The following is a 70,675-nucleotide window of genomic DNA, read 5'->3' as shown; positions in this document are numbered from 1 at the left end:
ATTCTGATGCGTTGTGTTGCACAACTTGGGAAATTTTAACCTGTGTAGAGGAAGCTGATATTACTTTTATCCTCTTCACCACTGATTGGCTCATTAGATGCTTGGATGGTCAGTCATGTCTCTGTTACACACACTTGACAAGTACTGGGCACGCACTAGCTCCTGAATATATCTGAACCTGCTCCAGTGCTGTTCAAGTTTGATCTTGAACAGTTCACACTCTGCCGACACAACACACACTGGCAGATTGCTCCTAGAATTCACAACTCTCTCTTAAAAAAGGTTGCCCTCAGTTTTCTGGACTTGTGGCTTATTTAGCCTTGAGCTGTGACCCATTGCCGCCAGCTCCAGGTATGTATTCGTATACTCGACTGAACAGTGCTCTTTGAAATGTTTATTCTCTCTACAACTCAATTAGGTCACCCCTTCCCCATCCGTAGAATAAGCTAGGTAGTAGGGTGAGTCAGTGTATTTATGGGCATTAATCTGTACTTATAAGGGTGTCAGTGTACTTATAGGGGTGTCACTGTACAGTACTTAAAAGGATGAGTCTGTTGTTAAGGATATGAATCAGTGTACTTACAGGGGTGAGTCTGTACTTATGGGTATGAGTCTGTGTACTTATGGGCATGAGTCAGTGTACTTATGGGCATGAGTCAGTACTTATGGGCATGAGTCAGTGTACTTATGGGCATGAGTCAGTACTTATGGGCATGAGTCAGTGTACTTATGGGCATGAGTCAGTATACTTATGGGCATGTCAGTACTTATGGGCATGAGTCAGTGTACTTATGGGCATGGGTCAGTGTACTTATGGGCATGAGTCAGTACTTATGGGCATGTGTCAGTGTACTTCTGGGCATGAGTCAGTGTACTTATGGGTATCAGTCAGAGTACTTATATTTACTTTTATCCTCTTCACCACTGATCGGTTCATTAGCCGCTTGGGCGATCGGTCAGGGCTCTGTTACACACTGTTGGCAAGTACTGGGCATGCTTCAGCTCCTGAATGTACCTGAACCCGCTCCAGTGTTGGTCAAGTCTTACTTTTTACTTTTATCCTCTTCGCCACTGATCGGCTTGTTAGCCGCAGGCGATCGGTCGACTCTTTTCCTTTATATTCTTCACCAAAAGGTCGGCTCGCTAGCCGCCCGGGCGTCGGTCACGTCTCTGTCACGCACTGTTGGCAAATACTGGGCATGCACCGGCTCCTGAATGTACCTGAACCCGCTCCAGTGTTGGTCAAGTCTTCTCTTGAAAGAGCTCACACTCGGTGCCGTCACAACACTTTCTGGTAGATGTTCCAAGAGTTTACAACCCTCACTCCGAAAAAGTTTGCCCTCACGGTTTTCCGGACTTGCGGCTTCTTCAATCTTGAGCTGTGACCCCTTGTGGGGCGAGCGTCCGCCAGCTCCAAGTAAGGACACTCAACTGAGTAGTGCCCCCTGAGATGCTTATAAACCTCAACTAGGTCCCCCTTGCCCGTCTGTTGTCTTGAAAGAGCTCATACTCAGTGCTGTATTGTTCCAAGAGTTCACAACTCTCACTCCGAAAAAGTTTGCCCTCACAGTTTTCTGGACTTGCGGTTTCTTCAATCTTGAGCTGTGACCCCTTGTGGGGCGAGCGTCCGCCAGCTCCAAGTAAGGACACTCAACTGAGTAGTGCCCCCTGAGATGCTTATACACCTCAGCTAGGTCCCCCCTTGCCCATTTGTAGTATAAGCTAGGCAAGTTCAGGCGCTCCAGTCTCTCAGGGTAGCTGAGGTGCCGAAGTGCAGGCACCAGTCTGGTGGCCCTCCTTTGAACATTTTCAACCAACTGACAGTCGCTAGCATATCTCGGAGACCAGACGGGGTGACAGTACTCCAGATGGGGAAGCACTTCACTCTTGAAGATCGTTACGAAGGACGGACCGTCTAGATATCTGAACGACCTTCTTATAAGACCCAATAATTTATTTGCCTTATTTACTTTCTTCTCGCAATGGCCCGAGAACTTCAGCTCATTGTCAACATACACACCCAGGTCCTTCTCACATTGTCTCAACTAGTGCAGTTTCTTCATCCCGTTGGGACATATGATACGCCTCCTTACCGTTGGTACGCTCCAGGTGCATCCTCTTACACTTCGTGACATTGAATCTCAGCAGCCATTTCTTCGACCATTCCTGGAGCCCACAGAGGTCTTTCTGCAGCTCTTTACAGTCCGCTTGGTTCTTGATTTCCCGAAATAACTTGGCGTCATCAGCAAACATTTGTATGAAGGAGTGTACAACGTCAGCCATGTCATTTATGAAACAAGCAAACAACAGAGGGCCCAATACACTGCCCTGTGGTATCCCGCATGTGACAGGTACGGATGACGATTTCTTGCCATTAATCACCACACACACTGCTTGGGGTCATGTAGAAAATCTTCTATCCACGCTAGGACATTTCTCCGAATTCCGTACCCTTCCACTTTGATTTTCAGCCTTTCATGGGGTACACTATTGAAAGCTTTGGCAATATCTAGGTAAATTTTGTCGATATTATCACCCCGTTCCAGAATATGGGTCCAAATATCCAATACCTTGAGCAATTGTGTTGAGCAGGAGCGCCCCGGCATAAAACCGTGTTGGCAATCCTTTACAAGGTTGTTTCGTATTAGATGTTCCATTGCGGCATCTCTGATAATGCTCTCAAGTACTTTACATGTGATGCTGGTCAGGCACACCGGTCTATAGTTGTTTGTGGAGTGACGATCGCCTTTCTTGAAGATAGGACTCACATAAGCCACTTTCCATTCACTGGGGACCATTTGTTCATCCAGGCATTTACAAAACAGGATCATCAGGGGCTTGGCAAGCTCGTTGCACAACTCTCGTAGCACTCTAGGATGCACCATGTCAGGGCCGGGACTCTTATGGACCTTTAGCCTGGACAGTTTATTTCTAATACCCTCTTCTGTGAACACAATGTGGGTTAGTGCTGTGTCGAACCGTCTGTCCCCAAACGCAGGAAGGTTAATTGCATCCTCTCTTGTGAACACCAAGGAAAAGAAGCTGTTCAATGCCTCAGCTTTATCCTGATCAGAATCTGCATAACTACCATCTTCAAGCCTCAGGTCTGATACTCGTATTCGCGTTTTCAATTTCGACTTTGCATAGCGGTAAAACGCCTTTGGGTTTGACTTGACCTCGCTTGCAACCAGCCTCTGGAACTCCTTTTCAGCCCTTCTACACTCTATCTTTGCTTGGTTTCTGGCTCTTGCATACATCCTCCTGTCTTGCTCATCGTTTGACCCAACCCACGTCTTGAATTTCTGGGTTTTCTTCTTAATTCTGTCAACCACCGCATGGTTCATGTGTAGGGATCCCCTCGTATTCCTAGCAGCACTGGGTTTGGTCTTGGGTATATATTTATCGATCAAATAGGTCACTTTACTAGTTATGATATTCAGCCGTGGACTTCACTCTACTCCACGCTCCCGAACCAACAATTCCTCTCAACAAGCTCCTCACCCAACAAGATCTCTCAGCAAGCTCCTCAACCAACAAGACCTCTCAGCAAGCTCCTTACCACACAGCAACTCCCTAGCACTGCACTGTACATACAATATATATATATATATATATATATATATATATATATATATATATATATATATATATATATATATATATATATATATATATATATATATACTATACAGAAAACGCATTGTGAGTTTCCCTTCTTACCTCCATCCTTAGTGCGAGATCTACATGTATGTATGTATGTGAGCCCATACAAAGAGAAACTTGACAACTGGCCACATACAGTATGCTACAAGCCATTGTACTTTTAGGTGTGAGTCAGTGTACTCATAGGTGTGAGTCAGTTGCTTGATTCACCTTCCTCTCACATTGGCTCGAGAACTTCACTTCATTGTCAACATACATACCCCTGTCCTTTTCATTCAGTCTCTATTAAAGTAGTTTCTTCGTCCCGTTGATAGGTTCCAGGTGCATCCTCTTACACTTCGTGACATTGAATCTTAGCAGCCATGTACTCGAGGTTATATCAATGTATGCCAAATCAACAAAGTAATGTTATGCCGAGGCATAATTTAGTATTATAATTTTTGTGAACTAGGTGTTCTGGTTATTTTCTATTTCAAGCAGCAGTTATTTTGGTAAGTTTGGGGAAATTTTCTTGTATTGATGTATTAACCATGTAAAAATTTTCTAGTGTGTATTGCATCAATTTTGCTATGATTTATTTACGTATTGTAAGCCTCGATCAGTGTAGTGTCCTACAACTTTCCAGGCTTGTCTCGCTCTGACCTGCAACGCCTGGATATCGCTAGAATTCTCTAGGTGGCTGAGGAGAGGTATAATTTTAGACCGCGAGCCCAGATGGTTTTATTCATGTGAAAGATGGCAAAATGTTTGGCCTCTTGGGTTGAAGACACCCTCACCCGACATTCCAAAAATGGATTGCTGCCGGGTCTGGGGTGTGGCTTTGCCCCTGAAAGTGGATAAAACGTGACATTTATATAATGGAAGAGCATCAAAGATAAAATCAGTGTAAAACCTTTCCTTGTAGTCCACTGAGTGTGAAATGAATTAATGGAAGCAATTTTAGGTGTGGCTTACACCTCGCCAGCAACACCCTCGGCTTCATTAGTTATTTGCATTCTTCTAACTTGTTACCCGTGAATAGTTGTCTTGATGACAGGAGCCTTATTTCAAAGCCAATATTGAAAAACACTTTGATATCAAATTAAAAAATTTATACAATTGTGTTAATATGAATACATGAAATAATACGATGAAAATAAACTTGAAGCGCTCCAACAGTAATGACATAACACAATACAAGCTTGTGGGGTATGAGATATTTGTTCACACTCAGGATGGGATGGAGAAAGGAAACTCACAATGTGCTCTCTGTATACATGTTGTATTGGATGTACAATGCAGCTTGGTGCTGGGAAGGCAGCATGGTTACAAGCGTTGAGTAGAGAGAGCTGGTTGGTGAGGGTGCTCAGAGGAGGACCAGCTTGTGGGTCGCCATGCTCGCCGGCGGGAGCGAGGGCCGCCAGGCAGGAGCGGAGGAGGTGTTGAGAGATGTTGCTTGCTGGTGGCGGTAAGTAGAAAGAGACAGGTCACCAGGAGGTGAGGTCTTATATAGCGGAGGTAGGCGTTGCTTAATAGTTGACCTCCGGCATGTAAGGCGGCGCTGGTTGCTGACCAAGACACGAGGTGCGGCTGGAGAATTCGCGGGGTCGGCTACTCAGCGACAAAAGCGTTTGTAGGGGAGGAATCCACTACAAGCTCACTGAGACGTTGAACTGTAATCTTTCCTAAAGATTATTAAATGAATCACTTTTATTCATAATAACAAAAGAAATTGATTGAACAATATATTATAATTATCATGGTACTGTACACACTTAAAATGTACAGCTCCAATTGGACGTTTTCTTGAGTACATTATAAATCATCTTCATCACTATCACTGTCCTCACTCCAGGCATTGTCTGATTCCTCTTCATCCACTGACAGAACACTGATTTTGTCCACATTATCCCTAGGAGTGTCTGTGACTGAACTACCTGAGTATCAGTCTGACTAAAAAAAAATTTGATTTTCCTTCCATCCATCGTCTGTGCAATGTGCTTTACCAGTTGGATCAGTTTGATCACCCATTTTCCAAGGCCTTGCTACAAATTGGGCCCTTTTGATTTGATTACCAAGTGTCCTAGTGCACGGAGGTAAAAAGGCACAGTTGATCTTTTTAACTCTGGCCAGAGGTTCCTTCTCATTACCACCACTCATGCGTAGGAAGGCCTTATTTTTTACTTTTTACTTTTATCCTCTTCGCCACTGATCGGCTATTTAGCCGCTTGGGCGATCGGTCACGTCTCTTTTCATTTATATTCTTCACCAAAAGATCGGCTCGCTAGCCGCCCGGCGATCGGTCACGTCTCTGTCACGCACTGTTGGCAAATACTGGGCATGCACCGGCTCCTGAATGTACCTGAGCCCGCTCCAGTGTTGGTCAAGTCTTCTCTTGAAAGAGCTCACACTCGGTGCCGTCACAACACTCTCTGGTAGATTGTTCCAAGAGTTTACAACCCTCACTCCGAAAAAGTTTGCCCTCACGGTTTTCTGGACTTGCGGCTTCTTCAATCTTGAGCTGTGACCCCTTGTGGGGCAAGCGTCCGCCAGCTCCAAGTAAGGACACTCGACTGAATAGTGCCCCCTGAGATGCTTATACACCTCAACTATATCCCCCCTTGCCCGTCTGTAGTATAAGCTAGGCAAGTTCAGGCGCTCCAATCTCTCAGGGTAGCTGAGGTGCCGAAGTGCAGGCACCAGTCTGGTGGCCCTCCTTTGAACATTTTCAACCAACTGACAGTCCCTAGCATAGCTCGGGGACCAGATGGGGTGACAGTACTCCAGATGGAGAAGCACTTCACTCCTGAAGATCGTTACGAGGGACGGACCGTCTAGATATCAGAACGACCTTCTTATAAGACCCAATAATTTATTTGCCTGATTTACCTTCTTCTCACAATGGCCCGAGAACTTCAGCTCATTGTCAACATACACACCTAGGTCCTTCTCACACACAGTCTCGACTAGTGCATTTTCTTCATCCCGTTGGGACATATGATACGCCTCCTTACCGTTGGTACGCCCCAGGTGCATCCTCTTACACTTCGTGACATTGAATCTCAGCAGCCATTTCTTCGACCATTTCTGGAGCCCACAGAGGTCTTACATCTTGCCTCATTTATATCGGACGTTTTGAACCCATGCAGCGAGCAGACAAAGCTAGTAACACCTCGAATATCAACTTTCTCAGAAGGTAAGAGCTCGCAATACCGTCACATGACTCTGAGCTTCCTCTGCTTCAAGCTGCTCAAAGGGCTTCACTTTGCCCTTCCTGAAAAAGCACGTTGTAAATTCACAACCTGTTATGGCATGAAGCCCCAACAGTGCTTCAGTGAGTCCAGAATGCTTTTCCTCGAGAATGGTCGCTATTTCCGAGACATAGGTCATATTCAGGCGCAGGGTAGTGGAAGTAAGTGTGCCGACACAGGACCAGGGGGCAGCAGTACACCCTCCACCCGCTCTAACCCCCACCCGGGAGGCGGCACCAGCTCCGCCTACCGGACAGGAAGAGGTGAGCACCGTGAAAACAATGACATTTCTAACCACACCCTGCAAAATACAGTGTACTTAGCAAATGCTGCAGCTTCTGAGAATGGGGGAGGGGGCAGGGTTACTACTAAGAGCAGAGACGTTACCGAGAACAAATTCTGGCTTGAATGTCATGTACACTAATAATGACACGTTTCTTGATAAGAGAGAGGAGTTTGAAACACTACTGAGAGTACACCAACCAGATATTGTAGGAGTTGTAGAACTGGTGTACAAGAACAGGAGAATCGACCCAGAGGAATGTGAGTTCAGTATTGCTGGATATGACTCATTTACGAACCTTTCTCAAGAAACTTGCAAGAGGTGTGTGGTTATTTATGCTAGGCAAGACCTTAGAGCCAGCCAGGCGAGGGTACAGGGAGAGGATGTTATTGAAGAGTCCAAGTGGTGTAAAATAAATTAAAAGGAGGGGGACTTACTTATCGTCGGGTGTATCTACAGATCCCCAAACTGTGGCCCACTAAATCAAAGGAACTTAAGAACCTCAATAAACAACGCGGCGATGCTCAACCCTAGCCACCTCCTTATCATGGGGGACTTTAACTATGGCGACATCCACTGGAGAAACAAATTCACCCCAAATGACTTGAATAACCCTGCTACTCTTTTTGTAGAAACTTTGAGAGATAATTTTCTGTTCCAACATGTTAGAGTCCCGACACATTACAGAGGGGAGCAAACAACCAAGCCACTTGACCTCATAACAAACGAGGAGGGTATGGTGGCCAAACTGGAACACCTTGCCCCAATTGGCACCAGTCACCATATAGTGTTGTCATTCAGATTTAACTGTTACCTAGTTCAGGATAAGGCCAGGCCAAGGTGCAAATATTACAAGGGAAATTACAACGGAATGAGGGAAGAGATGAGAGGTATCAACTGGCCTGACTCATTAAGGCACAAGAACGCAGACACTACGCTGAATATCATAACTAGTAAAGTAACCCATTTGATAGATAAATATATACCCAAGGACAAACCCAGTGCCTCTAGGAATACGAGGGGATCCCTACACATGAACCACGCGGCGGTCGACAGAGTTACGAAGAAAACCCAGAAATTCAAGACGTGGGTTGGGTCAAACGATGAGCAGGACAGGAGGATGTATGCAAGAGCCAGAACCAAGCAAAGATAGTGTATAGAAGGGCTGAAAAGGAGTTCCAGAGGCTGGTTGCAAGCGAGGTCAAGTCAAACCCAAAGGCGTTTTACCGCTATGCAAAGTCGAAATTAAAAACGCGAGTAGGAGTATCAGACCTGAGGCTTGAAGATGTTAGTTACGCAGATTCTGACCAGGTTAAAGCTGAGGCACTAAACAGCTTCTTTTCCTCGGTGTTCACAAGATAAAATGCAATTAACCTTCCTGCGTTTGAGGACAGACGGTTCGACACAGCACTGACCCACATTGTGTTTACAGAAGAGGGTATTAGAAATAAACTGTCCAGGCTAAAGGTCCATAAGAGTCCCGGACCTGACATGGTGCATCCTAGAGTGCTACGAGAGTTATGCAACGAGCTTGCCTAGCCCCTGAAGATCCTGTTTTGTAAATGCCTGGATGAACAAAAGGTCCCCAGACAATGGAAAGTGGCTTATGTGAGTCCTATCGTCACTCCACGAACAACTATAGATCGGTGAGCCTGACCAGCATAATATGTAAAGTACTTGAGAGTAATATTAGAGATGCCGCAATGGAACATCTACTTCGAAACAACCTTGTAAAGGATTGCCAACACGGTTTTATGCCGGGGCGCTCCTGCTTAACACAATTGCTCGAGGTATTGGATGTTTGGAACCCATATTCTGGAATGGGGGGTAATAGACAATATTCACCTAGATTTTGCCAAGGCTTTCGACATTGTACCCCACGAAAGGCTGGAAATCAAACTGGAAGGGTACGGAATTCGGGGAAATGTCCTAGCGTGGATACAAGACTTTCTACATGACCGCAAGCAGTGTGTGTGGTGATTAATGGCATGAAATCATCATCTGTACCTGTCACAAGTGGGGTACCACAGGGCAGTGTATTGGGCCCGCTGTTGTTTGTTTGTTTCATAAATGACATGCCTGACGTTTTACACTCCTCCATACAAATGTTTGCCGATGACGCCAAGTTATTTCGGGAAATCAAGAACCAAGCTGACTGTGAAGAGCTGCAGAAGGACCTCTGTGGGCTCCAGGAATGGTCGAAGAAATGGCTGCTGAGATTCAATGTCACGAAGTGCAAGAGGATGCACCTGGGGCGTACCAACGGTAAGAAGGCGTATCACATGTCCCAACGGGATGAAGAAACTGCACTGTTTGAGACTGAATGTGAGAAGGACCTACAGTAGGTGTGTATGTCGACAATGTGCTGAAGTTCTCGGGCCATTGCGAGAAGAATGTAAATCAGGCAAATAAATTATTGGGTCTTATATGAAGGTCGTTCAGATATCTAGACGGTCTGTCTTTCGTAACGATCTTCAAGAGTGAAGTGCTTGCCAATCTGGAGTACTGTCACCCCGTCTGGTCCCCGAGATATGCCAGGGACTGTCAGTTGGTTGAAAATGTTTAAAGGAGGGCCACCAGACTGATGCCAACACTTTTGCACCTCAGCTACCCTGAGAGATTGGAGTGCCTGATATTGCTTAGCTTATACTACAAACGGGCAAGGGGTGACCTAATTGAGGTGTATAAGCATCTCAAAGGGCACTATTCAGTCGAGTGTCCTTACTTGGAGCTGGCGGACGCTTGCCCCACAAGGGGTCACAGCTCAAGATTGAAGAAACCGCAAGTCCAGAAAACTGTGAGGGCAAACTTTTTCGGAGTGAGAGTTGTGAACTCTTGGAACAATACGGCACTGAGTATGAGCTCTTTCAAGACAAGACTTGACCAACACTGGAGCGGGTTCAGGTACATTCAGGAGCCAATGCATGCCCAGTACTTGCCAACAGTGCGTAACAGAGCCCTGACCGATCGCCCAGCAGCTAACGAGCCGATCAGTAGTGAAAAGGATAAAAGGAAGTCAGGAACCGGAGAAAAGGATGGCTAGAGGTGGTGGTGGACCAATCGAGATAGTCACACCAATATACGAGAAAAACGAAGAAGAGGAAGAGGAGGAAGTAGACAAAGAGGGAGATAACGAAAAGAAAGTAGACGAAAAGGAAGAAAATGAAAAGGAAGGAGGCGAAGAGAGATGAGGAAGGGAAGAACAAGAAGAGATAATCGCCTCAGAATCAACGTGTCTATACTGTATATGTTGAAGAGACATAACGTATATGTATCACTCTATATGTCTATGTTTTGATGATATATCGATGAATTCATAAATACACCCTGAATGATATCGCACAATATCTTATTTTAGAAGTTCCAACATTAGCATTTCATATGTTTTTTGAAACAGCATATGAAAACATATCAATCTGTTTAACAACTTTTTAAGAGAGACTTATAGTGGTAAAATGCTGGTAACTTATAAGTTACAAAAAAACAAAACAAATAAACTGATATATAATCACCAAAGTTGAGTTCAGGCAAAAGGCTTTATTCCAGTAGATGACTATGAAATTTATATTATAATACCAACAAAATTTAAATTAAATTATTTAATTACGTGATGCCTACATGTAAGTTTTTGTATGAAAAAAGCTAAAAATTATCTTTGTTATTTGTTTTTTATAATATTTGGGAAATTTAAGGGATGAATTTATGAAAACATAATTATTTCGAGAATATTAAGATTCTGACATTAAGAAGCTTCAAATTTGGCGCGCCATTACAGCGATCAGCTGAGCGCGCACGAGCAATGTATCTGCCAAACACCTCAAGAGGAAACATTTACATCATTACTTTACAGCATCGTCTCATTTTGTAATATACATTATACCACCTGTAATGTATACCGAAATAATTACATAATATTTATATGGGTTTAATAATATCTTTAATTTGATATTTGACTAAAAAATGTATTACATTTTTTTGTACCCTGATATAGCAACTGGTCATCCCCCCGACAGACATCCCGATGTAAACATTACGAACAAAGGGGCAGATTGGGTACACCTGTCCTCTTATTTGGCCTCATTATCCTACTTCCACATGGTTTACCTGGTTTATTCCTCCTCCCGGGGATGCTAAGGGCCAGAGAAAAGGTAAGAAGTGGTTATGGTCGTAGTATTTTGTCTAAGTTGCCAGAGAAATACAATCAAATGGGGTTGCAATATTCATGTTCCGATCAGTGAATTTTCAGCCATATCTTAGTTACTGGTTGTTAAGTAGTTATTTCAGGGACGATTTTCTAAGTTCAATAATTTATGGCATCAAGGGTGAGTGGAAAGTGGACACCAACTAAAACTAGGTCAGTGGGAGGGTCAGGAGGCTGCAATATATCACTATTCCCTGTGATGCATTAGTGCAGAAAACATCTCTGGGCTGTATAGACTCATGAGGTATCTTAAGTTATGAATAAATAACTCGATGATGACCTTTTTATGATTTTATTCAAGAGAGTGAGAGGTGGAGGGCCAGAGGACAGTGTGAGAACCAGGACTTGGACTGTATTGTTTAGTGAGTCACACTTTTCTTTGGTTCAAGTTCAATAAAACAATGATTCTTTGGTGCTTGTAGTAGTGTAGCTGTAACAGGTTCGTAGCTGTGACTAAAGGTATCTTATGTGTTCATCAGGATGTAGGAAATACTTCTTATATTGTCTTAGCCTTTGTTTGAAGCAACACTTCTCTCTTCACTTAGGTTAGTAATACTGGTATTTACTGACAAGAACGGCGTCTCCTTAATGAAATAATTGTACACAGTTTTTGTTGCTGGTGAACTGAATACAAATTTTGATAATAAGAATTAATTTGTTTGATTATCTTGGAACAACTTTGATCTTAATTAAAGAGTGAGAGTTGTGATGCAGCATCATATATGACAGAAATGAATATTTTTTGCTTGTAAGAAAGTTTTCTGCCAGATAATTATTTGTAATAGGAATTGCTGTTACTTAATCTAAACAAACAAACATACACTACAGTACTGTATTAGTATTTTTTAAAATCTTATGTTTTTTTCAGTCACCTTTTATTCCCAAAGCTAAAGACCATCGTGTTATATACAGCAGTAGATGCAGTCTAACTAGAAATAAAAGCTGCAGTTTATATTTACTCTTCAACATTTTCTTCTCTTCTCTGGTGGTAAAAGTAGGTCACTGTAGACTGTACCACTGAAAGGACCAGGAGCAGCTTTAACTTTTGGCTGGTAGCTGCAGTTTATGTATTTCATTATTGGACTTATGTTTCTACAAGTTCAGTTAACATAGTTTGAGTTCTTATTTTTTAATTATTTATTTATTTATTTAAATTTTTAATGTGTTTTTTATTAATTTTTTTAATTATATATATATATATATATATATATATATATATATATATATATATATATATATATATATATATATATATATATATATATATATATATATTATATTATTTATATATTTATTTATTTATTTATGTTTTTATATATATATATATATATATATATATATATATATATATATATATATATATATATATATATATATATATATATATATATATATATATATATATATATATTTTATTTTTTTTTTTTTTTTATTTTTTTTTTTTTTTATAAACGTGTTTTACTGTTGTAAGAATGATCACTGAAAATAAAGATCATCAAATTAGTCATTCTTCATTATAAAGTTGAAAAGTGATTGTGAAAATTGTTCTCAATTTTATTTTTCCGGCAAAAAATTCCTTGAAGCTGAATTTGCTGTCTCAGATTAAGTGTTATTTATGCAGTTGGTGAAATTAAAAGCCATAAGCCTGACACAATAACCACACACTGAGGCGGCCAAGCAGCTTAGTTTGTGGCCATGATGTGGCAATATAGCTGCCTCTGCACACATGAAAAGAATTAATGTTTTAATATTTCAGGCTATGGTTTGGAATGGCAAGAGGCGGGAGTGTAAAGAAACAAGAAGATTCTCAAACCCTTGCCTCTAATGTCAAGGGCACTAGACTAACAGAGGAGATTATTACTTCTCACAAGGATTCTGTTTCATCAAAAAAGATCCTTCATCATAGTAACTCCCAAGATAACGACACGCCTCAAGACACGGGCAAGAGACGACATTCTGCCAAGAAGAGTGAGTCACTTAATAATGGGTGCAAATGGCCGTGCAATTCTTGCCGATTTCTAAATGTAGCCTCAACGGACCAGTGCGTCATATGCACAAGATGGAGGCCCCGCTTACCGAGACAGGTAGCTACTGTGTGTTTAATGACCACAAGTATTCATGTAACTCTACTTTGTGGTTCTTAACATGATGATGATCAACACATAAATATAGTTGTATATTTATCTTGTTTTTTCTTTGGTCCGGTAATGATGAAACTGTATACGAATGTTTGGTTTTGCCTCTGTCGCTCACTCCGGCTCACAGTTCTTATACAAAGTTGACTGTTTTATCCAGGGTTGATTTTCTTGACAGGCATCACACCCAGTAACTGGTGTTCACCGATGGTCATTCCTCGGTGCAAGCGATCTCGCACAGACTGCTGCAAAGAAGCGAACAAATGAAAAGGAGAAGTGGACATGTCGGAATTGCAAGTGAGTAATAAGACCAAGTGCTGTACTGTACTCCCTCAAGGTCTACAGGTTAAGCTCTTATCTTTTGAAGGTACAATGCCATAGTTAAATTGATTGGAAACTGTTTTGCAGGAAGGTAAGTGTGAGAATAAGGAGAGACCAAAACTGAGGTGGAGGGATGAGTCAGGCCTGAGGGGGTGATGAAGGGGATGGTGATTTTAAATTAACTTGCCTGACAAATCCAGTACTTGGGCAGATGGTAAAGTCCACTCTCTGGTATATCCCCGATTTTAGAGATTTTTTTGTTTGTTTGCACTAACTTAATCACCTTGAGTGTTTGTTACTGTGCTTGTTTGTCTCCATGTGAAATGATAGGAGTGTGTGATGAGACTCTTTGTAGTGTTATGTCTGTGTTTGTAGACATAAACTTTATTATATGTAGCACAATTAGTCCTCAGTTTTGAACCCACTTGTCTTGGAAATGAGTTGAAATATCTTTTATCGTGTATTAAAATGTCTCTTGTAAATTGAGACAAAAATTAATAGTTTTTTGTACATGTAATATCGACTATGGGTTTGGGTTGTAGTGCAGCATTTATACAGTAATAATTAATTTTGTGAGATGAAGTAAATATATACACAGTAAATTACTTTATACTATGATGAAGGATTCCTCGTGGTATATGTTCCTACAAACACTAATGTAAACACTGTACTGTACTCACCCTCCTGTTAGCATTCTATTCTGATTAGATAAGTCTATCATTACTTTAAATACTTGCTAAGGTGACATTTTGACCATCCTGAACTCATGCAGTTAATTTTTATCTTTAATAACATAATCTACTTCCTTCATGACATAATAATTTCCCATTACCTCCTGATAATTATAATCAGTCATAAATATTGATAAGGCTGTATGGTATGCTGCCATGGCCATACAGGTGATAAGATGATAAGAGTGCTTTTGTTCAGATAACTTCTTACGTTGTTAAATTTTAAGTTGCACATTAGGATTTTAATAATTGTTTTCTCTAATTCTTTATACGTAGGTTTCTGAACGTGCGCCATGCGAGTGAATGCATCATCTGTGGCTGTGGTGCTGAGCGTGGCAGCAAGTTGTCCTTAGTGCCCCGGGAGATTCTCAGTCCAGTCGCTGATGAAAATGGCCCCACTTCTCGGCAAGCACTATCTAGGGTCTTCGCCGAGGCAAACATGAGCTCAAACAGTCTAGTCTCCAAAGCGGTCAAGCTCAGTTGGAAGTGTAAACAGTGCCGACACTATAATTCGGCACACAGCTCAACATGCTCATCGTGCATCAAGCTCATCGGTAGTAGTGGCAGCAACACCAGCGGTTTGACTCTAGGTTACAATAGCCCAGTAGATAATGTGATCACACCCGTGGAGGAGGTGGAGGGATCATTGATGGTGGAAAACAGTCTCTACTTTCTGGGAAATAATGCCTCTGCATTAACTTCCCCTGACACAGAATGTAATCGGTCACCAAAGAGGCAAATTTCTTATGCTTATGGCCAGTTGCGATCTAAGTTAAGTAAATCAGAAGATAAACCAGTGTACGTGCCAGTGTCTTCTAGGAGTGCTGACAGAATTAGTAGTCAGGACTTTGATAACTTGGTCGTAGAATTTGACACAAACAAAAATTATAGTGTGCGTAACAGCAATGATAATGAGGAGGTAGAGACGTGGGTGTGTAAACGGTGCACACTGAAAAATCCCATTGACTTTGAATATTGTGAGGTGTGTGATGCTCCACGAAAGCCAAACATCCCGACTACTCTGCCGAAGAAAAATAAAAACATTCTTGGTGTGTCGGGTAATGACATAGAAAATGGTAATAGTGAATGTCTTACGAGTCAAAAGACAGCTGTCAAACCTCATTCAGGAAAAACTTCCCTTCGGAAATCAGTAAGTGACGCAACAGATCTGAACATTGCCGAATCTCTTGCCAAATTTGTTGCCAGTAGACTTTCCTCTCCATCAGAAACAAATATGTCTGACCCAGAAAAAGTTGTGGAGGAATCCAAGCCTGAGAATGCCATGGCGGTGTCGCCACCTGTGGTGGATCTGACACGTGCTGCCAGCCAGGAAGAATACTCATTAGCTGAATCAGACATGTGGTCATGTGGTTTTTGCTCCTTTGCATACAATCCCTCGTGGTCAGAAACTTGTGATATGTGCAGTAGTGCTAAGGAACGAGAAAAAAATCCAAAGACACGAGAAGTGTTAAATCAAGGTCTTGATGAAGACTTCCAGTTATTAACAACAGACCTGACTGAGGAGGGTGACTCACCAGACCAAAGTTGGACATGTATTAAGTGTACTTTAGTGAATCCCGGTGCAGAAAATGCATGTAAGGTGTGTGGGGGGTCTAGGCTGAAAAGTATCTGTTATGTGGACGATGCCACACTCAAGAGAGGAGAGTTCTGGACATGTGTAGTGTGTACTTTAAAGAATCCAATTTTTGCCAGGCGTTGCAAAGCATGTAAAGCTAAAGTTGATGGCACTGGTGGTACAAGAGACAAGCTCAGTTCAAATAATGAATCCAAGCCTAAGGATTCAAGACCAAAGTCTGAACATATCAGCAGCCCAAGCTGGAGTATTGGTGCCCAGAAATCACCAAGTTTGCAGAGGATGAGTCTGATGGACACTTCTGCTACTAACGGCAGCAGGACGGTTCCCCAAACAGATAATCAAAATGGTTCTCAGTGCAACGATACATCTACTCGGGGGAATGGAGCCATACCCAAGTCTAACACGGTTGCGGGCTGCCAACTCCCGGCAGTACCCCAGGCTCCCCGGTCGCCGTCGTCCGTGCCCAATTCTCCCGTAGCTCGACCCAGAGAAATGCTCACCTCTTCTGCCTCGTCTACCTCCTCTTGGAACTGTAGTGCCTGTACCTTTAATAACAGTGCCAGTGCCGTGTCGTGTGCCATGTGCGGCTCCTCACCGACCTTAGGAGATGTTCAAATTACCTGGCCGTGCGACCGAACTTACAGGGGACACTCAGAGTTAATGGATGTGCTTAGGGAGATGGAAGTACAGGATGCTTTGAACAGGTGGACGAGGATTGTTCAGTACTGCAAAGTGGTGAGTACCAACTGAATGTCATGTTACAGAATTTTGTTTGTGATTAGTAATTTTTTATTCTTGGTGCAACTAGATTTCATTAATTATTAATGCATAGATTCTGAATATCAGTAGCTGTAGCCTTGTCATTAATTTTTCAGACAAGTTGAAAGGATGGTTTATAGCCATGACCTCTGTCTCACACACACATAAGGTTACTACAGTATCCCATTTATTTTTGGTTAAAGTAAGTTCTTGGAACCTTAACAAAAAATTTAAAAGCATAGAATGTTGTTCATTATATTTTTTCTTAAATATTTATTCCTTGGTCATTCTTGACTTATGTTGCCCTGAGAAGGAGATGCAGGAGTGTTTGTTTACTGTCAGCATCCAGGAGTTGTGGATAGTAATGCGTTCATCCATACCTTGTGTGTGTGTGCGTGTATGTGTGCGTCGCACACAGGGTGGTGTAATGCATCTAGTGTGGCAGAATTATGTTAGTGTTAAGGTGCAAGCACTGCTTGCGTCCTCTTGCTTTCGGCTACAGCCGCTGGCTAGCTCTCATGGCGAACAGGGAAGCAACTTGCATAAGTCCTCCCTTGCCAGTACACAGCCTCTTCACCATCAAGACTCCTACTGTGTCCCCTTGTGGCAACACACGGTAACTGGGTGCCCCGTGGGCCTAGGCTAGACCAGCAGGAATCCTGGAGCAGCAGTGGGCCCCAGAGGGATGGCGCATAGGCCCACTGGCATGTGGACACATTCTGGCACCTACCAACCACTGCCCCGCTGCCTTGCCGCTACGGGATTAAACCCCAAAAGAAAAATCTGCGGTGGAACCCCGCATCAGGCAGACATCCTTACAGAGCTACAGTAAGACCCCAACGGCGGTATAGGCGGAAGAGGTGACCAACATGGGAACCCAACGACTTCACCGGTGGATGAAGGCAATGCAAGATGGACAGGCTACTAAGACGAAACCCAACAGACTGGGCTATCGGCAGTTCATTGTAACTCTCCCTCTCCCCAGTCATTGCAACACTTGCACCACTGGATCAAGAAAAGGGAGAGCCAAGATGTAAGGTTGTAGTCTGCGCCCCTGCCTCACCACATAAATCAACTCATGCGCAGCCATCATCCAGCTCATCATAATTCTCATCTTCATCAAAACCCCTATACCCCGAAAAGTTCTATGGCGATGGGCGAGTGGCGACAGGGACAGTCAGAGATGATTGCCGGGAGTCTCTGTCACAACGCTGCACATGGGCAGCATAGATAAGATGGTTGTTTATGTACTGGGATCTAGGCAGCAGTGCAATCCAGTCCCGTCTGTGCGACTGAGCAGCTCTTTCGAGCAGCCACTCTGCTCACCCCACATGAGGAGGGGGCTAGAAAAGGTGTGCTTAACCTAGCCTGCCTAAAGGATCAACCTGACAGGCAACTGCACCCAGTAAGGTCATCCTTATGCAGTCGAAAACACAATCATGATCACAGATCAAAACAAAAACAAACTATACCTCTTATGGTAACTGCATGGAATGTCAGGACCCTTCTTCATACTGGCACAAATGAGCATCCTGAAAGAAGAACTGCCATTGTGGCAAAAGATCTGGCTAGGTATAACATCAACATAGCAGCCATTAGTGAGTCCCTGCTCCCAGACGAGCGTCGGCTCACTTAACGGGGGTCTGGCTATACCTCCTTCTGGAAGGGTAAGCTTGCTGTGAAGAGAAACAGCATTTATGGAGTTGGCTTTGCTATCCACCAAAGCATCCTACATAGGCTAACTGAAATGCCTGTTCGGACCAATGAGCGCCTCATGACGCTCCGAGTCCCACTGAATCACTCACGTCATGACATAAAGGAGGCCATTTATGCCAACCTTGACAGAGTGCTCACCTGTATCCCTAGAAAAGATAAGGTTGTGCTCCTCTGTGACTTAAATGCCAGAGTTGGCAGAGATGATGATATATGGCAGGGAATCATAGGGAGAAACGGACTAGACAAGTGTAATCCTACTCCTCCTCAGCACATGTGCTGCACACATCCTCACTATCACCAATACCTTGTTTAGGCAGGCCTACACATTCAAGGGTTCGTGGCAACACCCACGATCCAAACACTGGCATCTCATTGACTACATTGTTGTCAGATAAAGAAATCGCCGAGATGTACTTATCACCTGTGCCATGCGTGGCTCAGACCACCATGACACTGATCATCGGCTTGTCAGAGCCAAGCTCTCACTTCACGTTGCCCCAGAATGGCGAAGGCAGCAAGCCTCCAGAAGAGGCTTTAACACTAAGCGTCTGGAGGATCCAGCGGTAGCACATGCTTTCAGAGAGCAGCTCGAACATGGGCCGATAATCAACCCAACAGCAAACAACCCAAATCCCACTACCAAATGGGATATTCTCGACACTGTCATGACAAAAACCCGCAGAGAGGTTCTCAACCAGATCGAAATACCCGTTCCCTCGCTTTAAATTGTACAGGGTGCGCCTGGAGTACTTCACTGGTGGACATATGTTGATATCTGCTGTTGTGGACAGATGAAGTGTTTGTCCGTGGTGGCCTTAAACTCAATGGCGGCACTTTGAGGGCCATCGACTTAGTTTCCATGGTGTAGTACACTGGTAGACATTTGTTAATATTTGTCTAGTCGTAAACACCGCGGTAGTCTTTGGCCCTTTGAGGGTCGCCGACACAGTACCCACGGTCTAGTATTACACTGCTCACTGGTGATTGCTGTGAATTATGTGTTTTTGTGTTTTTCACTTGGAATACACTTTTGGATCACTGTTTGATAACCAGTCATTGCACTGATCACTTGAATGTTTTGCTGATAATCCCAGTGTAGTGAGGTTGAGATAAAGCAGCGGGGCAGGGCTAAACAGACTATGCCTGGCAGCCAACCAGGAGTGTCTACAGGACACGTCCTATCTCACTGAGGGTTGAATGGTGTGTGTGCGTGTGTGTGTGTGTGTGCGTGTGTGTGTGTGCGTGTGCGTGTGTGTGTGTGCGTGTGCGTGCGTGCTTATTTTCCACCCCACATCAACCTCAAGCATGTACGGGGTATTTCTTACTTGTAGGTCTCTTATACATCAGACTTACACTTCCATAAACCTTAACATTGCCCATAGAACATTACTGTATTACTTATTAAGGAAATCCATAATCTGTACAGTAATCGCATGTTGTGGTATTGGGATCAGTCTTTCATGTACGAATGTTTTGTTTAAATATGCTTTTTTTACAGTGGAGATATATCAGGAGTGTAACTATAAGTGCAATGCTTTGAAATTTGGAGTAGTTAACTTAAAAGACTTACTAGGTTAGGTTTATTAAGATACAGGTGTAATTGGTTTCTCTTTTGTTTTCAGAACCAACATCCATTTGTAGACGATTCCTTTCCACCTGTGCCGAAGTCCTTATTCTACAGCTCATCTGAGAAGTATGAATCTCGTGTAACACAATGGTTGCGTCCACATGAAATTGTAACAGACTCAGACAATCGTAATGTCAAGTGGGCAGTCTTCAGAACACCTCTTCCATCTGATATTTCTCAAGGTATACAGATCAGGGAGGAAAAGTGAAAAGGGATAAAACCAGTAACAGAATGATGTAGGAATGTGAAGATGGTATGAACAGGCTTAGGGAAGAGATTTAAAAAAAAATGACCAGGTTAGATTAAAGACCGTGTGTACTATATTTGAGTTAAGGTGAGCAGAGTATGAACTGTTATATAACCATGCTGAAAGTAGAAAAGATCTTGTAGAAATGTATATTCACACTCAGTACATTATAGCTGAAAGACAAAGGTAGGGGAGAGAGAAACTTTATTTGTCATGAGAGTAGATTAATCAAGTATCTTCATGTGCAAGAGACATATAGGAAGTAAATGGTATTGGCTCTTCGTCTACTGGTATTTAAGAGTATTTAATGCCTACTGGATTTTGTCAGGTGTCCTGGGTAACTGCTGGCTCTTGAGTGCGTTGGCTGTGTTGGCCGAGAGGGACGACCTCGTCAAGAAGATCATGGTTACTCGGGAGTTCTGTCCAGAAGGAGTCTATCAGGTGGGGGTCTTGAGGTGTTAAGCTACCCACCAGTAGACACAACTTGAGGTGGCTGGAGCTGTAAAATATCCAATGTAGGAATGCAGTATATTTAGTATTAAGCAGGAAAGGCATGTAAGTTTTTGTACAACAAATGTTGATGATAATACAGGTACAGTGAGAGAGTGAAGTATCTTTCCGGAGTTTGATGAATACATTGCAGAAAGGCAGAACCATCTGACACCTGCGTGAGTGGAGCCCATAAACAGTTGGCAGACCTGTGGAACCTTTGGAAGGGTTTGCCAGTAACACCATTCACTGTGTTGGGTGTTCAGGTTTCATTATACTTCAGCCAAAGCTGGGAACATACTTCATTCTCTCACTGCACAGTACTGTATAGTACAGCATTTCCAAAAATTCTTAAAATAAAAAATAAATTTTTTTTGTAAGATAATGACATTTAAAATGCATTTAATTTTATTTTTATTTTTTATTTTTACGGGCATTAGCTCACCCGGGCATAGGTCACTGACCCACTTTAGGGCCTGGGGGATCTAATAATAATAATAATTACTACAAATTAATAATCAATAAAAATTATAATAAAAAAAAAGATAAAATGATCATAATAATAATAATAACTAAATAAAAAAGAAAAAAAGAAATAGATCAATACAGTAGTGAGAAACGATAGATGTACGTTGTGTTGTCAAAGTAAGAGAAACAATTGAGACCCTGCAATTGTGTGTAAATGAGGCAGAAAGTCAGATCAGCAACCTGGGACTTGGTCACAATTTTTTTGATGTCATATGGCAGCAGGGTCTATCATTAGACAATAGATAATGCTTCCAATATCTTCCCAGGCGGTAGTACCTCCCTGTTTGGTAGCTGCCTACTACATATTACATAATTTTGGGCTGCCAATATCTGATTTACGTCTCCACACACACACGTTTATATATATATATATATATATATATATATATATATATATATATATATATATATATATATATATATATATATATATATATATATATATATATATATATATATATATATATATATATATATATATATATATATATATATATATATATATATATATATATATATATATATATATATATATATATATATATATACAGTATTACCCCGCCTAACGCGGTTTCACTTAACGCGTTTTATCATATACGCGGTGCCTCGCCAGAGCTGAACTTTCACTTAACACGGATTTTTTCCACATATACGCGGTGAGTGTCCGGCTCGAGACGCTATTTTTAGATTTGCCCCACCCGCCACCCTGCCTGACTGCCTGTTTTAGCTCATAAAATTCATACAAATTACCCGGCCAGAATATAATTTACATTGCTGGAATTCTTATAATTTGGTGATCATTTTGAATATAAACATCATATTTTTGCATTAGACATACAAATTTTAGATAAAAATTTTTCTCAAATTAACTATGTTATCTTTTGTGCAAAATATATGACATTTATATTCAAAATATTCCTGGTCTTACAAGGAATCCAGCAATGTCAATTATATTATCCTAACTTTAGTTTGAGGTATTATTTATTAAAATTTAGTGGTTATCCCACACATCTCCTTGGGACGGTTGGTGGGGGGTGGGGGGGAGGGAGGGACCGACCGACCATCTGTTACCCCGTGAAGAATTATTTTTTTTTTTATTAACTGAAGATATTTGTTTTAGCTCATAAAATTCATACAAATTACCCGGTCTGAATATAATTTACATTGCTGGAATTCTTATAATTTGATGATCATTTTGAATATAAACATCATATATTTTGCATTAGACATACAAATTTTAGATAAAATTTTTCTCAAATTAACTATGTTATCTTTTGTGCAAAATATATGACATTTATATTCAAAATATTCCTGGTCTTACAAGGAATCCAGCAATGTCAATTATATTATCCTAACTTTAATCTGAGGTATTATTTAATACTAAATGTTAAAAACCCTGGAAGGGAGGATTGGTGGGGGGTGGGGGGGAGGGTTGGGACTGACCGCGCGGTTGGAAGAGGGGGGGAGGCAAGGTGGGGTACTTTGATTGACAGATAGTGTCGTGAAGATTATTTTTTTTTTTATTAACTGAAGATATTTGTTTTAGCTCATAAAATTCATACAAATTACCCGGTCAGAATATAATTTACATTGCTGGAATTCTTATAATTTGGTGATCATTTTGAATATAAACATCATATATTTTGCATTAAACATACAAATTTTAGATAAAATTTTTCTCTAGGTAACTATGTTATCTTTTGTGCAAAATATATGACATTTATATTCAAAATATTCCTGGTCTTACAAGGAATCCAGCAATGTCAATTGTATTATCCTAACTTTAGTTTGAGGTATTATTTATTAAAATTTAGTGGTTTTCCCCCAAAAATTTCTCTGAGAGGGAAGAGCCGGCAGTGTAGTGTGAGAGGGGGAGGGAGTTGAGTCCATTATTTGAATGGACATTAACTTGGCGACTGTATTTCTCTATTTCTCTTAAGTATTAATTGTGTGCATGTACCATCATAAAATTAAGATGTTATTTTTACTACAACATAGGTATGTTATAGCATTCGTTCGTTATAGGATTAATCCGTTCCAGGCCCCCAAATACAACCACTTAACACTGAAAAAATTCTGTGGAAAATGTAAAAAATACGGTACTTTATCTTACCTTAGTGTTATTCAGCATGCAGGTACCCCTAAACACTGGCACAGCACTATCACTTCCACTGGGAGTCTTGGCTTTAAGGTCCTCAAACAATTGTTTAGCCTTCTCACAAATTATAGCTTCACTAATGTTACCACCTGCCATTTCTTTCTCCTTTATCCACACTAAGAGTAAATTTTCCATCTCTTCAATCACATTACACCTTGCTTTGCTAAGTCTAGAGATTCCCTTAGCCACTTGCACTGTTTTTAACTCCCCTTTATTCTTGAAAATCGTACATATAGTCGATTTAGCCATCCCATGTTCATCACTAAGTTTCGCAATGCTTCTTCCATTCTCACGTTTCTTTATAATTTCTTTCTTAGTTTCAAGGGTTATTAGCTTTCTCACTCGCTTTGGACGCTTCATTGTTACAATTGTATACTTGTACAACAAAATAGTTATACAAATAACGCGAATTTCCACATTAAAAGACGAAATTTCAACAATAACAGTGGTGCACTGGCTACACAATGAGAAAAACATGGCGCCTGACGCTCTTGTTGTGGGTCGCGGTACAACAATATTCATGCGCCAGGCGAAATAGTCCCGTATTCATCCGCGTTCGTTGTAGGAGTTGCGTTCGTTATAGCATTCTCAATTTTATAGGTAAAACCGTTCGTTATAGGAATATTCGTAGTAGGATCCGTTCGTTATAGCATACCCACTGTGTATATATATATATATATATATATATATATATATATTTATATATATATATATATATATATATATATATATATATATATATATATATATATATATATATATATATATATATATATATATATATATATATATATATATATATATATATATATATATATATATATATACATACATACATACATACATACATACATACAAACATACATTGGCCCCTCGGTTAACGAACTCAATCCGTTCCAGAAGGTCGTTCGTTAACCGAAACGTTCGTTAACCGAAACCATTGTTTCAATGGGTTTTTGGGTAATTGGTTCCAGCTCACCGAAAATTTCCTAAATTCAACAACAATGGTAGAAAAGTTCACTTACTTTGAGGTGTGTATGTAGAAGGCTCCTGGATGATGATGATGATGATGGGATTTAGAATGGGGGTGGAGGAGAAGGAAGAAGAGAAGGCATTGGGGTGGAAGAGAAGTCACCCCATGGTGCCATTTCACCCATAAAATTTTAGCTCTCTGGTTTAATTCAAGATTATTTTCTTTAAATCAATGCTGCACTGCATTATATATTGTCAATATATAAAATATATTTCAAAATGACCAATAATTTGCTTGGAAACACAGAAAAAAAGCATTTAGTTGAAGAGAGTCTCAAGCAAGATGTTACCTCCAGTGAAAACAGAGAGAGACTGACGCCTGTTTGCTGTGTTAAGAGGCTGGATGCCGCGCATTAAACTAGTCACTTTACCTTCAATTTTGTTCAATAATTGTTAAAATGACTAAAAAATTGAATATTAAACTTTTAAAATTATTGAATAGTATAAACTTCTTGATATTTACAAAAATAGTAAGGAATTTAAGCCCTAGAACCGATTAATGTACTGGCGGACTGATACTAAAGCTGGTTGCCCGGTCAGTGCAAGCGAAAACATGTTGAGGTCGGTTCGTAAGAAGTTCGTTAAGCGAATTTTTTTTCGTTAACCGAATTGAAGATCCTTATGGAAGGCAGTTCGTTAATCGAAATTACGTTAACCGAGGTGTTCGTTAAACGAGGGGTCACTGTATATATATATATATATATATATATATATATATATATATATATATATATATATATATATATATATATATATATATATATATATATATATATATATATATATATATATATATATATATATATATATATATATATATATATATATATATATATATATTTCATTAGCCCAATAAAGCACGCGGACTTCTACATGCAATCAACACCTCAACCCGCCAGGATTCGAACCCACAGCCCACAAGCCTATGACTGTGACCGGGGAACGCTAACCGCTGGACCACCAGGATACTAAAAGCAGTCCTAGACTTTGTTATATTTCACACAAAGCCTGTTCAACGAGCTTATGGCGCCGTGAACCTCTAATGGGGACCACATTTCACACAAAGCCTGTTCAACGAGCTTATGGCGCCGTGAACCTCTAATGGGGACCACCCGTATCACGTAGGTGGTCAGAGTAACGTTTTACCAAATCCGGCTTCGAAACACGAGGATCCATATATATTTCATTAGCCCAATAAAGCAATAAAGCTCGTTGAACAGGCTTTGTGTGAAATATAACAAAGTCTAGGACTGCTTTTAGTATCCTGGTGGTCCAGCGGTTAGCGTTCCCCGGTCACAGTCATAGGCTTGTGGGCCGTGGGTTCGAATCCTGGCGGGTTGAGGTGTTGATTATATATATATATATATATATGCAAGTAAATCACTGTAGGTGCGCGTGATCTAGGTATATGCTGATAACCACAAGGAAAGAAGAAAACACGAAGTACCTTGGTTGCTTTCATTTCTCTCATTTTGCATGCATTTGCACCATCATCTAATCCTTCATCGTGCAGTATTTTTACTCTAATTACGGATAGACAACTGTTGTTTTCTAACTGCAGGTACGTCTGTGTAAGGCTGGACGTTGGGTTACCGTTCTAGTGGATGACCTCCTCCCCTGTGACCGCCACTGTCGTCTAGTGTATTCTCAAGCCAAGCGACGTCAGCTGTGGGTCCCCCTCATTGAGAAAGCTGTAGCCAAGGTTCATGGGTGTTACGAGGCTCTGGTGTCTGGTCGAGCCATAGAGGGACTAGCCACGCTTACTGGAGCACCGTGTGAGAGCCTTCCCTTACAGGTATATTCCTGGTGAAGTTATGGTCTGTGCTCCTTGGTGAGTGACCGGTGAGATCTCAGTATGCTGAACATTCTTGACAGCCTTCCTTTCTTTACATGACTTTGGGGGTTAGTTTTATTCAACAGTTTTTTTTATTCCAAGAATCATTGATCATTACATACTTACATGACAGCCATTTCAATCATGAAATGTTATGAAATGCACACAGAATGGCCACTATTAATAAATATTATGCAGTTTTTGCTTTGTACATACATTGTGACCATATAATTGTTGCCCTACTCAAGATTTCTTTGCCATTTGACAAATGGGTTCTCCTGATTTTGGGATTCTTAGAGAAGGATGTCCAGTTACATCCAGTTTTTTTTTATAGCATTTCTCTCCTTCCCATGACTGGCCTTGGTTTAAATAACAGTAGGTCCAGCAATAACTGTTTTAGCTGTGACAGGGAACACAGTGGTTGACCTAGAGTGGCAAATACTATTGATCTGACCTTAAATCTTATACTACAAGAAAAACATTAAACTTTAATTACCAGATATTCTTTGGTACAGTGACACAATATACAATTCTAGAACTTAAAAAACATTTATAGTACATTATGTTCACATCTCATATTGAACAGGTGGAGAGTTATATCACTGCAAATGTTATTCACTTTAATAGAGCATCCTGCCACTGAACTTTCATGCCCCAAAATAATTGCAGGTTTTATGATGGGGTGTTCTGCCTTCAGCTAGAAAATGGGATTTTATGTTTTATAGACTTAAGATTTTTTTCTTTTTGTGAAGAATAATTACGTGAAGATTGCTCAGGTTTTTACCCTCTGTCCTACCTCAATCTTTTATTCTCCCAGACAAACAGTTGGTAGTTAAGGGTCATATTCCATTAACTAAAAAGTGTACCAAAATTGCGTTGTCTCTATGACCTTATCGCCACAGATGAACTCCCCTGTACTAGTCTACTCACTCACACAACACAGAAAGCCTCATTCCTGAGTGCCTGCCATGAAATTAATTATTGTTCCAGAATTAAATTAGACTAATTATTTACTTTAACAAATAAGTATAGTGCATAGATGTACAGTATTGTTACTTATACAGAACTTATAAAAGGTCTATGCTTGATGATTGACATGTAAGATGCTTTTGAATGGCATTTCTTATCATTACTATGTACAGTACTCATATCAAGCATTATAGCAAAAGTTGAAGTACAGGTTGAACCTCCCTAATCCGGTACTCTATTGTCCGGCACCTCCCGTCGTCTGGCAAAATTTTAGTTTGCCGGAAGTCCGCTAGTGCCCACCGGCGCTAGTAAAAATGGTTCGGCATACCCTTTGTTTACATCTGGTCCTCGTGGAGTTTGGTGCGTTCCTCGGTATTTCAAGTGTGTGTGTAATTTTTTTTTTATTTACCCTTAATATGCCTCCTAAACATATTTATTTTATTATTTCATTTACTGTACAGATATTTTTTTCTTCTTTACAGGTGAACATGACCAATTTATGTACAGGTACCATAACTATTTTATCATTTTAAGTGCAGAATGAGAATTATTGTTTGTCTAATTTCGTTTATTACAATTACGGTACACTGTACAGTAGAACGTGGATATAACACGAGATATGTTCCAAGAGAGGTCGCTTTAATCCGAATTCACACTAAATCGAATTGTTGTTTAAATGGAATCATTTAGTTTGGAACTTGAGAGAAACACAAAATACTAAAAAGACTGAGAGTCTACCCAGATGCACCTCAGACCATCTCCTAGAATAAACAAAACATTGTTTTTAGTAGTATTATGTTAAAAGAAGCACTCATAAATCAACACAGCTAAAATTATGGGACGTGTAATGGTCTGTTTACTGGTTGGGAAGATGGGGGGGGGGAAGGGAGGTGAGGTGATATGTTTGAAAGCTGATGCCAAGGTCTAGTGCTTATTTATCTGTCCTTGAGAGTGATTAAGTTTTTCTCTTATAAAATGTCACTGAACTAACGTGGGAGAATATAATTAACATTGTTGGAATTCTTATATGGTAGTGATTAATTTGAATATAAACATGCTATAGCTCGTATTAGACATACAAATTTTAGTTCTAATTTAAGAATTTTATTACAGAGAGCAAAATTTTTATCTCGTGCAAAATATATGGTGTTTAGATTCAAATTATTCGCTGTCTTGCAAGGATTCCAGCAATGCTAATTATATTCTCCTAACTTTAGTCTGTGATATTATATAAGATAAAAACGTTAAGCCTAAAACCACCAAACCCTGGCTGGGAAGATAAGGGGGAGGGGGTGGGGGGAGGAAGGGTTGGTGACAGTGACATGTTTGACAGTTGTGAAGTACAGTATAGTCTCGATTTATGCGATTACGCGGCACCTGGCCAGACGTGGCAATTATTAGTTACACGGTACATTCCATCATTTACAAGGGAAGCGGTTCGGGCAGGGTGTGTGCTAGGTCGCCCAGTCAACAAAACATAACCGAGTTCTTCACCCGCCACCCACCACAGCCAGTCCAAATCAGTGATAGTGAGGATATGGACTTTGAGGGGTTTGACAAGGAGGCCCTGCTAGCCTCTGTGGTGGATAGTGATACAGGTGATACAAGTGATACAGGTGAGGGCCAATAATCTGCCCTCTGCCTCGGAACCAACCCCCCATCCCCGTGTGCCCAGCCATCTCTTCTACTAACGTAAGTGTTAAAAAACCTAATATTATTGATATTTCTCTTAAATATTAATTGTGTGTGCATACCATCATAAAATTAAGATGTTATTTTTACAACAACGTACATATTGTGTTGGAAAAAGGGTAGTCTGGGGGTCGGCCCAGTCTCTATTTCAATTAATCCCATATGTTCTGTTATTTCATTAACGAGTTTCGCGTTATACGCGGACCTCCACAGGTGTAATTGACCGCGTAAAACGAGACTATACTGTATTTATTTGTTTATTTATGTCCTTTAGGTTTAGTTTTTGTTTTTTGCTTATAAAATGTCACAGAAGTGACTGTGGAGAATATAATTTACATTGCTGGAATTCTTATAAGATCGTGATTAATTTGAATATAAACATGGTATAGTTTGTACTGTACTAGACAAAAATTTTAGTATTCATTTAGTACATTATTTTGTGTACATGTACAGTACAGCTTTGCCCTTAGGACAGTGTAGCGTGCCCAGAGAAGCATTAGGCGCAAAATTTTAAATATGATGCACCAGATTGGCGCATCAATAATACTATGTATTTCACAAAGACCACCTGTGGTTCGGAAAATTCTATAGTCCGGCACCAGTCAGGTCCAAAGGGTGTCGGATTAGGGAGGTTCAACCTGTACTTCCAGTTTTTTATATTTGTTAGATTGTCACATTTACTAATATTATTTGTTTTTGTTAGGCTTCTTCATCCCCACACGAGGATGACATAGATGAAGACTTGATATGGGCACAGTTGCTTAGTTCCCGTTCAGCTGGCTTCCTGATGGGTGCATCATGCGGGGGAGGTAACATGAAGGTTGTGGATGAAGAATATAAATCTCAGGGATTGAGACCAAGGTAAGAGACCTACCAGAGTCCAAGACTTTGTGTCTTTCTATGTTTTTTTGTAACAGGACTCTGTGTCCTTTACTCACTTTTGAAGCCAAGAGATTAATCACCAGGTATGTATAGTTTGTATACATTGGAAACTGAATAGATAATTATTAAGATAGGTTCCTGCACTCTTGATTTGGCCAATCATGCTTCAGATTCTTGACAATTCAGTGGGCATTATAAGTGCAGCAAGAGACTACAAAGGTGAATTAGTGATAACTGGATGTATCATGTCAGATATTGTTCAAAGACTTGTTGTAGAAAGTGTACAGTGGAATCCTTTCACACAGGCTGTACTAGCACAGGTATGAACATCAATGACTCTGATGACAACTTGCTTGCATAGAGAATTATTGTGAAGCTTTGTGAATCAGTATGGGGCTAAAGATTCACTTACTGTGTTGTGAGGATGTTTTTGATTGTTTGAACCATGCTGTGTCATTCTCCACTCACATCATGGATTTCTTCCTTATATTTTCCACCATCTTCAAGGATTTTATAAACGTACTGTAGCATGAGCCACCTGACTCAAGTGTAAGAGTAAAGTTATACAGTACCGGCTACTTTTAAGATTTTTAACCTTATGTAGGAAAATATACATAAATATCAGTGTTAATAGATATTCATAGAAATTATTGTTCCATGTAAAGTTAATTTTTTTACCTTATTATATGAAATGGTGGTGTGAAGAAGTTGATGGGTAATTTTATGATTTTGTTATTACAGTGTTCACTGTATCATCTATGGTGAATTAAAGAAATATGTCCTTTATCTGTTGCAGATAACTTGTGTGTGAAATCCTGTCAACATTATTGTTTTGTCAGTTATCAACTAGAATTTAAAGACTGCCATTTAGAGGTTGTACATACACTAGTTTTAGAGGGTGAAAATAGTTCATTTATATAAATTAAAAAAAAATGACCCTAGGTTTGGGTTTTGCATGGCCATCATGTTTTAAAAAAAATTATGTTGCAGTACTACAGCTTAGACTTTTTTGAAAACTTTTACTCTACAGAGTCTGAAGAATTCTTTTAAATATTAAATTTAACTTTCAGACATGCGTACTCTGTATTGGATGTTCAAGACATTGGTGGATTCCGGTTACTGAGGCTTCGTAACCCCTGGGGCCACTACTCGTGGCGTGGGGATTGGTGTGACGAGTCTCAAATCTGGACGGCTGACCTGCGGGAGAAGCTCATGCCCCAGGGTGGCAGTGATGGTGTCTTCTGGATTTCTTTTCAGGATGTACTAAAGTGAGTCCATCAAATTTTGTTCTTATTTAACATTTTCAGGTGGCTCAGTTGGGGTTCAGTTGGTAGAGTACAAGTAGATGAAGCAACTGTACCTTGGAAGCAGGGGCAGGTGAGGAATCAGTGTAGTGGGGCTAATTACAAAAATTGTAAATGAAGGTAACTTGACTTATTGCTGAATAACAAAGGAAATATTCCTCATCTATACAGTAGGGTTTCTGTGTACGCGAGGGTTATGTTCATGGGATCCCCGCATAAGTGTGAATTTGCTTATATTTAGTTCCCTCCTGTATATTTATATTACATACAGCACATACATATGTATGTGTATGTATATAATATATATGTATAACTAAAGAGTTCGATACACCACTCCACAATAAGTCCAATATCTTGACTTTTTCTTCAAAAGGTCTCATAGTACAGTATACACTTTTCTTTTTCTCACTCGTACCACCACAATCACTGCCACTAATTTTCCTCTTAGGGCCGTGATTGTAGTAAAATTCACCAGCAGAGAAACACTTTACCAGCACAGAACCAGTGTGAGAGAGAGAAGGACGCCGGAGTTATGTGATGATTATTTTTTAACTCATAAATTTTGGTTGTAGAGATACATAATTTTCTTCAGTGTTTTACTCTGTTACATGTGCACACAATCTTTCGTACAGAATGTGCCAAAAAAATAAAGACAAATAATTACCTTAAGTGTGATAAGTATTGGTTACTGTTACGACCTCAAAAGCCGACTGGAGACCCTACCATAGTGATCTCACCTGGCCCAACAGGTAATTACACTCTTTCAGCCTCCGTGGTCCATCAACAAATAACTCACACACTTCATTGTTCAACCCATTTTCAGTTGCTCTTAGTTTGTTCTCAGTTTATTCAGTGCATCATTTTCTAGCTACTGAGGGTGTGGCAACAAACACCATATGAAGTTTACTTTAAAAATATAATAATGAAAATGATATTATCTACAGAAAAGAAACAGTGAGGATTTAATACTGGTTACAACTCAGGTAAACAATCAATTCTTGATAGTCAGCAGCGGTCACGTACGCTATAAATTAATCAAACATCTTTACACAACACATATACAGTACAGTATACTGTATACAGTAGAACGTCAATTTAAAGCGATTCAATTTAAGATTATTGATTTAAAGCGACACCCACAATTAAGGACAATGTTTTAATTTAAAACGAATCCTTCCTATTTTGTAAGATTCAATCTGGCGCATCATATTATAAAATTCGCGCCTAATGTTTCTCTGGGCACGCTACAATGTCCTAAGGACAAAACTGTACTGTACATGTACTCAAAATAATGAACTAAATGATTACTAAAATTTTTGTCAAGTGCAAACTATAGCATGATTATGAACTGGCCCTTTAACCGTTGATTCTTGATGAGTTAATGGGGCTGGAACATGTAAAAGTATATAGGGTTTTAGTATCAAAACCCAACTGTCCTTTCTGTATTTTTTAAGAAAATATATTATATACAGTTCCAAGTGTATATCACCGTAACTTATTCACTGTAGCTATGAGTGTTAAAATGAGGACGGAGGCTATATTAAATAGCTCTGCTAAGTACGTCCTGTCGATGCGATAGTTGAATGAGAATGAGTAGGGACCCATTGAGGGAGAACGGTAATATACGTCCTCCCTCGAGGGAAGACGGAACCATCCACGATGGCTCTCAATGACGTCTTCCTCTCGTCAAGGATATCAAACTACTGCCCGCATCAGGTGGCCAGAGAGCCGGCTACTTAATGCCTTAGCTCAGCACTAAGTGACGCTACTTCCCATGGGCACACCTTATCACGTGCTCTGAACATGCTACCTCATAGCTAGTGGAAAGTTACAGAGGGTGATAAAGTATATAAATCAAATGTAATTAACCCATTTATATAAATACTTCTGCCTGTAAGACAGAGGCTACGTCTATATTCCAATTAATCACTATCTTATAAGAATTCCAGCACTGTAAATTGTATTTTCCCTGGTCACTTCTGTGACATTTTATAAACAAAAAACAAAAACTCAATCTAAAGGACACAAATAAACAAATACTAAATACTTCACTAGACCTAAGGTGCAACTGTCAAACATGTCACTGTCACCTCCCCTTCCTCCCTTCCCCATCTTCCCAGCCAGGGTTGGGTGGTTATAGGCTTACAGTTTTTATCCTATATAATGTCACAGACTAAGTTAGGAGAATATAATTTGCATTGCTAGAATCCTTGCAAGACAGCGAATAATTTGAATACAGAATAAACATCATATATTTTGCACAAGAGATAAAAATTTTAGCCCTTTGTAATAAAATTAATTAGAACATGCCAGTTCAGTGACATTTTATAAGAGAAAAACGTAGTCACTCTTAAGGACAGATAAATAAATAAGCACTAGTCCTTGGCATCAACTGTCAAACAAATCACCTCACCTCACCTCCCCCCCACCACCCCATCTTCCCATCAGCTGATCGCTAGTAAACAGACCATTACACGTCCCATAATTTTTGCTGTGTTGATTTATGAGTGTTTGTCTTAACATAATACTACAAAAAACAATGTTTTGTTTATTCTAGGAGATGGGCTGAGGTGCATCTGGTTTGTCTGTCAGTCTTTTTAGTGCGAATTCGGTTTAAAGCGACCTCTCTTGGAACGTTTCGCGTGTTATATCGACGTTTATACTGTAATACCTACAGTGTAACTAAAAATTACTGCATGCCCTAAGCTAACCTATAACCACTAGTAATTGTTCACATGCAAGACTTACCAACCAGTGTGAGCCACCACACCACGTCCAGTCAGATGCTAGTCCTGATACCGTGTGTCTGGTGACAGAGGGTGATCCTCCCTCAACAGCTGATGGCGCGAAAACAGAGTTAGGCTTACTTGCCTCTAACTCCTTGGGTCCCTTGTTACTTTCTCATTAACCTATACAGTACTGCCAATACACAGAGTTATAAAATATGCGAGATGTCAGTACAGTATACCGTAACACTTACACACAGACACTTATTAATTAATTTGTTAAAAGTAAAATGGAGGCTTACCTCCTGTTCCACCCTATCCCATAATCCACCTTTCCTCCTAACAGTACTCTCAGATACTTAGCTTATTGTATAGCTCCTTCCACAGTCAAACCATCCTCTGGGCGATGTGACAGTTCAGCTGCTCAGCCTGGCAGTCACCCAGCTGAATTGCATCGTAGTTTGGAGGGAGGGAGCAGGACTGGTATGGTGATTTGGTTATGCAGTTAAAGCCCGCTGCCTCCACACACAAACGTTCTTTTCCCACACATATACATCCATGCTCTTCATTTTTCTTAATGTAGAGTTTTATAAAATATTTCCCTTATTTCTAGGCCACATTAGAATATTATAATGATTTTTTCTCAAACGAGCTTGAACAACTGATGAACAAGTTGAGCTAGAGAGAGATGCTGTATGGGTAGACTTGCAAGAGCGAAACCCAAGTGTAAGTGTCGTTCAGGGGGTTAAACTTGTTTAAGCGGGGTCACTTACTATGGATACATGTACTCTGAGACCCTACTGTATGTCAGACACAGAACAATTGCATACATTTCAATGCTAACCAAACCTCAACTAAACTAATTTATTACTGTATAGTATTTTATCCTTTGTAACTTAACCTCAGTTAAATTTAATTAATGTCATGTTGTCATCCTGTAGTTTGGGGGTTGGCAACCAGGGCTCACCACTCCAAATGTTTACTCCAGGTACTTTGACTGCATCGACATCTGCAAGGTTCACAGCAACTGGTCAGAGGTTCGTGTCACCGGGTCTCTGCCATCACTGGCAGATCGTCGAGCTCTCACACCAACACTAATAACAGTACTTGAACCAACAGAGGTGGAGTTTACATTATTCCAGGAGGGACACAGGTAAGGTATACTGTGGAGTAGTTCTTTTGTTTCTGATATTTTGGGTCAGGGGAAGCTGAAGTAAAAGAGGAGCTGTATTACATTTTTGTTTTATTGTTAAGAAGGAATATGAATAAACTAATTACAGATTATGTCAATGGGGCCCCGAGAATATACAGTACAGCACCCTCAAAATCTCCTGTGTGTGTTAAATGTGTTCCCAAATTATGTAACTATGTTTTCAGCTTTTTGGCTGCCATGTTGTTTCCATAAACCATAAATTATAATTATTATAATTTTTATTATTATTATTATTATTATTATTATTATTATTATTATTATTATTATTATTATTATTATTATTAAATACACATAAGGGATTATGTTTAGAGTAAAAACCACTTTCTGGGAGAAATATTTAATGTTTTGTTGTGGCCAGGATACCTACAGTCACCAACAACAAAAGTCTTGTTGATAAAGAAGTGGATAACATTTAAAAATGGAAATGCCGTTCTCTTATAGTGCCACATACTGTACGTAGTTTAAATAACCACAGTAAGATGCAGGATTGTGGGTGCCCATGAAAACACTACCGTGATAGTAACAAGGGAGTCACTAAAGAGTCTTTGTAGTTCATTCAACCACATTAATACAGTACTGTATCTAGATTGGTTTTATTTATTTATTATTTATTATTTTATTACAATTGTTGAATCCATTCACTCATACCATCCACCATGACTTAAATACAAACACAACCTGTCTTTTAATGCTGTACATACCACTCACCAGTGGTGTAGTGCTGTGGGAACGCGTGGGAACGGCGTTCCCTTACTTTGTTTGGGAGGGGGAACGACATTCCCTCACTATTTCAAATAAATCCAACCATACAATTCTCTAATTTAATGAAATTTTTTATTTCCACCCCTAAAAGAAATATGAGAAAGAATCATTAACTGTTTCTTTGCTTCAACTGAGGTAATGTTAGCCTATAAACTTTGAGGAATTGTGATTTTGCGGCATCGTCGCATTACTTAATTATAAAAAACTCACATAATAATAGCCGCTCCCTCCCATTTCTTACAGGCTGGCGGCCGCTCCCCTCACTTGGACATTAGTGTTCTCGGTTGCCAAATACCTTAAATCTGGTAAAAAATTAAAAATAGGCCGAGTCTTATTTTAGTTTGTCTGTTTTATATATTTTTAAGTTAGTTTATTCTAATTCGTTGGTATAATATATTCTCTTAATAAGCAGCAGAAATATTTGTAAATATTTAAAATAATGTGCATTCAGAAAAAACTGGCATACTCAGCATTGTTCAGCGCAATGTGCTGATGCTGCTGCAGACCTGCAGTGCTGACTAGGAATGTTAGTTTAGTGGCTTACCAAGTCACCTAGAAAATGCACACACTTGTCTTGACACTGGTGGAAGTCTAGAAGACTGTTATTTTGCCGTTGTATGTATTGACAGAACTGGTGAAATTACATAGTGGCGTTCTGAGAACCGAAGCTCAATGCAAGTGATGTAGGCTTTGGTGGTTTACCCAAAATTTCCAAAAATCTTTATTTAATCAACATTGTACCCTCAAAAATGAGTGAAAAACGTAAACAAGCTTCCATATAATAATTTTTCACACCCCAAAAGTAATAGAACACGCAGAAGAAAGTTTACCTTGTGCAAGTGATTCCACAAGTGATATTGAGTGTGGAAAAGTAATTCCTCAAGCTACTACTAATAGTGGTGTGTCATATTCCACTGAAGTGACACTGCCAGGAGAACATATAATTAAGTCTGCATGGCCTGAAATTTGGACTGTTGAGATGTGGGAAGATATGAAAAGGCTTACCCGTGGCTTGTGAGTGATTCCGGAAAAATCGGATGTGTGTCATGCTCTAGTGTGACAAGTCTAGGCTCATTTAAATCACAGGGTGCTAGTGTTTCCAAAGAATGGAGTTCAGTTTCAGTTTCTTTCAACGGCAGCACAAGATCAGTCCAACTATCATCCTTGAAAAAAAAATTTTTGCTTCATTCAAAGTCGCAGTCACACATCAGTGCTGTTAAAATTATTCAGAGTGCAAGGGAACAGCAAGTTGAAACTATCGTGGACCGTTTAGATAAATCTGAAGTAGAGGCTACCTCCAAAATATTTAGAACTGCATATTATATAGCCAAAAACTATAAACTATATACAGGTACTGACCATTTTGATTTGTTGCAATTGCAAGAATTAAATGGCACAGACATTCCACAAGGATTGCGTTCACGATTTAGTGCTACAAATATAATAGACCATGTTGCACAAGAAATGAAATCAAGAGTAAGCAAACGCATCCTTGAAATAAAAGGAAAAATAGCCATTTTAATAGACGAGTCCACCACTCTTAGTATCAAAACTACTTTGATAGTCTATTTGAAATGTGAAACAAACAAGTCAGATGATCCACATTTTATTTTCCTGGATTTACTAGAATTACCTGATACAACAGCAAAAACAATAAGCGAACACTTACTTGTCTTGCTGAGCACGGGTTTGATCATGATTATCTTCAGGACAATCTTATTGCTTTTACCAGTGATGGTGCCAGTGTAATGTTGGGGAAAAACTCTGGTGTGGCTCAACGACTGTTGCAGAAGTACCCTATTATTATAGTATGGCATTGCTTAAATCATCGCTTGGAATTGTCAATAGCAGATAAAATTTCTGAAGTACATGGTGTTAATCATTTTCATTCATTTATGGATAAACTGTACTCTTTATACAGTCAATCTCCTAAGAACCAAAGAGAAATTCAGTGTGCAGCGAAGCTTGATGAGCAGATGAAAAAATTGGAAGAGTGTTAGGAACTAGATGGGTTTCAAGCTCCTTCAGAACTGTTTCAGCAGTTTGGAATGACTACACATCTCTGTTGACCAGTGTACCTTCAGGGGGCTTCATAAACACATTTCATCAAAACAGTTTCTCCTTGATCTGGCACTTATGTACAATGTATTATTTGAATTATCTCTTCTTTCTGAGTCCTTATTGAAAAGGGATATTACTATAGTTTATGCAGACAAGTTAATTCGTTGCAGCATACGATTTTTAGAAGCAATGAAGGAACGCAAGGGTAAAAAAGTCTTAGAAGCAGAAAATGCCATTAAGGAAACGAAGTTTGCATCAGTGACACTGACAGATAACAACAAGATTGTCTCAATCAATCATGGTCAGTTTTTAACCAGTATCATAAACAATATGAAACAATGGTTATTCACATCAACTTCTTCCCATGAATCAACAAAGTCACAACCAGCAACTTCTGACTCCATTCCAAATTTCTGAGCTGGGTATCTTAGAAGTTGATAAGTGGCCAGCTGAGATAAATCCAGGATTTGGAGAAAATGAAATAGAGTCCCTTTGTAAATGTTTTAGATTTCCATTTTCAAAAACAATCACAGCATACAGAGACTTTCTAGACAATGGTGGGCGACATATTCCGCCAGAGCTGAAGCCTTTAATCAGATGTTCAAAAGTAATCCCATGCAGCTCTTCTGAATGAGAACGAGGCTTTAGCAGCATGAACCTTATCGTGACGGAAGCGAGGTCTAGACTGTTAATCAACCGTGTGAGCAATCTCATGTTTATTAAACTTCACGGTCCTCTGATTCCAACCTGGAAACCAGACGACTGCGTACACAAATGGCTTAGGTGTCATCGTTCAGCAAATGATACACAAACAAGAATAGCCAAGTCCAAGGATCTCACTGTGGACTCAGTGTGGAAATTATGCTAAAAATTTCTCCAAGACTGCAAAAGTTCAAGGTGAGCCTAAATAGATTATTCTTTAAATTGTATTTAATAAATTGTATTGCTTTGAGACTGTGGAATCATGATAAGCTACACATCACCATTATCAAGCCATGCGTTAGCAGGGTTTGGCATCGAAACGGGGGGTAAAAATGTCGCCCGCTTGTACAGTACAGTAGGATATAGGGATCTTGGAGGTACAGCTTATTTGTCTGTCGTCGTCTGTCTGTCACGAAACTCCTCCGACACAATGGGACCGCTTGTTACCAACATTGGAACATAGATTGATTAGACGTATGCAAGGGTCAGTTAAGCATTGATATAAATGATATTGTCCCCAATGTTAATGCCCACCACCCACCAAACCCTCTTTTGACCCCCCAAAATCAGTCAGGACCTCCAGTTGTATGGGCTCGCCAGTGCCCCCACCATCTGAGTAGCACTTTCAAAATGTGTTCCCTCACTTCTTTTTTAGCACTACACCACTGCCACTCACTCACAATATGAATCAATTTTGTCTTTCTTATTTTATCATACATCTTATCTAGTCCCTATAATGCAACTTAAATTTTCATGTTTTCTAAGTGAAATTAAACTAACGTGTTTTTTTTATTGGTTTATTAATATTTCATTTTATTTTATTTACAGAAATTCAGAAAATTCCCAAAGATCACCCTTGGATCTGTGTGTGGTTTTGTTCCGCACTACAACCACTGCTAGTCCAACAGTTGGAGCGCTGGTGAAGCACTCCAAGCGGCAAGTCCGGGGTTTTGTAGGCTGCCATGCTATGCTTGAGCCTGGAGCATACATTGCAGTATGCCTTGCATTCAATCATTGGCATACAGGTATGAAAAATAAGTTGTTATATATATGCCCCTGTTTGCATGGAGCATTTAGTATTTTGGTTGTATAGTTATGTGTCAAAGGTTGCTTTTTACTTTAAACTTGCTGATAGGCTGTTGATATGGAAATGTGTAAGGTGGCAAATTTGATGAAAGAGCTAGGTTGCTTTAGGTTAGTTAAGGGTGGATAGGTGTGAAGGGTGGATAGGTGTGAAGGGAGAATGAAGATGGAATGGATGAACCAAGTGAGGGAGAGTCAAGAAGAGAGAAATTAAGGTTTTAAGAATGTACTGTACTTGACTTGTCTTCATGTGAGTTTAGGTAATATGTAAATATACATTGCCCATAAACAATGAGTACATGAAGAAAAAAGAGAAAACTTTTGTCCTCAACATTCATGAGATGCTCAGTGGAACACAGGCAGTATATGTTGACAGTGGGTCTAGACAAAAGAATTTGAGGAATGAGTTTTTGACACTCACATTTATAGGCAGGTAGTGTACAGTGCAGTACAGTACAGTATTAGCCCAAATTTGTTTCAAAGCTTTGCCAAAAAAATTTTGAAATTCTTTCCTCACCAGCCACTGATCAACCAGTGAGCAGCTGCTTATACAGTACAGCCTTGTCACTAAACTGATGAGGACACAATCATCTCCTGGACGAGAGGTTTTCTGTAGAAATCTTGTGGATCATTTTATGTGAATTTAAATTGTTCCATTACCTGTTTCTCCTCACTAGGGCTGGATGTTTCTGATGGCTACCCTGGGTATGTGCATGCAATTCACAGCAGCAAACGGGTCGCAGTAGAACAAATCACGGCCCCATCCTCCCTCTTGGCTGACTCTCTGATCAACTTGTGCTTGGCAAAAGGACAGCGTCATGAAGGCCGACAAGGAATGACTGTCTATTATCTTACCAAGGTTGGTTAAACTATGAACAATAACTAAAAGTATTAATATGTAAACAAATGGAATAACCTTCACCAAAGTTACTGGGGGATTGTTTTGTAGGGCCACAAGTACAGTGGTTAATGTACTGGACTGAATATAGACTAGAGATATTCTTTTCCCCCACAGTATCCTTAAATGTGCCTATGAACATGCTGTTTCAGATTCTGGGATAAAATTATGTAATTCTTGCTAGTTGCTTCAAAGTTTAATTTATTTCATACATTTATTACCCATATCCTGTATGTTTTAAGTAAAGGATTTTCACCCAGATTTTAGGGATGAATTCATAAAGCTCTTAATTGTGTTATTTTTCAATACTTTAGCCCAAAAGTGGTCATAAAACCAAAAATTGTGTGATGTTTAGACTGTACTGTACACACATTCTGGCGATTAATTTTTTTTTAACTTTACCTCATGGCATAGTTGTCCCAAAGGCAGGTGTGTCTATAAAGTACATAAAATATGTATTGTTTGGTCAACTAATGTGTTCCAAGTGCTTGTAGCTGGTGTTAGCACATTTATTTCCGGTAAAATTATTTTCACCAGCATCCAAAAGTTGGATATATTGGCCATTTGTCCATGATGATGGTAAACAAGGGGAGCTAGTATCCATGCCCCTTGATGCTTCACCACTGATCACCAGCAATATTTAGTGAAGGGAATGTGAATACTGTTACAAAATCTCCATCCATCTCTCTCTCTCTGATATCTTATGCAGAACCATCATTGCTAAAATGATGGATGCTTTTATTATCTATTATTACTGGTACAGTGTTACAGTACAGTACCTCTCCATGTTGAAATTTGCTGTACAGTATACCGAACTAATCCTCAGATTCCAGTATTACCTCTATACTGAACAAATTCTCTATACTCTTACCTGTATTCTGAACCCTCTACCAAATATCTCCTCAAATATCTCAAATACTCAAATATAACTGTAATAGAATTGCTCTAATGTCACTTAGAAATAAATATGATATAAAACTATAAAATAATTAAAATGAAGAGTGGGAAGTGAATTCTGTTTGGGAAAGATAGGCAATAAGGCAGGTTGCTGACTGGACTGAATGGAAAATATCCTCCTTCCAGTGTGCGACCCTTTTAAAATGACAGTACCATACAGCATGGAATTTCACGATAATTCCCTTGTTATTTATGTTCTTATGGTGCCTGGTTAATAAAACATTATCGTCAAATAATAAATTATCCCCCCAAAAATCTCACAATCGACACCAGATGAGTTATTGTGTTGCATAAATTCCTGGTGCTTTGTTTACATTGGGAAACAGCTGACCAGCCACCCAGGGAAGGAACTGTTTATATAATATAGAACTACCTCTTGTACAATATTTATTTGTTTTTGGATTGTGTACGATATTTAGTGTTTATAAAATTCTTGTTTTACCAGATTATATTTATATATGAAAAAAAAGTTGTTATTATGACAATTTATCCAGACTAAAAATACTGAACTTTTTCATAACAAAGTTCGGTATTGAACGAGTTCTTTGGATTTGTTTTATACAAAAAAATTCCCACTACCAAACTGGCTGCTCACCAATTATTTTGATTTACTGTTCAGAGGTAATAATATACTGTTGACTATATCTTGGAAGTTGTGTAGAGGATATTAGTCCAGGCATCTTACAGTTTCACAGGGACAAAATTGATACGGAAGGAATATTTGTTGATTTCTTTACCGTTCAGTACTACTAACAACATATAAAAAGTCCCAGTCCGAGCCACATTGGCCTCTGTTGAATGCATAATGTGGCCAGATTTCTACTCTTAATATGGATAGAAACCACACTTTAGTGTCTATCATCATATTTTAATGGTACAGGTACAGGAAATTCTGCAAGAAGGTTGCAAAGAAAAGGTCACATGTGATGTATCAGAGCTTGCTGACTACTTCTGCTAAATTCCATAGTATTAGAGTACTGTATTGGTATATCTTCAAATCCAACAGAAGAAAGGTGTTTCTACCATTAGGGCCGAAGACTGGAGTTGGTGTTTAACTTCCTGTCGTCTATTACAGTACTGTACACTATTAGATGCAGCTGTAGGACAGACTGCAGCTCAAGTAGATGTTCTTTTCGGAAGAACAACCTGGAATGTTCCCAGAATTGTGGCCATTTTTTGGGGGTCTAGATGCTCCAACTTTTCACATGTCATCAGTTATAATGAAGAAATGGATGAGGTTGATGAATGTGACAATTAATAGGATGAGTTATTGATGCTAGTCAACACTTTTGTTTTAACTTTGTTTTTGTTTTTTATTTACTTGATCTATATGGACGAAATACATCTTTCATTTGTATTTACAATGTGATCAATGTTATAGTCTGGATAATTACAAAACCATGTTTTTATAATATTAAGTATTTTTTTAGTTTGAGAAAATTGTATCAGGGAAAGGTATTTACAGATTGTGTTGATTGTGAAGGCAGAATACTTTTGAAAGAGCTACATATACATTACACTAAATTATTTCTGGAATCGGTTACTGAAGATGCATGTTGACAGGGATGGCATAATGCATAAAAATTTCACTAACTTTATGAATTTCCCCAGGCCGGGACTCTGTTCTAGAGGTATATCAGTGCTTCTAAAAATATATTAATGTCTTCTGTATCAATTTTGTCTGATATGGCTTTTTTGGCTTAAAAATCTTGTACTTTATAAACAGATGGATTAAGCTTGAGTCTTATCTGTAGGGGTGGGCAGGACTGGTGGTGATGGTGGAGAACCGCCATCCTGATAAGTGTATTCAGGTGATGTGTGACTGCCGGGAGAGCTACAACGTTGTCTCTACACGCGCTCAGCTCAAGACTGTTGACTCTGTACCTCCACTTCACAGGTGAGTGGAACTACCCGTGGACCTCTTACAGATCAAGTCAGGAATGCTTTTTTATCTTTGTGAAGGAATATTCCACGGAAACACGTGTATTTTAAGCAGTTTTTGCTTACTTCCCCAGCATGCTCTATCTTCTTATGTCCTTACAGTATATCTGCTCAGGACTAACTAGATAAATACAGTAGATAGATATTTATTATTCAGTAAAATTGTCATGCAAGTTTACTATCGGTGTGCTATGTACTGTATATAGACAATGCAGGTATGTAGTTCGGCATGTGTATGGACAATGAAGGTATTCAGGCATACTCCAATAACCAACACACATAGAGACCGTGAAACGTCGTTGGTTAGTGAATCAACGGTTATCGAAGCAATTAATCCCCTAAGAATATAACAAAATCAGGGGGTTGGGGACCGGCCACCCTCCAAAAGCTCCCATCTACCCTTGATATGTATCTGTCACGCACACTGTCAAGCAAGAAAATAAAGCAGACATATAAAGCAAGCATAATAAGCATTAAATAAGGAATGTAAAGCATAAATTAAGACTGTTATTTACCTGTGTTGAGGATGGTAGAGATGGTCTAGGGTGGCAAGTTCAAATCTCTACCAATCTTTGCTAGTCCATCACCACTCTTATTATGTCTTAATACTCCATATTACATCTTATCACATCACATCAAGCTGCTCCTGCACAAGAGGAACTATCACTGGGGCCCTTAGGCATGGCTGCATAACACAAAGTCGGAAATAATGAAAACATGAAGTCGGAGACACATGGTAAGGGTAAACAAGTGCAGAGCGGCGGGAATGAGTCAGAGGCAGTGCTCAAAGTCCTCTCATGGCAAGAATTTGCACCACCACCGCCTGCCATATTTAAAACAACCCTGCTGCTCCTCTCTCGATCATCCGATCTCTGGGGTATCAATGAAACTTGTGTGGTATTTCCCCTCAATGTAATCGGTGGTTATTGGGACGTCGTTTTTCAGGACATCCCTGTGTGTAGTTCATAATGTATATAGACAATGCATGTATGTAATTCATTATGTATATAGACTGTGCAGGTATGTAGTTTATTATGTATTAGACAATGCATGTATGTAGTTTATTATGTACAGGTATTAGACAATGCATGTATGTAATTCATTATGTATATAGATAATGCAGGTATGTAGTTCAGCATATATATAAACAATGCAGGTATACTGTGTACAACTGTACATAGACTGTGCAGGTATGCACTTCCCAGTGTACCTAGACAGTATTGGTATACAAATCATGGTAAACAATAGGGCAATTTGATCAAGGATGGCCAACAAAGCAATCAGATACTGTACTTCTTCCCAGTAGGGTAGTTTCTTTTTTGTGGTCGTTTTTCTTATACGATACAGTAGTTTAGAGAACGTTTTGAGTGGAGGACTGTGGTTACCAACCCTCAGATATGAGGACTGTACTCTGATTGATTGATCGAGTGTATTCAAGTACTGTACAGGTATTTACATTTAAAAAATGTTCAATGCAGTATTCACATTTTTTCATTGATGAGGAAAATTAGAGTTTAACAACTTCCACAGACAAGTGATCATCGTGCTGACACAGCTGGAGAGTAGCGGGGGCTTCAGTATTGCGCACCGCCTCACTCACCGCCCATCCCATTCAGCTGGCCTCCACGACTGGGGTCCTCCTGGCACCAACCATGATCCTGCCATCGACGGACTTACTCATGGCCTTCACTCTCCCAGACCTATATGAGAGTACATCATTTCATTCTCAATGCGCATGAATCCTTTACCGGCATCTTTGATGGATTATCCCGACAGATATTTACTGAGGCTCCCCTATGGTGGATAGCCCAGACTTTCCCGACCCCAACTATGTGATACTTGTTTGTACGGTATTCGGCCAGCAGAGGAGGGTTTTGACATTACTGTGGTTCTATTTTCTGATTACTAGTTGTGGAATTTCAGGATTCCCATGAAATTTTTTTATTTCTGGCTGCCAGGTACATATTGACAAAACTAAATTTCAAAGGCAGAATCAAAATAACCAGGCACCGAGAGAGGGAGTGTTGCATCGGCTAGTTAATACTGCTTTTAGAACATTGGCACCTCGGCAGCCCTCACACCTAAAACCATATCCTTAAACGAAATATTTCTCTTTGTACTTTTATACGTTAGGCTCTGTATACCTGTATTCTGTAAGCCTTAACTTGGCGTAAGTCTTTTGACAGGGTATCATTCAAGGCTTTGAGGGGTAAAATAGTGATTTGTGTTGTGAGAGTCTGAATGTGTTGATATACCAGTGTTAAGAGGAGGTTGTCATTGTGATTACACTAATAGTAAGAAATTATATACCAGGGCCGGTATACACAACACTTTTATGTTAATGACATAATAGTACTGTTAGCTACCAGTAAAATTGAGAAGTTATACACAAAGCTTAACTAGCAAACTTTTACCGCACAAATAGTTGTTTTTTAAGTACCGCTAAACAGCGCTAAAGATAGCAGGAGTTCATCATATAAAATGGTCTTATGGCTGAATAAAATCTATAAAATTGTGAAAATTAATTTCAATATTTACATTTATATACATTTTGATCATTAAAATAAAAAATAATCTAATCTATGCAGTTTGAAGGAGGATTTATTAACCAAGGATAGTGGTCGGTGACTTTTCCTTGCCGTTCTGTTGTAAACAAACATGTTATTGAATAAATTAGAAGTCTCAACCCACAAAAGAAAAGGAAGCCCAACTGGACAGTGGACCAGACCTTATTATTGGTGGATGTTATTGAAGAGAAAAAGTTAATATTGAATGGTCGCTTGAAGGCTTTCCTGAATGATAAAGACAAAAGAGGGGGTTATTTTTCGTTATCAACCCATCACCTTTTACGATTTTTTTCTTGCCATTTACTAGATCTCATCGAGTAACGAAAGAATATACTTGAATTAAGCGGCGCATTCTAAAAAATAAACGTGATATTTGCGATTTATTAGTTGTAAAAATCACGAATGTTTCGAAGTCCCAATTTGATGTTATGGTGACACTCAGCGTCGCTCTCGTTTTGTTAACCACCCATCACCTTTTTTCATATGAAATTTTTTTTTTTTCTTAGTTTTCTTGCTGTTTTAGATCATTCTGACATTTGTCTTTGGGGCAAATCACATTTTTTAGTTAGGTTACGTTAGGAGGTTAGGACGTGGCCTGTTAGGTCAGGTAACCTAACCCTTTTTTAGTTAGGTTAGGTTACCTGACCTAACAGGCCACGTCCTAACCTCCTAACCTAACCTAACTAAAAAAAACCCAGTGATTTGCCCCAAAGATAAATGTCAGAATCATCTAAAACAGCAAGAAAAAAAAAATTTTCATGTGAAAAAAGGTGATGGGTGGTAAACAAAAAATAACCAAAGAGGGCATGGCTGGAAATCACCTGAGAGTCAATGCTGCATTTCCTGGTGTGGTGAGGTCAGTGGCAGAGTGTGAGACACTCTTGTTCTCGGTATTGTCCAAGGCAAGAAAGAAGATCTCTGCTATAAAGAGGGAATACACACAATATATTCATACTGTATTTAATATATATACACACTATATTCATTAAATATATCTCTCCTTTCCCGATAAATACGTTGCCGCCGCTGATGTTGTTGTTCGTTCGCCAGGGTATCAACTGACAGACGACTATTACGGGACTTAAAAGTGCTCCCGAGGTCTTTTAACTTAACAGTACTATTAAGGCCCTTAAAAGTTTTGTATACCGTATGTACTATTAGTGCTTAACAGGAAAATGTCAACCTTAACAACTGTTTGCTAGCACTTAAAAGTTTTGTGTATACTGGCCCAGATTAAGAGAGATGATCCTCCCAGTGATTGGACAGCACCATGTTGCCTAAGATTAGTATCACACGCTACAGAGCATGACGTAACTTTCGTGATTCGCGTTTCCCATTACCTGGAAAAGGCTGTCTTTCTGCATTTAGGACTGTGATAAGGAACGAATGAAGCATGCAGCTTTAACCTGCATCGCCAGCTCGTATGTTTTGTCCTTCAGGCTACAAACTTCAAAGATCAACTGCCATTGTAAATACCAGAAGTGTTGTAGCTGAGCAGAATATCTATAGTTGGTGAGTGAGTGAGGTGGACTGTGTTCTGTGACGTTAATGTCAAGGGGTGAGTGAGTGAGGGGGACTGTGTTCTGTGACATTATTATTGTAGAGTGAGTGAGTGATGTCAGTTGTGCTTTGTTATACTTATGCCTCTGATCCATCTGTATGTCATAATTTCTACCGACCAGGAGATGAGATGCAAAATTTCATGTAGGTGAAAGTAGGTGTATAATTTCCCAGTGTGTATTCTGAATGTGAGATTCTTTTTTCTTTTTTCTCTTTTTTTCTGAAACTTATGTTCTAGTTTTGTGAAGTTTGAACATTATGATTTATTTATTTATTTTTTCCAAATGAGAATCTCATTATGATATGGTTTGTTGCTACTGATCTCAGTTAATAGAAACTTTAAATCTCAAACATGGAAAATGTTAAATGGGTAGAGGGTGACTTCCCAGGCCCAGAAAGAGCAGCAGGTAGAAGGCTTTGGGAGTGTTGATCCCTCAGACACTTGCTTATTAGTCAAAGTTCAATTCCCCTCAAGTTGTACAGTAATTTCTGTACATTAGCATTGTGATTTAATTCACATAGATTATGTAGGACTTAGATACTGTAAGAATCTCTGTAGTTTACTATTGGGTCTCATGATGTGCTCCCTGTGTTGTGAAGGCTCTTGCTCCTCATATCTTCAAATATTGATAACAAATATCAGAAAATATTGACATTAAGGGAAAGCTATATGTTTGCATACAGGTTCCAAGTAAAATGAGAGTTTTTCTGAAGGTGGTCATAGCAACCCCTTGTGATTACCCAAGTGATAGCCTGGTGTACGTATGCATTCTCGGGCAGAGTGCGTCGAGAAGCCGCTAGCACGAGAAACACTTTACATATCTTCAAAGCGTGAATGACTCAAAGACTAGTTTAGATTTGTAACCGATATATGTTGTATACTGCCTGTCCAGAGTAGCCCGTGACATATGTGTAGAACAAGATCTGGCATGCACGCTACCAACTCACTATATATTGGCGTAGGTTACGTTTTGGTATTTCTTTTCTCGTACTACATATATACAATATACTCTGGTATGTATTTAGTAACTCATTATCTAAAAGAAATATAGAATCACTAGTACTGTTAAGTCTTAAGAACATAAAAGCTAAAAATTCATGTCGAGCTTCACATTTTTGTGCAGCTGTACGTCAGCCCGCAGAAATATTAGGGCTACCATGTTATTTGATTTGTCATACATACCCTTGAGAACATAAAGCTGAGTAGACGGTCAAAGACTGGATTTCTCTGGCCAGTTGTAGAAGACTCTTATGAGAGACTGGAGGTGACAGCCCAGCTTTCTGTAATTTATGAAAAAGGTGATTGACGGACAATCAGGTGATTTTTTCCTGAGCTGTGCCTACCACAATTCACTGCCCAACCCTAGTCATGCTGCAAGATGTTGGCAACTTACTCAATTATGAGTTTTGAACTTATATGTGCATAGTACGACATAATAGTTGAGGAACCTGCGTCGTACTATTACAAGTGAAGAATACTTACTCAATATTCCATGAAGATTCTTGTGTATATAATGAATTAAGGATATAGATTCTGATTGTGTACATCCAGTGTGTGAAGAATATGAGTGCTGCTGCTGCTACTGCACCTCCACGGTGTGTAAATGTGATCTTGCCTTGATAACTCCAAGACTGTATAGATACTTGTACAAATATGTGCCATTATTAACTGCTGATGTATGTCAGATTGTTATTACACTACTCTCAATGGCAACAATGTAATCCTTACCTCCACTGAACTGAGATCCTCATCATTTCCCTCACCATCTTGTAGATATGTTAATAAAGAATCCATATATTTTAGATCATTAGAGACTCGTAAGTGAGTGTTGATAGCACGTGGTCTTTCAAGCACACTTTGGTCAGGTTCGCACAAAGTGGTGCAGACGGTCTTGCTGCATATTCCTATCATTCTCTTTAAAAAAACTTTTATAATAATTTATATTTTCATTCAAAACTCATTATGATTGAAAGGGCATTACTGATGTGTCATAATAAAGGTATTTATTGTTGTGCATTATCATTTAGTGTGTGAGCTTATACTCTAACTGTGAAGGCATTATTAGTTTGGTTATTCTTATTCAGGATATATCTTGGCTGGTGAACTGACCAAGAATTACCATTCAAGGTTTTTCCAAGGAGCAGAGTCACGTAACATATCCCAGGTTACGAGACTGATGGCGGGTGGCAGATTCTGTCTTGTTTTGGCTGAGTGAAGCAGGTGGGAGTTTGGTAATTATTTATAACAGAATAAAGGGAACGATTTATGCTTACATTGACAGACAATTTTAGAAACCTCAGCAGTGTACAGCACAATACTTGTTGATTAATCATGAAAACAGAGGAAACCCAGCAACAAATCCTTTGTGTTCCAGTGCTCAAAAAGCCATGCAGTATCACTTGCTTTATGGGGTCATGGCAACACAACTTCATAAGAGTGCATTTTTGTTACAGGATAACAGTTATAATCATCATCAACATTTTATGGCCATTTTCCAACTTGTGTGGGTTATTCCTGTCATAAATTCAATCTAATTAGACCACTGAAATATTTTGTTGGCATTAAAGTAGCTTCCGTTAATAGATTTGGTAACTTTTCTTTATCTCAAGGTTATGCACAAATGTACATAATGATGGAGATAACTGAGGGATTCTCAATCTGAGTTATGTATAATTTTTATACTGATTTACTGTGTATAACACTTATGATTTTGGGCTCAATTGTATGCAAGTGCCATAGCATTACTCAATGAATCTCTAGGTTGCTTATAAAGGTCACTGGGTTTTAGAAACTTGATTGCATGAGACCAATGGACATAATTGCAATTAAGAAAGAAAATATTATCATGAGGCTTCTCCTCCACCTTTTGGTAGATTCTCTTATCATTCCCAGAGTCATTCCTATGAAAACTAGAATAATTAAAAAAACTTGTCAGGGGAATGAGTTGTAAAACATCTTGTAATAAATACATATTTTGTGTTCTTTGTGCATCGGAAGAGTTAACTGTAAGGGTTCAAAGATACTGGAAACATTGTCTCTGTGTTGGCAATAGAGTAGCATTAATATGTTGTTATAACTCATATAAAACATAAAGGTATAAATAATTACCGTACTTGAAAGAAGACATAAAATAACATCATGCACTGTAAAAAAAGAAAAGAAAAAAGTCTGGCAGATTGAAGATATTGGGTATGAAAGTAATGGATTTTAGTTCTTTGCGGGACTTGGTGAACCCGGTCTAGCTGAATTGGTTTGGTTTGAAAAGGGGTAATGTGTAGGAAGGAAACAAGAACTGCAGGACATCTTGGGAATGTACCTGGAACAAGTAATAAGATAGTTTTTGTCTAGTTTACTTGGTTTGTGACATTTGCTTATCCAGCATTTAACATATTTCAAGGGTGTCAAGTATGGGGTAAGAGATGACTTCAGAAAGGTTCAGATTGAAACATCATATTGAGTTAAGAAGCTTCGTTAAATTACACTTGAATGTTTAGTGATAAATATAAATTTAAATTCAGAAATTCACCAGGATATTTTTGACAGGGGTGACAGTGTGGTGCAATGCAGGAAAACAAGCCGGTGTATGAAGGATGTTGGTGTGTAGTGTACACTGAGTGAGGGGTTTGGAGTTGGTGAGTTTAAGGAAAGGAAATGTTTGTTTCACAAGAACTAATTTAAAAATGGTAAAGTTTATAAGTGAGAGATTGTATAAATTGCAACATTATTTGGGTAATGTGCAGTAAAAGACAGTACAGTGTAGTAATTGAGAAAGAAACAGCCAGTTTTATCTTCCATTAGTTGCTCAAGGTGATGTTGGCCATAAACTAATAATTGATGTTACATTACAGTGAGACTTTCAAGTGGTGTCGGTAATTCTTTATGGGAATCAGTTTTTGTTATCCTGTAACACAGTACAGTAATGGTAGTTGATGATGTGTGCAAGACACAGATCCTTGGACCATGGTGGCCGCTCCTTGGATATCTTCACTGTTCAAACATTTCATTCAGTTCCACTGTGATGACTTTTGGGCATATTAGTATGTTTGTATGTATGATTGTACTCATACACACTCACGTGTGCTTGTACACGCCCACACAGTTGCACATGTAAACACACAGTTGAACACACCTGCATACATGTCCCTATATATATATATAGAAGCATCTACACACACACACATTCATGCAGATGAACATGTGCACACTCATACATGTACACACAGTACATGCACTTAAAAATACACTTACAGTCAGTGTTTGGTGAATGGAATATACTGTACATCAGTATATGTTTCTATATATCTGCATGATGGTTCTATGTTAATCTTGCTCCAGTACAATAATATTTATTTATATCAAGCTAGTTTGAATTGTTATTATAAATGTTTTATGTGACCCGACATCTTCAGGTAATCTGCAATTAACTGCCTCACTCTTACGTATTAGACTGTTTTGTTGAGTAATTTTATTTAATTTTGGTTTCCAACAACTTATGTTATTATTCCTGTATCATTCACTGCTGTTGAAGGTTAGACAAGGTTTTCTTGATGGTAGATGCCGGTGGATACTTATTGAAGTAAATGGTATTGTTATTGTGAAAGATCCCATTAGATTGTATAGTTATTAAGTGACTTGGGTTCACTTTAATGTTGCTGAGAGACAAAAGTAATGTGAAGATACAATACCTTACTAAGATCATAGTGAGGCAAAACACTATATCTCAGTTGACTCCATATATTTATTATATGTATTGCTAAAAATTTACCTTCGTTGGTTGATGCTTCATCCGTAACTCTCTGCTCAAATTAAAAAATATGTTTAATAATGTAGCTCAGGAGACCTCACACAATAGTAACTATTGTACTAAATATTTAAGGAAGCATTGATAATGAATTATGTAAGGACACCTTACGCTGATGATTCTACTCTTCACTCTTCTTCACATTTTCCCCTTCCCCCTAACTCTCAAACTAGATCTGTTTCTAGAGCTGATATCATTACATCTATCAATGCGGATCTGTGCAGCATTTCCGAATGGGGAGGTAGAAACTTGATTAAATCCAATAGTAATAAACCTCAGTATTTACCAATTACACTTTCCAAATTAGATGATCTCCCACTAATCACATTTCAGGATGCAATCATTCTGTCAAATTCTAAAATAGATATGCTAGGCCTCACCATTTCCTCTAATATGTCATGGAAGCCACACATCCTCAACATTGCTAAAGCTGCCTCCCGAAAGCTGGGAATGCTGTACACATGCTGTAGCTACTTCACCGAGCAGTTGCTTCAAGTATATTAGGGATTCATTCGTCCTAACTTGGACTACAGTAAGTCCTCGCTTAACGTCGGCCCGCTTAACTTTGTTTCGGTACTACCTCGCTAAATTTTAGATACCAAAAATTCGTTTGACATCCCGGTGACTCGGTACAATGCCGTTTTGTGTCGTCACAGACTACTTTTTATGGCGCATCACCCTCTCTCGTCTGGCTGTGCTACTCTCTCTTGGCTCGGTGCGCTTCCCTCACTCGCAGAACATCACAGCGTCCCCAAGCGACGCCAAACTAGTTTTTGTTACGACTTAAATAATAATAATAATAATAAACGGTTTATTAATAGAGTTGCAGCCGGTGGCTGAAAATATACAAACTTACATGTGATTTAGAATGATATGTGTTCAATACATTTACAGGGCTGTACAATACATAAATCAGGAGTTGTTTATTATTTTAACAATAGATGGGATGGTGCTGTTCTTATATCTATCAGTGCGGGCTCTTATGGACTGAATTTTGTTGCAGTGGCGGACTGCACGAGGTGGGTGGGGGACTGCCGGTGGCAGGAGGTGGCGATGATGAGGATGGTGCAGTAGTCCACGGCCAAACCTTGCTAGTGCTTGGTGGTGGAGGTCACTGAGGGATGGCATTTCCAGGGTGGAGAAAGCGTTGTTGTAGCCGGAGTAGTCTGCGCCGAGCATGATTCTGCAGGCCCTCTTCTGTACCTTCTCTAGCTGACGTTGTTGGGTAGAGTTGAGAGAAGACGACCAGGCTGGTGACGCATATGGTTATTTGGGGAGAATAAAAGCGTTGTAGATAGTCCTCAGCTCTGGCGTGGGTGCCCCAAGTGATCTGAGTCGTCGTAGCATGTAGAGTCGGTACGAGGCTGCCTTGATTGTGTTGTTTACATGGGCCTTCCAGTCCAGTTTGTGGTCTATGGTAACACACAGGAGTTTGGCAGGCTGCCCTAACTGGGGAGGATGGGCACCCACTGTAACTGCTGGAGCTTGCACTGGAGTCGTGGCGGTGTGCTTAAGTGCTTTTGCTCTAAAATTGTACTCTAACCATTCGAAATGGCTTCCAAGTGCCCATCAAGTGCTACTGATGCTAGTGCAGTGAAGAGGCAATGTAAGACCATTACCCTTGCTACGAAAATGGATGTATTAACCCGATTTGAAAAAGGGGAACGTGCTGTGGACATAGCCGCTGTGCTTGGTCTAACCCCCACAACGGTGCATATTATCCGGACCAACTCTGACAAGACTAAGGTTAGTGCTGGAAGTGGTTCTACTCTGAGTGCAACTAAGATGACTCGTACTAGAAGCACTTTGATAGAAAAGGTGGAAAAGATGCTGGCTATGTGGATGGAGGACCAGAATCAACACAGTGCGCCTGTGAGCCTTATGGTTATCCAGCAAAAGGCCAGATCCTTGTCTGACGACATGAAGGAAACAGAGGGTAAAGGATCGAAGGAAGAGACCTTTACGGCCAGCCGAGGCTGGTTTCAATGATTTAAGCGATGGTATAACTTCCACAACAAAAAGATGACTGGTGAAGCTGCTAGTTCAGATACAGTTGCTGCTGAAACATACCTGCCAGAATTCAAACAGATTATCCAGGAAGGAGGCTACTCATTGAAGCAAGTCTTCAATGTGGATGAGACTGGTCTCTTTTGGAAGAGGATGCCTGAGAGGACCTATATCTCCAAGGAGGAGAAAAGAGCGCCAGGTTTTAAAGTGGCAAAAGACTGCTTGATGCTGCTGCTTGGCGCCAATGCTGCCGGCGACTTCAAGCTGAGCCGATGTTGATTTCTTGCACTGCCAACCCACGGGCCCTGAAAGGTTACTCTTAGGATCACCTTCCTGTGATCTACAAGGTAAATAAGATGGCATGGATAACCGGCGCCACATTTAGCCAGTGGTTAAACATGTACGCCGTCCCTGCAATGAAGGAATACTGTGCCAAGGAGAACCTTGACTTCAAAATTCTTCTGATCGTTGACAATGCTCTAGCTCATCCTCCCAATCTAGACGACTTGCATGACAGTATAAAAGTTGTATTTCTGCCTCCCAACACGATAGCACTGATGCAGCCTATGGACCAAGGCGTTATCAACATATTCAAAGCGTATTATTTATGCCGTATCATGGTCCAGCTGCTCGAGGCTACAGACGGAGAAAAACCTACGATCTGAGAATATTGGCGTGGCGTCAACATTTTTCATGCAATTGGCAACATTGACAAGGCTTGGGAAGAGGTTTCAGAAAGTTGCCTGAATGGTGTGTGGCGTAAATTGTGGCCCGAGTGCGTCAACAGTTTTACGGGATTCACGGACTTAGTCCCAGCAGTGAATAGGGATATCCTCAGCTTGGCTAGACAAGCAGGTTTTGATGAGCTGGAATGAGGATATTGAGGGAGTCATGGCATCCCATACAGAAGAGCTCATCAACGAAGATCTGCAACTGTTAACAGAACACAGTCCCGTTGAAGACGACTACAATGAAGAAGAACCTCAACGAACGCTAACTTCCAAGAGTATGGCAAAAGCATTCAACATGATCCAGCAAGGAATGCAAATCGTTATAGATGACGACCCAAACAGAGATCGTAGCTCAAAGATTCAACACAGCATTGATGACAGTCTTGGTTGTTACACTGATATCTATAAGGAGAAGAAAAAGAGTAGCACCAAGCAGTTAACACTAGATTAATTTTTTTCGTCGCGGGACGGCAGAAGCATCTTCTTCACAACAGCCGGCAGCCGAGGAGGAGCACACAGCAACAGAGGAGGAACAAACATCAACAGAGGAGGAGCAAACAGCGGCGGAGGACCCCAGTCAGAGGAGGAGTAGGCAGCTGCAGTCTCGGTGACTCACCACCCTCCTCCGCTCCCGCCATACTCCTCGGCTCCTGCCATCCACCTCCCCCGCTTCACTACCCACCACACACTCGCTCTACCACCTCCACCCATCGGTGAGTATCAATACAAACTTAGTAGTTGTATAAGCATGCACTTTTTTTCTATAGAAATGGCATATTATGTAATGTATTTCGTGGGGCAAAGGGAGGCTCAGGAACGTAACTCCCATATTTCATCTATTTCTTATGGGGAAAATTGATTCGCTTAGCGTTGTTTCGTATAACGTCGCGTTTTCTGGAACATAACCCCGACGTTAATTGAACTCTTACTGTACTGCTCTCATATCTGAGGTGGCTCTTCTTATGTCCAACTGGTAGATAGGGTGGAATCAAAGGCATTTTGTCTTATTTACTCTCTTCCCTTAGTTGATAATCTTTCTTCCCTTTCTCTTCACTGCAATGTTGCTTCACTCTCTCTCTTCTACAGGTACAGTAATATCTCCCTTTGCCAGAATTCCACAAACTCGGAACTCTCCGATAGCCGGAATTGAAATTTTCTGGGGAGCACATTTTCCGAAAAATTCTGAAAAAAAATTCTCGATACCCAGAAAATTTTGGAAATTTCTGGGGATGGGGGAGTTTTTTCCGGGTTTGAGGGATGAAAATCAAGAGCATTTTCTGGAAATTTTGAAAAAAATTCCGTTGCCCGGAAAATTCCGAGGATGAGGGATATTTTTCCGGGTTCGAGAGAGTCATCTCGTTACCCAGAAATCTCTCATTCCCGGAAGTGTTCTGCACCAATTATTCCAGCTAACGGGAATATCACTGTACTTTAACGGGCAATGTTCGGTGGATTTGGCATCCTGTGTACCGCCGGCAAGGCCGTGGACTCGTAACACACGTCTTGCCCGCGGTGCCCACCATTTCTCTGTGGATGTTGGTCACGCGAGAATAACCCGTTATAGTACCTCCTTGTTTCCTCACACAGCCAAACTGTGGAATGCTCTGCCTTCTTCTGTGTTTCCATACTCATACAATCTGTCTCACTTTAAAAAGCTGGTTTTCCGGCATGTTCGTGGTGTACATTAATATAACCTTTTCCTTTTCTATTGTTAATTTCTTTCCATTTTTATTTTTCGCCCCATAGGCCCCGTTGTGGGTCAGTGACCCGTGCCTGGGTGGGCTATTCCCTGTTAAAAAAAAATGAAACTGGGAACTGATAATTAGTGTTAGGTCTCCAAATAGGACACATTTTGTTATGGTATATCTGTACCAGTTGTCTCTCTTCTGGGAACTGTTTGGTGTCCATGCACGAAATTTTATTTCTGCATAGAGAGTCTTGTGTCCACACTGTCCCTAACAGGCAGAGTTGTCTATGGGTCCACTTTCTCTCATAGGAAAATAAAGATTAAGTACAGTATATTTTTTAAAGATTATAGATTTTACATTTTCTGAGTTGTGTCCTTGTAATGCATCACACTTCCATAAGCAGTGCAAATATATTACCTGTAGGGAGAGTGATGGCCGAGACATCAATCAACCAAGGTACCTTTTTATTAGTGTGGCTACCTGAGTATAAATGTTGCCAATTATTACTTTCTTTGTTACAATTTTTTGCATTTTTGTTATAATTTATCTAACCAAATGCCATGTTAATTATAAGGTATTATTTTGGATTGTTTAGTGTTAAGGGTCATTGTATTAAATGCATTATTTTGTACCTATATTGCAGTATAGCCCCAGAATACGCTCTAGAAGTAGATAGATTTTGGAGAAAGAATGATAGCACTGTAGGCCATTTATAAATTGAATAAAGTGTCATTTCATTGTCAAGATGTCAACAATGGTATCATTATACATGTACAGGAGTACTTGTGAAAAGTGGAAAAAACAACATAAAATTTGAACATGGGAGTATTAGGCACAGGAGTGATGAGAATAAGTGTCATATTATCAAGGACAGTGTCATTGATCTTGAACTGTACAGTACTTACGTGGGTTATGGGTGATCAAAATTACTTAAAAATCTTGTTGTGTGACACTTGTACACTATCAACATCTGCTCCTCCAGCACTTAATTATCAAGCCTCTACTCACCCATTTCTCAGAAATATTATTAAAGCCTTAATTTTGCTGTTTTAAAGCTTTAGCCTCAAGTTTTTTCTTGCATTTAGAAATTTTTGCAATGATTTGAATTTAGTGATGCAGCACCTAGTAATATGATTTCTATTTTCAGTAATAAGAATATCCCTTCAAATGGGGTGATTGTTGAGGCAGTAGTCAACCAAATATAGTAAGTTAATGGTGGTGTGGCTGTAAGTCATAATGAGGAGAATTTGGATAAAATTTGGTTGAAAATAAGTACATCCTCCTCGTACCTCAACTCTTTAGCACATACAAGTGATCATATTATTTCCTGTGTCACCTTGATGTGCAGCTGTTATATTATAAAAGGATAAGAATTCTTCATTTCTTAACATTAGTGCCATAAATAATATATCTTACCACCTATGGGACATTTTCATGAGTACAGAGTATCGGTCTTATTATACTCACAAGGCTGAGGCTGATAATAAGGTTTATGTAGATAATTCACTGTATAGTGCATGTTTGTAATATTAGTGCCGTAAAATCATTTGCCACATAACAACATACCGGTAACTTCCTCAGTGTACTGTATAGGATAAATTTGTTTTTTACCTTATATGTAGTTATATCCTTCATACTATCATCATTCTTCAGGGAAGGTCTTTATGCATTTATTTATATTATATTAATTTTGTATGGGCTGCTTTGATATTTTTTATATAGGTACTCCTCGACTTATGACCCACGCGACTTACGACCACCCGGACATACAACCGCCTCAGTCGTACCAAAATTTTGTGAAATTACTTATTTTCGAGTCCCGACGTTAGTGATTGCGCTGTGTACTAACAAAATTTTTGTTTGTAATTCCCTTTAAAATGGCTGGCAATCATAAAAGTGAGAGTTTTGTGGTGCTGAGAAGAAAAAGAAACCCATTTTAGATTTTCTATGTTAATTATTTAAGCATTTTCGACTTACGACCAATTCGACTTACGACCTGGATTTGGGTCCCTAACCCCGTCGTAAGTCGGGGACTGCCTGTATACTGTTGAAAAATTTATATTATTTATTAGATTTGTTGACTATGACACTACTAGTACATAATCCATCAATTATTAGGTGTAACAGTGTACTAAGTTATCTTGTGTTGTGTATTTATTTATTTATTTTTATTTTATTGTATTAATTGATGTTTTATGTTCAGTTCCACATAATGTATCTTGATGTCTGTGAATTTTGTTGCCATTACTCTCAAGATTTTATTATTATTTACATTTATTTGGGTAAAATGAACATGCCACCCCCCTGATATCCAGAATTAGTTTGAAATTAAAGGATAATATTTCATGCTACAAGAGATTTTTATGTTGTAACATCCCAAATGATTTTGTTTTTCTTTAACATAATCTATTGAAGATAACCATTTATTTGCCCAGTCGGAACAATAATTACTCTTATGTATTTATTGATACCTTGTATTTATTTATTTTTATTATTATTACTTTTTTCTTTTTTTTTTACACAAAGCCATGAGACACAATCGGCCATCTTTTTTTAAACATTCGGGGTAGTAATTTCGAAGAGTAAGCCCAAACATCGAGTTAGTACTTTTAAATAACTTGACAAATGGATTCGTCAAACTCAAATAGCAGCCTGTACATTCGGGTTACATTTTAATAGCCGTAATGTCACACCCCGGTTTTCTCAGTAATAACACTGGATAGACCGTCCGAGCGGCTAGTAAGCTGATAAGTGGCGAAAATTATAAAAAACACACACAATAGGGTTGGTTGTTCTGAGCCTTTGAATTTGGCAGGCCTGAGCATGTCAAACATACAGTATGACTGGTTGGGTTTGAACATTTCCTCTAAAAATATGTAATGTAACCTGACCTAACAAACATTGGTATAGTACCTAAACTACCTTCAGGAGCCAGTGCATACCCAGTACTTTCTAACGGTGAGTAACAGAGACATGACCGACCGGCCAAACGGCTAACGAGCCGATCGGTGGCGAAGAGGATAAAGGTAAAAAAAAAGTACACCAGAAGAACAACTAAACAGTGAAATATACTCAGAAAAACATTTCATAAGAATGTGCAGGACATCATCCAGAGTAGCAAATAGGATACAGCACCACATAGACATAAAAAAAAATCTTAACACTCAGGAATGATTCAATTATATTTATAATACATAAAAATTTATTCGTTTTAAAAAACAAAACAAAACCACACACTAAACTCTACAATTACTAGACCCCCAATATTTTACCATAAACCAAATTCATAAGCTACCAAAGACATTTGCCTCATCTTGGATCTTTCTTATATGATATATTGGCAAATTGAAAATGGAGTCACATCTATCACAAACAAAAGTGCCAGAATTACCGTACTTGAGGCTACAAGAGGGTGATTCCATGAATGAAATACTTTATAAACATCATGTATAACTACCAATAGATGAAAAATCATTTGGACGACCTGAATGTTTGGCTGAAAAAAAAAGGATTACGGCTGGGAGGGTTACCTTTGGGGTACAGTGCTAATAAGTATCCCCAATGTTTAAAAAAAAATGGCTGATTGTCATCAAAGTCTCTTTTTGCTTGATGTTAGGATAATTATCTATATTTATATTTTATCCTATGTGGTTTCACTGTTTTTAAAGGTTTGCCCTAAACCAAGATTACAGTACTTAATCATTGAACAAGAACTTCACCTGAAATTTTCAGTAGAGTAGTGCTATTTTAGCCATCCTCTATAACTTTGGCCATCCTCTGTAACTTTGGCCATCCCCTATAACTTTGGCCATCCTCTGTAACTTTGGCCATCCCCTATAACTTTGGCCATCCCCTATAACTTTGGCCATCCCCTATAACTTTGGCCATCCCCTATAACTTTGGCCATCCTCTGTAACTTTGGCCATCCCCTATAACTTTGGCCATCCTCTGTAACTTTGGCCATCCCCTATAACTTTGACCATCCCCTTTAACTTTGGTCATCCCCTGTAACTTTGGCCATCCTCCAAAACTGAGTGACATTGATCATTATGGTGAATTACATACATATTTTTAGTACATACATACATACATACATACATCATACATACATACACTTGCATATATCACAAAAGGTTTTAGCTTCATCTTCCTTTTTTTAATCTTCCTTTTTTTTTTTTACTTATCCTCTTTGCCACTGATCAGTCGGTCACATCTCTGTTATGCACTGTTGGCAAGTACTGTGCGTGCACTGGCTGCTGAATATATGTGAACCTGCTCCAGTGCTTGTCAAGTCTGGTCTTGAAACAGCTCACATTCGGTGCCGTCACAACACTCTGGCAGGTTGTTCCAAGAGTTCACAACTCACACTCCGAAAAAGTTCGCTCTCACAGTTTTCTGGACTTGCGGCTTCTTCAACCTTGAGCTGTGACTTGGTGACACACAGCTTTTTGTTATGTGAATGAGGTTAAACAAATTAATTCTTAGAATATTTTGAGATGGCAGGAATCCAGGTAAGAAATCAGATGAAATTAGGGTAAGCTGCAGGTAATATTGGAAATGTTCTGGGTCGTGTATTCACTTTATAATTTGGGCTTCTATGGAGGATATTATTAATGTCTGGTAAACAAACATCTGGTTATATAGTATATTTAACTGTATTTTAACTTCATTGTAAAATTTAAGTGGTTACAAATTTATAAGTACTATATAAAACTTCAACAGTGTCATTCCCTATGATTACTAAATTGAATATACAACAAACCAAAGACTGTAAACAGTATTTATCCGTTAACAAACAACACACACTACCCCACTTTTCTGCGTCAATGTATAGTAGATATACAGTCATGCGTCACTTAACGTCCTAGATACGTTCTTGGAAAGTTGACGTTAACCAACTTGGACGTTGTTCGAACATCACATTGTGAACTTTGTATTTATACTTACATGTATGTGGAATATTGCAGTGTACTTGTACTGTACAATATTGACTAAATTCACTAGATAATGTACACAACTAATGAAACACAGAGGTTAAGAAGGCTAAAAAACAACATAATGTCTACATTGCCGATGAGGCCAAACCAAGCATACACTGTTATACTGTTTGTAAACTTTTTATTTTGTAAGTAAGGAAATCAAATTAAAAGTACTGTACTGTACACTACAATAGCCAAAAATCATAAACCAGTAACATAGGCATTTCTTATATCTATCAAAACATATTATGGATATATAGTTACTGCACTGTATCATCATACGCCTGGCAGCACAATCTATTTTGTTTAAGAACACTTGATGCATGCGTGAGCGTGCCCGCTCTAAGGCCACTTACGTCCGCTACGTCCCGTTGTCTGAACGGGTTTTTTTTTATCCCCATTATTTTCTTATTATTTTTATGGGCCACGGACGTACCATTGCATTTGTTGCCACCAACCGAATCTCAGGAATGTTATCTTTGCAAACACTTTTCTTTTATGACGTTTCCCTCGCAAACGACCTGGAACCGATATATATTTAATACACCGGGAGAGTCGAGTTAGGAACTTAAATAAGGTTAGGTAGGTTTAGTTGCTGCTATCAACCACGTATAACTAATTAATTAAGTTATCCAAACTGACCAACCAAAAAGAAAACCAAACCTACCTAACCTTACCTAACTTCCGAATAGGGGGGGCTCCCCCCCCCACCCGCACATTAAATATCTCGGTTCCAGGTCGTTTGCAAGGTGAAACATACCGAGGTATTGTTGAAATACGAGATAATTAATATCTTTTAGAAGTTCATGATGAGCTTACTGCTCAATTAGTGACGCTACTATATTTTTATTTCATTATTTTTACTATTTTTTAAAATAATTTATTAGCAGATTACAGCAACCATGGAATTTAAAAAAAAATTATTGTGGGTTTGGATATGAATAATTCAAATCTGACCTTCGTTTTTGTTGGAAATCTTTGGTTTGGGGGTTTTGGGTGGGGTAGAGCCAAAAAACAAGTGATTTGTGGATTATACAATACAACCAAACTAAACCTTACCTAACCGGGGTCTTCGCCCCCGGTTGGGCCATATGCTAGGTAATAACCCAGAGGCATGTGGTCAGCCTCCACAATAATATAACTAGCCGTTGCAGTCTTTCTTACCTTACTCCGGGTCAGGGACAGGTGCTCTGATTTTATTCTTTTTAAAATTATATTATTTCGTTATTATAAAGTAGCGATGGAAGTGTATATAAGAAATTGATAATAGAAAAAATAGTTCTATCGATTGCGTGAAGTGAATTTCTGGATTTCTTTGGTTGCTGTGATCTGCACAATTACCGCCCTGTCACCATCCCCCTTCGGTATGCTGTGAGGAAAGAGAGATTTGAGGCAAAAGTTGGGGTTCATCTTCAAGGGCTTGTCTTGAGCCCCATTCTGTTTATCATGCTGCTGGAGGCGTTGTCACGGGATTTTAGGTCTGATCTGCCCTGGAGTTGTTACATGCAGACGATTTAGTGCTGATAGCACATAGTACAAATTTAAGACATGAAGGGTGGAATAGAGTCAAAAGGGCTTTAGAGTATGTGTCCCGAAAAGAAAAGTATTAATTAGTGGTGCGGGTGAGACCCGCGGTGGAAAGTAGATAATGGCCATGTGCTGTCTGTAAGAAAGGTGTTCACAGCAACTCAATAATTCTTGTAAAAAAAAAAAAAAAAGTGAATACACAATTCATATATATTTTAATTTTTTTAATTTTGTAGCTTACAGTGGCTAGTTTATTGTGCATCCCATATTCATCCTGTGAGCAGTAGCATAAAAGGATTATAGAGTAGAGGTCACAAAGGGTATGTATAAAAAATACTAACCCCAGTGGTCAGGATATTATAGTATTTAATGTTACAGAGCATTTCAAATAATTTTTTTGTTTAGCTCTGTACAAAGAGGGTAACTTATTCACAACAGCGTGAGTACAGCAGTGTGAGGCACTGTCTGGCCGTACTTTCTTGTTGACATTTGTGTGAGAGGTATTCAAGCCCATTGTGTGTGTGTGGTTCTATACATGGGAAATAATATAGCTACCGAGTGCAAAAAGTGGATACAATCTTAATATGTCAGCTATCTTGCCATTAGCGATAAAGTGTTGAGCCATTTCACACACAGTGTGCTTGGACCTGTCCTAAAAGGTTCTATCTCCACACAGTCAAGGACGTAGTGTTCAAGTGTGTGGCCATATGTCTGGCCATACACTTTACATTTACGTTTTACTTTTATCCTCTTCACCACTAATAAGCTCGTTAGCCGCTTGGGCAATCGGTCATGTCTCTGTTATGCACAGTTGGCAAGTACTGGGCATGCACCGGCTCCTGAATGTACCTGAACCCGCTCCAGTGTTGGTCAAGTCTTGTCTTGATAGAGCTCACACTCGGTGCCGTCACAACACTTTCTGGTAGATTGTTCCAAGAGTTTACAACCCTCACTCCGAAAAAGTTTGCCCTCACAGTTTTCTGGACTTGCGGCTTCTTCAATCTTGAGCTGTGACCCCTTGTGGGGTGAGCGTCCGCCAGCTCCAAGTAAGGACACTCGACTGAGTAGTGCCCCTTGAGATGCTTGTACACCTCAATTAGGTCACCCCTTGCCCGTCTGTAGTATAAGCTAGGCTAGTTCAAGCACTCCAATCTCTTAGGGTAGCTGAGGTGCCGAAGTGCAGGCACCAGTCTGGTGGCCCTCTTTTGAACATTTTCAACTGACAGTCCCTAGCATATCTTGGGGACCAGATAGGGTGACAGTACTCCAGTACAGTACAGTAGAGTGTTGGCGAGGTTTTGCGTGGAGGCACACTGAGATGGTCTAGGCATGTGAGGATGGAGGAGATCAGTTGGGTCAAGAGATGTGTGAGTTTGAATGTAGAGGGGAGGAAAACTAGGCGTAGGCCAAGAATGACATGGGGGAAACATTGTAAGAAATGACCTCAGAGTTAAGAGCCTGACTGGAGAGTTGTAATAGACGGGCTACATGGGGAGCTGCCTTCATGTACCCGCGACTAACACCCACAACCTTGAAAATGACCATACAACCATGTTGATGATGCTGGAAATTTTTATTTCGGTTTGCAACTGTAATTGCTGGTTACTTGTAATTTTTCGATGGTGATTTTCTGTTATTCTGGAAATGATTTTTATTTAAGACTAAGACTATGGATTAGAAGTTGTTGAGGTCAAACTTTTGTTTAGAAGTTATTTTCTTGACTGCCTAATATTGTTTTACTCACATACAGTATTTAGAAAATTTAGTCATTTGAACATTGATTCTAACATTAAAACTTATTTAGAAATCTCAATAATATTTAAGTGTTGATATTGTGCCCATCTTCAATTTTTGTATGAGATTAAGATGAAGTTAACAAGAAATTTATTAAATTGCTGCATTTGACTACCGTACTGTAATCTGAAATTGCAATACATAAATATGGAAGATCACATTTTATGGGCACTTCTAAATGATAGTCTGGAAGATTGTACAACTGTTGCTGTATTAGAGAACTCTGGTTACGAACAACCAGCTTTAGTTAGTACTGTATGACATTTGGTAGGCTATAATTGGTTTAGTCTTTATATAATTTGTCGCATTCTCCAAAGGCTGAGGTAATCTACTTGTTAATGAAGATCTGATACTAACGCTGTGTTGCTCTTCCTCCCATTATAACACGCCAGTGGCTGATGTACAGAGGAAATTAGACTAAAGCACTTTTACAAATAAGGTTTATTTAAAAGTTACAAGTATGCTTGCTTGATTATATATACACAACAGGCAGCATAATCGTTTTGTGCTTTCGTGGGACGGTGTGCAGGGAATGTCCGCTATAAATAGTGAGAATGAATGGCACATGGTAGAGATTTAAAAACTATTGTAATATTATGTGTACCAGAAGAGGACCCAGCCTCGTAGATAGACAGATAACCCGACACCAATCACAGTTATGCTCATTTACTGGACAGTTTACTAAACACTGAGGAGCCCGACGGCAGCTCACTTTTGGACGAATGACGAGCAATGTTTATCTAGATTCTAGAAGTTGAAGGGAACGTTGGGCTGCCTGTAGTCATAACCTGTGTTGGTGCCACAGGAGCCTGGCACCGTCTGGGTGATGGTGAGTGTGTTTACTACATCGTTAGTGATGTAGGCAGTGGAGACGAGGGGGTTGGCCACCACCTGTGTACGGTAGATGGTGGTGACACCTCCTGGCACTGTGACCACCTGGTTGACCCTCTGAGTCTCCGTCACGGCTACAGTCTCCTCCACCACAGACACCCGGGTGGACACGGCGGTCTGGGTGATGACGGTGGGCACAGTGACAACTGAGGTGATCACATTGTCCACCACCTCCGTCACCACCTGTGTCTCAATGTTGACCACAGTGGTGGGGACCACCTGGGTGTCCACCTGCGTCTGTGTCTCTGTCACATATTGTGTGCGCTCTACAGTCTGGGTCTGGGTGTCGGTGACCACCTGAGTGTTAATGATGGTGGTCACTACAGGCACCACCTGTGTGGACACCACCTGAGAGGTTACAGCTGGCAAGGTGGACACTATTTCATTGATAAAGGTGGAGACGACAGTGTTGGTGTTGTAGATGGTCTCTCCCGGCAGTGTCTGAGTCACCACGTTGGTGTTGGTGACGAACTCCGTCTCCACCACGGTCTGGGCAGGCAGCGTATTGGTGACTGTGTTGGTGATGTATTGTGTGTCGATCCTCGTGAGGGTCGTGGCGATGATTTCGGTAGAGACTTCAGTCTCCACCACAGTGCTGGGCACGATGTTGGTCACCACCTCGACACGTGTAGTGTCCACAACGACGGTGGAAAAGCGGCTCTCTGTGACGGTGTTGTAGATGGTTTGAGCTGGGAGTGTGACGGTGGAGGTCTCTGTGATGGTTTGTGTCTCTGTGCGGGTGTTGGTGACGTACTCTGTGTTTGTAATTGTGTTCACTACAGTTTCAGTGTTGATGATGGTTTCGTCTTGAACAACCACGGTCGTAGAGAGGTCTGTTTTTGTCACTACTACATCGTTGTAGATGGTGGTGGGGACCACCACGGTCTGCACCTGACCGCTGGTCTCTGTGATGATGGTGGTGGCACAGGTGGAGCCAGGAAGTGGGTTATCGGGGATAGGTGGCAAGTAGGAGCCGAAGACTTCATTGAACCGCGTGTCTGCCGTGGGAGGGAAGGATGGCTCGAGGAAGCCTAACTTAGCAGCCCGGGATCCTGCCAACACCACCAGCAGGGTAAACAACACGGCACCCTGACCCATCCTGCCCGTGGAAGAGGTTAAGACAAGTGTCAGTGGCATATCTTGTACTACATTTTAGTTAAACTTTATCTCCATTGTTAACAAGACAAAAATTGAAACAACTTACCTTGCACATTTAAAATAGTCTGTAAAAGGTGCTTTTAGGTGAAACTAAAGAATTACATATATAGAAAGTTTAATAGTGATATAATACAAAAATTAGACACATCAACAGAAAAGATGCAGTACGACTACACATAAACGGGAGCGAGTGGGAGGAGGCCAGCACGTTAACTGGTGATTATGTCCAGAGATTCCTGGTTTAGGGTAAACTGTGTGCATAAATAGACTCCGCTAGCCTGTAGCGGCAATGGCACTTGTGGAAGGAAGCAGGACAACCTGGCCTGTAGTGTAAGAGGATTTTAGCCAGTGATCACGTGGGGCAGGTTGGGTGTTGTCTCTGGTGAACAGCAACAACCTGGACGACTGTGTGGGTGTGGTGGGCGGGAGGAAGGCGTCAGGTGAGACCTAGCCGAAGTTGAAGGGACGGGCAGGTCGTTTGTAGTCATAACCCATCATAGTTTGTGTACAAGGAGCAGTGACGACCTGGCTGATGGTCTGCTGAATGACGTTGTCATACGTCTGGGTAACGACCTGTACTTGATCCTGAACTTGTGTAGTAACCACCTCCTGTACGTCAACTGCGCCAGTAACCGTCTGGTAGTCTGTGACCTGCTCGTAGGCCGTGATCGTCACCAGCCGTTGGTCAACTTCATCCACAACCTGTGTGGTGGTGATCACCTCCTCCACCAACTGAGTTTGGATATCTTGACGGTCGACGACCTGTGTGCTGGTCTGCACAACAACATCATCAACAACAACAGTTGAAGTGATGTAGTCAATGCTGTTGTCTGTGATCTGGACGACCTCAGTCCTGGTGTTCTCCACGGTGGAGACCACCTGCTGGGTCTCCACCACCTGCTGCACCTGAGTGTCCACCTCGGTCTCCGTGACCACCTGAGTGTTGACCACCGGGGCAGGTGTGACATATCTTACAGTCTCTTGTGTCTGGACCACAATACTCTCTACCACAGAGGTAACATCGGGCAACTGAGCTATCTCAGTCTGCTCCTCTTGGGTTGTCTGCGTGGCTGTGGTCACCACGGGTTTGGGCGTCACCACAGCTGTCTCCTCCTGTACCTCCGTCTGTACCTGTGTCTGGACGGCGGTAGTAACGGCTGTTTCAACCAGCGTAGTGGTGACCTGCACGGGCTGCACCACGTCAGTGACGCTGGTCTCCACTTCTTCGTTGTACTGTGTGGTGGCCACCACCTGGGTCTGGGTCACCTCCTCCACCACAGGCTCAGGCTGGACGGGCACCTCTGCGATGCGGGTCTGTACAGCCTGAGCGACCTGCTCATAGGTACGGGTAACTGGGACCTGCACCTGGCGGGTCTCGGTCTGCACCATGGTGGTGGTGATGGCCTGCACCTCCGTCACCACAGCCTGCGCCACTGCAGTCTGTGTGCGGTCCACGGTGAAGGGCTGTAACACCTGCTCTGTCTGTACGCCGTATATCGTGGTGGTTTGGATGACATTCTCGCAGGTAGATCCGCCTTCGGCGTCGATATCGGGGGGCAGGTAGCTGCCTCCCAGCCAGTCATTGAAGAGGTTGTTGAGCTGTGCAGCCGCCGGAGCCAGGCAGACCACCATCACCACCAGCGTCGTCACCAGCACGGCTCGCATCCTGCAACGAGACGCAACACTCAGTGGTTGGACTCTACCACCTGCAGGAGCGGCGTGGCAGTGTCAGGCGGTCAAGTCCAACCACGTGACCCGTGTTGCTCCCGCTGCTGGAGTGCGCGCGCGCGCCCGGAAGTGACGTCACACACGGTCACATGTGGACTTTACCGCCTGACACTGCCACGCCGCTCCTGACTATAACACACACCTAACTAAGGCACCCATACGTTAACAGCTTTATGTGACAATTAATTCCATGGAGTATCTGTAAAGGAGAGGAGGTGAGGATAACTACACTGTACTCGTCTTGGTGTTTGGGAAAGAGATAAAACAGTTTGTCTTGAGAAAGTTCAGTCATTAAATTATTGCCGAGCTGCCTGTCCTCCCAAACTTTACTGAAGAGAAATTGAAAATACCAATACGGTATCATTACTAGATGTACAGTACAGTACACCACAGTACAGTGTATGAAATTATATCTCAACTAGTTAAATTTTCTTGCTCAGTATTTATTTATTTCACGGTGTTGTAGTGAGAATGGGGTACAGTAATGTGTACTTCCCAATAGTGAGAGCGGTACATTTATGTGTACTTCCCAGTAGTGAGAACGGTACAGTAATGTGTACTTCCCGGTACACTGTGACTTATCAAAATCTTGGCTTCTTAGTATTTACTGACACCGGAGCTCAGAATCTTCTTGAAGTGACTAACTGGTTCCCCCGAGGTCCTGTGAGAGCCACCTCCTAGCTAAGGGTTCACTGTTACTTCAGGAGGCTGGAGTTCCCGGAAAAACGTGCTGTATTCGGTAGGGTCACACTAGGCAACACCTTTTTTATATCCGACCCGAGCGGCGGTAGTAAAGGCACGCTGGTCCTCCTCACAAATTCCCCAACATGATACAGTACACAGATCAAGATTTAAGAGCAGCATAAGTTTAGCTCCTGTCCTTCCCTTTCTGGAGATCTCTGACTCTCTTTTAAGAAATGATTTTATTTCTACTGTTGAAATAAGCTTCAAAACAGGGAGGTACTACCGCCTGGGAAGATATTGGAAGCATAATGTGTTGTCTAATGGTAGACCCTGCTGACATATGACACCAAAAAATTTGTGACCAAGTCCCAGGTTGCTGATCTGACTTTCTGCCTCATTTACACACAATTGCAGGGTCTCAATAATTGTTCCTCTTACTTTAACAACACAACATATTGATATTTTTTAATTTTTTTTATTTATTTATGGCTCTATATTTTTACTATTATTATTATTATTATTTATATTACGTTTTATTATTTTTATTATTATTATTACATTTTCGCTCCCCAGGCCTTGATGTGGGTCATAAAATGACCTGTGCCCGGGTAGGCTCTTGCCCGTAATAAAAAAAAAGGAAGAAAAAAAGAGTTGAGCACTGATCTCCACTAACACCCAGTAAGATGTCTGGAGGCAATTCACACATGTTTTCTCATGCCCTTAGTTGGTGTTCTTCAACCTTGGCTCTTTACTGTCTCGGCAAATGGAAGGGGGTGAGCATTGACCCTACTCTGGCGGTCACTCCGAGAACTTCAGTG

The 70,675-nt window shown here is 40.1% G+C and overlaps 2 protein-coding genes across 3 annotated transcripts in view; one reads left to right on the top strand and one right to left on the bottom strand.

The window, feature by feature from the left end:
- Window positions 1-11,206: 11,206 nt before the first annotated feature.
- Window positions 11,207-46,916, top strand: LOC121877783 (calpain-D-like). Its single transcript, XM_042383644.1, has 14 exons — window positions 11,207-11,324; window positions 13,134-13,461; window positions 13,691-13,809; window positions 14,841-16,896; window positions 20,259-20,445; window positions 20,839-20,951; window positions 26,279-26,512; window positions 29,916-30,073; window positions 31,165-31,362; window positions 35,113-35,277; window positions 39,691-39,887; window positions 40,623-40,804; window positions 43,555-43,697; window positions 45,272-46,916. Exons 2-14 carry the CDS (start codon window positions 13,147-13,149, stop codon window positions 45,447-45,449), a joined length of 4,245 nt encoding a protein of 1,414 aa, XP_042239578.1. The 5' UTR covers window positions 11,207-11,324; window positions 13,134-13,146; the 3' UTR covers window positions 45,450-46,916.
- An 18,906-nt stretch (window positions 46,917-65,822) lies between these two features.
- Window positions 65,823-70,675, bottom strand: part of LOC121877767 (cytadherence high molecular weight protein 1-like) — an 8,617-nt gene continuing 3,764 nt past the window's right edge. The window contains exon 2 of one of the 2 annotated variants that reach the window (XM_042383625.1): window positions 65,823-67,386. In XM_042383625.1, the coding sequence (XP_042239559.1) occupies window positions 66,144-67,385 (1,242 nt within the window). In that variant the 5' untranslated portion in view covers window position 67,386 and the 3' untranslated portion in view covers window positions 65,823-66,143. Of the gene's footprint in view, window positions 67,387-67,548; window positions 69,112-70,675 lie in introns of those variants that run through there. The other variant, XM_042383626.1, reaches the window with a different exon arrangement.

The sequence above is a fragment of the Homarus americanus genome, unplaced genomic scaffold, assembly GCF_018991925.1.
Source record: "Homarus americanus isolate GMGI-L3 unplaced genomic scaffold, GMGI_Hamer_2.0 scaffold24523, whole genome shotgun sequence".
NCBI classification, from domain to species: Eukaryota; Metazoa; Arthropoda; class Malacostraca; order Decapoda; family Nephropidae; genus Homarus; species Homarus americanus.
Note: the sequence above shows the minus strand (reverse complement) of the source record. Positions and strands in the feature narration are given on the sequence as shown.

What these genes read in the sequence shown, in the direction of transcription:
- LOC121877783 (XM_042383644.1), top strand. Translation starts at nt 13,147, where the DNA reads ATGGCAAGAGGCGGGAGTGTAAAGAAACAAGAAGATTCTCAAACCCTT. An exon ending in GTGAGAGCCTTCCCTTACAG is followed by an intron (nt 26,513 to 29,915) that starts GTATATTCCTGG and finishes TGTTTTTGTTAG; the next exon opens with GCTTCTTCATCCCCACACGA. An exon ending in TTATTCCAGGAGGGACACAG is followed by an intron (nt 35,278 to 39,690) that starts GTAAGGTATACT and finishes TTTTATTTACAG; the next exon opens with AAATTCAGAAAATTCCCAAA.